Below are 53,470 nucleotides of genomic sequence, written 5' to 3' on the forward strand. Positions count from 1 at the left end.
TCTTTTCTTCTTAAGTTAAAAGCTCCTAATGAACTAAACAAAGCACTTTCGTTGTTTTTGAAATAGTTAAAAACAATTAAGTTTAAAAAGACGTTGGACGGCTTTCGATCTTACCCAACGGAAATTAAGTGCGGGAAAACTTAAGTTGAAAGTTAAAATAGCCCTTAAGTGTTTCTACGAACAATTTGTACGGATTATCGGTTCAATTACGATCCTTACATTCTAACCTTATAGATTTAGTTAGACATGGTAAAGTAAAGGTGCATTAATTTAAATAAAAGTAGTGCGAGTGCGGAAAGTAAATAAAAGTAGTGCGAGTGCGGAAATAAATAAAATAAAGCGAGTGCGGGAAAATAAATAAAGTAAAGTGCGAGTGCAGGAAATAAATAAAGTAAAACGAGTGCGGGAAATAAATAAAATAAAGCGAGTGCGGGAAATAAATAAAGTAAAGTGCGAGTGTGGGAAAGTAAAATAGATAAAGGCAAAGTAATAAAAACCTGCTCCAATCGGAGGGTTGAATAAAATGCAAAGCGGAAATGAAAATTGCGGCAAGATTAACTTCCTTCCAAAGTGCTCCAAACTCGATTACAGACTCAATCACAAAACTCGATTACGCAATCGTGGTAACACCCCAATGCGAAGCGATTACCACTTTAAAATACTGAATATATGTCTAAGTGAAACAAATCTTGCTATGAGTTTGCCTCGGTTATAAGTTTGGATGATTAAACAAATGAATTCGAGTCTCTATTTATAGGCAAGTAAATAATGGAAATGACAAGGATGCCCTTCAGTTTGAATTTTGGAGGGAAAACTTTTCCTCTTGTGGCGCCCGCCACAAGTCCGTGGCACCCGCCACAAGGCCAATCTGTGGCGCCTTAGTGGAAGTAGTGGGGAACGTGGTAGTTGAGGGAAGTTGAGCTAGAACACGTCATGACAGGGTCTATGACGCCAGCCACAGTGGGAGCCACAAGTACAAAATGCTGAATTTTAGGGTTTTTAGCTCGTTTTCACTCCTTTTCTCGATCGGGGCTCCGATTAAAGTAAAAACCTGAAAACAAAGAGAAACATAATAATAACATAACAAAATGATAATAAAACAACTAAAATGCATGCGAAATCGGAGTCAAAAATACAGTGAATTTCAGTGTCATCAGTGTATTCATTATCGGTCACTGGGTAAGAATAGCCTTGCTGGGGAAAAACTGAAGATAGGATTTACAACTACCGGCTACTGGGCAGAAGACCACAAGGAGAGAATATTCGTCACTGGTTAAAGTGAACATATCAAGGATAAACTCAAAGGAAAGAAAATTCGTCATCGGTTAGGATGAACATATCAAGGATAGTCTTGCCTGGGGATGTTCAGGAGGGTATCCGTCACCGTTTAGGATGAACATATCAAGGATAAACCGCCTGAACAAGTAGGAATTACATCTATCGATTTTTGGATAGAATACCATCAGAAAGAATATTCGTCACCGGTTAGGATGAACATATCAAGGATAGACTCTGAGGGGAGAAAAATCAGGATTTACAACTACCGGTTACTGGGCAGAAGACCGCAAGGAGAAGGAAATTCATCATCGGTTAAGATGAACATATCAAGGATTAACTCTTTGGGGAATAAAATAGGGATTACAACTACCTTTTCACTGGGTAGAATACCAAAAGATGAGAATATCCGTCACCGATTAGGATGTGAACATATCAAGGATAAAATCAAAGCAAGGGAAGAAAATATCCATCACCGGTTAAGATGAACATATTAAGGATATACTTCTTGGGGAAACGTGAAAACGAATCCGCTGGGGAATAAAGAGGTTACTTTTCCCGGGTACTGGGCAAGAAGTAACAAACTGCCCACTAAAGAGAATACTACCAGTTACTGGGTGATAAACTCTCAAGGGACCAAAAACGTCTATATAGGCAAGATCTAGAAAGAAATGGTCAATCAAGACTCAACCCAATGAGGATATAACTCAAGGGGAGTGGTTCCATCCAGATAAGCAACTGGGCAGGAAGCTGAAGCGATCATTATCCATGAGGAAATACCTCAGTGGGGGAAAGGAGAAATGTTAAAGTCTTTCTGCTTAAGGGACTGACACTCTATAATTGAAGGAGGACAGACACCAAACTTATATGGGGATAAAGTACCACCATAACAGAGAATAAGAATTACAGGAATGAATTTCAAAGTGCAATGATGCAATAATGAAATTATATGAGTGTATATGTAGATGTAGATGTATATATGATGATTATGCTGATAAAAAAATCACAAAGGATACAAAAATGTCATATATTTGAATCATCGATACAATTATCGGCCAATCCACAAAAGAGGGAAACAACTGCTGGAGAGAAGAGAATTCAACATCCCGAAGGCTCAACCCTTGTTGGGGAAGGAGGAGATCTGTCGAGGAAAAGTGTTATCAACTCCGTGGGGAATTTTAGGTCAACACCATATCAAATGGGAGACAACCACGCAGGGGATAACCACAAATAACTGATCAGAAACCCTAAGGGAACTCTGACTGGAGAGCGGATCTGACGGTGACTGGTGAGGAAACCAAAGTCTGTCGGAACCACGAAATGTTCTAACTCTGCTAGAGACCAAATATAAATTCGGCTGGGGATGATGGAAAAATAATCGTCTGTAGAAATCAACAAACATCGAGTGTTGACCAATGCTGACGGGGATGAAAGAGAAATCGCACCTACTGCTTGGGGAGAACCAATAATGCTCCACACTTTAAGGCTTACTGCTTTCGAACCACTGTTGATATTCCTCTTAAATGAAATCGATTGCTTAAAATTCATGCTTTTATATGTTTAAGAAAATGATTTTGATTTTAAAATTTTAATTTTAAAAAATGATCATAATAAAATTTAAAACTATTTTGCTGAATTAAACAAGAGTAGAAACAATTGGATAAAAGCTCAACTTTATTTAATAGGATGGTAGTCTGTAAATGACAAGACTTCATAGATCTTTACAAAGTTGAAAATGGTAATTTACATGGAAAAAGGGTTACATTGAATACAATGATCACTGAATCCTTCTACCAACTCTTGATATCCACTGTGCTCTTGACTATTACTAGAGACGATGAATCAAAACCAACTGTTATGCTCAAGAATGTCTTCAAAACTGATGATCAGCATGATGCAGTTACTTGCCATAGTCCCTAATTTTTGAATAAATTTCCCCAAGGTGGGGTACTCAATTTATCGGGATAATTCTTTCTGTTTCATGTCTCTAACTTTTGTCTGGATCGCCCTTTCAGGTTTTCAATCCACCGAGACGCTCATTTTTTCCTAAGCCGCCCTTTAGGGTTTTCAACTTAGCGAGCTGTTCTTTTCTTTTTAGTCGAAGTATTTCTTGACTGCATCTGCATTCACAAGACGAGTGAGCTCTTCACCATCCATAGTTGTAAGGATCAAAGCACCGCCCGAAAAGGCTCTCTTAACAACATATGGGCCTTCATAGTTAGGAGTCCATTTGCCCCTAGAATCTGGTTTGAAAGATATAATCTTCTTGAGCACAAGGTCACCTTATTTGAAAACACGAGGTATGACCTTCTTATCAAAATCTTTCTTCATTCTCTACTGATATAACTGACCATGACACATGGCAGTCAACCTCTTCTCTTCAATTAAATTCAACTGATCAAACCTAGTCTGACACCATTCAGCCTCAGTCAACTTGGCTTCCATGAGCACACGTAATGAAGGGATCTCCACCTCTACCGGGAGCATAACTTCCATGCCATAAACAAGAGAAAAAGGGGTTTCTCCTGCTGAAGTGCAGATGGATGTATGATATCCGTGCAAAGCGAACGAGAGCATCTCATGTCAATCCTTATATGTCACAACCATCTTCTGAATAATCTTCTTGATGTTCTTGTTTGCAGCTTCAACAACCCCATTCATCTTGGGTCTGTAGGGAGAAGAATTATGATGTGGAATCTTGAAGTCTTTGCAAAGAGCTTCCACCATGTTATTGTTCAAGTTCGATCCATTATCAGTAATGATCTTACTTGGCACACCATAACGGCATATAATTTGATTCTTTATAAACCTCACAACAACTTGCTTGGTTACATTTGCATACGATGCCGCTTCAACCCATTTTGCGAAGTAGTCAATAGCCACTAAAATGAAACTATGTTCGTTCGAAGCTTTGGGCTCAATCATGTCAATCATATCAATTCCCCACATGGATAATGGCCATGGAGAGGAAATGATGTTCAAAAGTGTCGGAGGAACATGAATCTTATCAGCATATATTTGACACTTGTGGCATTTCTTCACAAACTTGCAACAATCAGATTCCATTGTCAGCCAATAGTAACCTGCTCGCAACATCTTCTTTGCCATTGCATGTCCATTGGAATGAGTACCAAAGGAACCTTCATGGACTTCAGTCATCAACAGGTCTGCTTCGTGTCTATCTACGCATCTGAGCAAAACCATATCGAAGTTTCTCTTGTACAACACATCACCATTCAGGAAGAAGTTGCCGGCTAATCTTCTCAAAGTCTTCTTATCTTTCAAAGATGCCCCAGGCAGGTAAATCTGAATTTGAAGGAAACATTTGATGTCGTAATACCACAGCTTCTCATCCTTGACTTCTTCAACAGTAAACACATGAGCTAGCCTATCAAGACGCATCACAGTCAAATTGGGAACCCCATTCCAATAATTCACTACAATCATTGACGCCAATGTTGCAAGAGCATTTTCCATCAGGTTTTCATCTCGAGGGATCTGATGGAATTCAACCTTTATAAAGAAAGTTCAGATCCTCCTCGCATAATCTCTATATGGTATCAAATCGGGTTGATTCGTCTTCTATTCACCTTTGATTTGATTCACCACCAAAGCTTAATCTCCATAGACGTCTAGATACTTGATTCTGAGATCAATGGCCTCTTCAAGCCCCATAATGCAAGCTTCATATTCATCCATATTATTTGTACACTTGAAAGTCAATCTTGTTGTAAATGGAAAATGTGTGCCTTGAGGAGTAATGATCACTGCCCCAATGCCATTACTATACTAATTAACAGCTCCATCAAATATCATGCCCCAACGGGAACCAGGTTATGGCTCTTCTTCAAGCAATGGTGTAGCGGTGTATTCGTCGCTATATGATTTATTGATTAAACCATAAGCAAAGCATACAATGAATTTCGAGTCGCCACCGCACTTTTATTTATCCAAAGGACTGGCTAAAAAGCGAACAAAAGCCTAAGAAGTTTTACACATAGAAAACTAATAAAAAGATCAGAGAGTCTGGGTAAGGGGTAAATTACGCAATGGGAAGGTGTTAGGCACCCACTACGTCCTAGGTACTCCTAGGGAGCCCTTTTCACACTTGTTGTATAAATTGTTATTTGTTATGACATAAGTATTGTGCAAACATGATTGGGATGATAAGAAAAGAATATACAATTTTTATTGGGTTTGAACGGATGAACCCGCTGCCTACGTACCTTCCATCAAAGGTAAGGATCAAAACGCCGTAGTTCGGCTAAAAGATTTCCAAAAGTTGGTGGATTCAGTTTTAAACACAAGCACTGAGGCTTTTCATTATCAATGGGAGAACACTCGACCAAAACCAACATCCACCATGCGAGGATAGCTTCGACGTACTAGAGGGGTTAACCCTGTTTTCAGTACGGAAGTCTTATAGTCGACTCACTAAGGATAGGCAAGATTTACATCAACCACAATGATAATTGAAACCTATGGCTAATGTGAAAAGATTAACAATGGACAGAGCCAAAACAAGTGAATGGGTGAAGTTAATTGATTGTGATTATGAAAGTGGAGTCAAAGTATGATTAAGATTGATTCAAAAGAAGTGTTATGAAATGGAGTTTGAAAAAGTCAAGGACTTGGGTCCAGGTTTTTAGTTTGAAAACATGAAGATGTTTGCACAATATCTATGTCAAGTTTGAAATCAAAGTGTGAAAAGGTTTAGGACATAATGAGGATGAATGGATGGAGATGGATTGTAAAACTTCTTAGAAGGTTCACTTCTTGAGATCATATAGGGAATGATTCAAGTGTGTCCTTTGGAATGGCAATGGATAATAACAAACAAACAAACAAGAAAGAAAGTCAACAAAAGCGGATATCGGATGCCAATCACTGGGCTTATACCAATCTCCTAAAATAAAACTGGATGTCAGATGCCACTCAATGGTCTTACACTAATCTCCTCAAACAAAGAAATAAAAGGTGGATACCGGATACCAATAGATGGATTTACACCAGTCTCCTGAAACAGAAATGGATATCAGAGGCCACTCAATGGACTTATACTAATCTCCTAAAACACAATGAAACTTGGATACCGGATGCCAATCTGTCTGGACTTATACCAATATCCAACATATGATCATAGGAAAGCAAATGCCAACTTGCGGGGACTTACAGTTGTATCCTCACATAAACAAACAAAAGCAAAACATGGGTGTCAGATGCCAATCTGTCTGGGCTTACTCTAACCTCCACAGTATGGTCCTAGGAATACAAATGCCAACTTGCAGGGACTTATAATTGTATCCTCACATGCAAACAAACAAAGCAACATGTGATCATAGGAAAGCAAATGCCAACTTGCAGGGACTTACAATTGCATCCTCACATACAATCAAATGCATTAAGCAAAGATAAGATGAGTGGCCAAGGTGATGGTCTTATACTCACTTCCATATCATAGGAGCAATGGCCAATGGATGGTCTTACAATTGTCCTCAATGGGTAAACAACAATGATAATGTCACAAGGACAAATGAGATGATCATGCATTGATGAGCAATAAATGATGATAAATGCATAGAGCATACAAGCAAACATGTGTATATGAAGCAAGTGATCAATCAATGAAAGCAATCAGCACACGCTATAATCAAACAAGGAGGCTCATACAAAAGGGTTAGGCATTGAAGCCAACTGGAATAGGGTCCAAGGTGCTCTTAACCTTGCCATTGAGGGGATAAGGTGAAGCAGATGAGAGGAGATGAGGGGTGTGCCTCATTGCTCTTATCCCTGATCAGGGAGAGCATTTGAATATCAGAAAGCGTGGGAGTTCAGAAAGTAGGAACTCTCTCCACATATTAGACTCTATAGATCTTGGGTTTGGATCTCAATGCTACAACCATGTAATGGGAGCAAGGAGAAGACTCACAGAATAGTAGGAGATAGGTTGCTTATCTCTTTGATCTACCAATTGCCTTATTTGAAGGACTTTTCCTGCTTGGGACAAATATAAACACACACAAGCATTGCCTCTTAAGGAGGACTTCAGACAGTTGCCTGGCCAAATAACAGGCCAGGTCTTCCAGACTACATGAAGAAAGAGGAACTATACCTCAAAGCAAATTGCTATTAAAGCAAAGCAAAGCAAGTTCAAAGAACTAAGCAACTAATGGTACCTGAAATAGTCAAACAGAATCAGTACACATTTCAAAAGATAAGCAAAGTGAGAATGGGATTAACAGTCAACATAATCAGATGAATGTGCAGAGCACAAGACTCAAATCATACGAGTCAAGCCACCTACAAAACAAAGAGGTTAGCTCATGATAAACAATCAAGCTCAATCAAATTTGTATGATCTCTTTGGAGCATTTGTTGCTTAACCTGAAAACAGGAACTCAAACATGAGCCACAGGACCACTAGGACAAGCCTAGGGTCAAAATGAGATGAGAAAGTCAAAACAGCAAAGGATAGTCAACCAAAATCAAGTTCAAACATTCAAAAAGCAAACTCAATTGGTCCCACATTCATATCATTCATCATCATGATTTCATAAGCAAAAGAAGTCAAAGCATGGCAAATGAGAGCTCATAGAAGTCAACATCAAGACTTAGCTCAAAACCAATCATAATCAATTCCAAAAATCATCAAATAATTCATGATCAATCACAATCCATAACATGACATGCATATAAAATTTCAGCTCATTTGGATCATGGGAAGATAGTCAATGAAAATCAGAAAGTCAAAACAATTTCAAGCATGTACAAAGAAGTCAACCAAACATGTATCAACTTCAAAAATTCATAAGTCAGTGATAACAAATGATAAATGAATGGGATCAACACCATGACAAAGCTTAGGATGTCTAGTAATCACATATAAAATTTCATGTTCATCCAATAAAGTATGAGAATTTCACAAATGAAATGGCAACATGTATCACACAAGTCAACATTTTGGTCAAACAGGGGATAAAATCTCAAACAATTTGGAAATGCCACAAATAATTCCAAGAAAATTCACACATAAACTAGACATACAAGAGTAGGTTCATGCAAAAATTCACATCAATTTGAGGTCAGGAAGCATGGTATCAAAAATCATGAAATTGCACATCAATGGTGTGACACAAATTGTCACACCCTAATTCAAAAATTCATAACTCAATGACCAGATAAGATAAATTCACAAACTCTACACCAAAATCACCATGGATGAGTCTAGTTTATGCACAAAAAATTTCAGGTCAAATGGATAATGTATGACTATTTCACAAATGATTTGGCAAAGGGTACAAAATATGCATACATGAACAAAACCCTAGTACCATTTAAATTTCGACCATGCAAAAATTCAGTAAAAATCATGATAAAATACTAGACATCAAGATGAACACAATGCAAAAATTTCCATGAATTTTGGATTAACAATGATGATGATATGATTTTTGTAATATTGAGTATCAAATGAAATAAAAATGAAGAAATAATATGAATTAAACTAATTAATTGGGACCGGTGGCAAAAGCGTAATATTGGGGGTCATTTAGTGAAACGGTGCGCAGCACCCCCCAGACGTGGCAAGCAGCGATTTGTCATGCGGATGAAACAGTAACAGCGGCATGCACAGAACGTCCAAACGCAGAAAAACACGATTCAAAAGCAATTTTCTGGGTTTCTTAGGGTTTCAACCACTGTAGCTTCATCTTCATCGAATCATGAAAAATAAATTCACCCAGAAATCATGAACACGCATACCAATCGAACAATCAAACCAAGCACAGTCATAATCCCACATCCATATTCATTAAAACAAACTAAACACGAAGCAACAAGCAAAAACATCCATGAACATCAAACTTTAAAACCGAATTACTCACTCCATACTTAACCATTTTTAATAATCTAAAGCTCATTGGACTCAGCAAGGTATAAACTATCTAAAGCATAGCATCATTTCAAGAAAGGAGAGATTCGAATCCTTACTTGTTTTTGAAGAAGAAAGTGAAACAGTGTTGTTTTGGTAGTTTAATGGTGAAACAGATGTTCTTTAGGTTCCCAAATGAAGAATAGTTGAAGAACTTTGGCTCAAGAGTGCTTGGAATAGCCTCAATCGAAAATCACCATTGATGGAGCTTGGAGAAAACAGAGCTCGAGATGTGGTTACAGCTAGTGTTTTCTGCTTGAAATGAGCTCAATATTGATGGTGGATAATGAAACAAAAAAGGGTAGCTTGAGTCCTTTTGAGATTTGAGCAGAAAAATGCAAAGTGAAGAAAAGAAGTGTTTGAGAGAATGTGGTTTTTCTATGTGTAATGTGTGGCTGCTAGGGTTTAGAATGACAGAAAATGTGCTTAAATACTTCTGTTTTGCATTGGCTAATGAAGTGTTAATCATGATTATCTCAAATGAATCATTTTTTGTCATTTTGCTAAATTTCACCAACTTGGCAATGGGGTGTAAGTCTGCACGAAATGTGCTTTGTAACATGTCAAAAATGTCAATTCAGAGCTTATCCAAATGGAAAAATGGATTGGAATTGGTTAATTTAAAAATTCACTTTTCACCCTTACTTGAAAATAAATTAGGCAAGTCCAAAAAGGCCATTTTGATTTGTAATGTTTTGGTGCATGATGATGACATTTTTGGAAAGAGGGGATCAAATGTGACTTGTTGGAAAAAAAACCCACCCAATTTGGCCAAATGGTTTGAGAGATATGGCCTTTTGAAGTTCAAGAATTTTTGAGATTGAATTGATCATAACTTGCCAACCATACATGGGAATTGAGTGTTCTTGGACTTTTTGGAAATGGGAGAACAAGATCTTCAAATTTCATGTTGGGCAAAAATTCATTTGAAGCTTGTATCATGATGCAAGTTGAGGATCAAGAAGTTTCCATTTTTGGCAAATTTGAATTACAGGTCAACTTTCTATTTCTGGAAATTTCCTGTCTGACTTTATTTTCTTCACTGTGGATGCTTGACATGATATATGAAGCTTGTATAGACATGAATGAGACCTCCTAGACCAATTCCCATCATTAAATCACTGATTAAATGGACAGTTGACCAAGTTTGACTTTCTAGGGTTTTGCCTGACTGAAGCACCTTCTGATGAATTCCAAACCCTAATTCCTTGAGAACTTGATTCCAAATGATGTCCCAGGTTGTATGAACTCTTGATTATTGATCATGGTGCCCAAATTCTGCAAGAATGGCCACCATCCACTGCAATGACTGACTGTGGCTGATTTTGACCTAATTACTGATGATTGCTTCAACTGCAAGCAACAAGGTTAGAATGACAATATTTTTGTACTTTTTGGTTAGTAAACATATGAAAAGCAAAGATATACAAATGCAAAACATGCTTGGTGATCAAGAACCACACTCACAAAGCAACCTACCCACTAGGAGGGAAGCTAGGGCATGCAATGATCCTTGAGGCCATGATATGATATGATATGGGCCATGAGGGATCTTAGGGCCAAAATTGGGGTCTTACAAATGGTTCATCACAATCTTTCATTTTCAAGTACAAGATCTCTTCATCGGGAAAATCATATTGCACTGACTGGTAATCTTCAATCGGTTGGTGAGCCAAATGGTCAGCCAAGACACTACCATTAATTGCTTTCTGAGATCGGTATTCAATATCATACTCTGATAACAACATCTGCCAACGGGCAATCCTCCCAGTTAAAGCAAGCTTCTCAAATATGTACTTGATTGGATCCATTTTGGATATCAACCAAGTAGTATGATTCAACATATATTGACGAAAACGCTTACCAGCCCAAGCCAATGTGTAACAAGTTTTCTCAAGCATAGAATACCGAGTCTCACAGTCGACGAACTTCTTACTGAGGTAGTAAATTGCAAATTCTTTCTTTCCAGTTTCATCTTGCTGACCAAGAACACAACCCATACTCTCTTCAAGCACAGTCAAATACATGATCAAAGGCCTTCCTTCGACAAGTGGAGACAGAATCGGAGGTTCAAGCAAATATTCCTTGATACTGTCAAAAGCTTTTTGGCAGTCCTCGGTCCAATCACAAGACTGATCTTTCCGAAGAAGCTTGAATATAGGCGCATATGTGGTAGTCATGTGTGAAATGAATCTTGAGATATAATTCAAGTAGCCGAGAAAACCTCTAACTTGCTTCTCAGTTTTAGGCGCAAGCATCTCTTGTATTGCTTTGACCTTGGCAGGATCAACTTCAATACCCTTCTTGCTGACAATAAAGCCCAACAACTTACCAGAACGAACACCAAAAGTACACTTATTGGGATTCAAGCGGAGTTTATACTTCCTCAAACGCTGGAATAGCTTCAACAAATGCTCAACATGTTCTTCTTCATCAATGGATTTGGCAATCATATCATTAACATAGACTTCAATCTCTTTGTACATCATATCATGAAAAAGAGTAGTCATTGCTCTCTGGTAGGTTGCACCAGCATTCTTCAAACCGAAAGGCATCACTCTATAACAGAATGTTCCCCAAGGTGTAATAAATATGGTCCTCTCCATATCTTCGGGTGCCATCTTGATCTGATTATATCCGGAAAATTCGTCCATCAATGAAAATACTTTGAACTTAGTTGTATTGTCTACTAACATATCAATGTGTGGCAGAGGGAAATCATCTTTTAGACTGGCTTTATTCAAATCTCTATAATTAACACACATGCAGACTTTTCCATCTTTCTTCAGAACGGGCACAATATTGGCCACCCACTACGGATACTCAGCAGTAACAAGGAAACCAGCATCAATCTTCTTCTGCACTTCTTCCTTAATCTTCACTGCCATATCAGGATGAGTTCTCCTCAACTTCTTCTTGACTGGCGGGCATTCTGGCTTCAACGACAATCTATGCTCCACAATCTCAGAATCCAACCCAGGCATGTCTTAATAGGACCAAGCAAACACATTTGAATACTCTCGTAGAAGATCAATCAACCCCTTCTTAACCTCAGGACACATTTGAGATCCAATCTTGACCTCATTCACGTCATCCTCGGAACCCAAGTTAACTATCTCAATCTGCTCTTCGAACGGCTGAATGGTTTTTCCATCATGCTCAAAAAGACGAGACAGTTCATCACTTACATCTTCATCCCTTTCCTCCTCAGCCTCAAACACAGGGAATTCAAAATTTGGAGAAGGAGAAGGATCATTGTATTCAATGGGGTTAGGAACTAACCTGCATAATGATTTGATATTTTGATTTTAGAGAAGTGAATTTGTAACCAAATATTATGCAGATGGACAATTATATTATTTATTTATGTTTTTTGTGATTACCATTTTCAGAATAAAGCAAAAAGTAAAAACAAAACATCATAGATGTGGATGAATAGAAGTATATTTTGTTGATGATCGAATTGAAAATGCCCAAACAATATTCACTTCTCCTTTAGGCATAAGAGAAGGATTTTCAAAAAATAGATAAAAGCAATTACTTAGATCGATGCATAATAACATGAATATCAACAGCGGTCCAATTGTTGCAAGCTTTTCCATGCGTCACAAAATTGGTGCAGTCTTCCTCTTCATCATCCTCTAGCACGGCAGCTAAGTGTTGTTCATTACCATGAATGAACCCTCCGCTACGGAAGCTGAGTTGTACATCTTCAGATCTGACTGCTGACGAACCTTGTTGGAAACCCAAACCGGCTCGGCTCTTGTTATCGGAGACCTCTACCATCCGCCCCCACTGATCAACATTTCCATCTTCAACAATCTTCCTTGCATCTTTACATAAGGACATGGGTTCCCCAACTCTCTTTTCAACAGCAATAGATAAGGCTTGGAATGGAGTTCCAACCTCATCCTCAGCTTCAACATAAGAGAAAGATGACAGGTGGCTGACCAACAACACCTTCTCCCTGCCAATGATGACAAGTTTACCATTCTTGACAAACTTAAGCTTCTGATGCAACGTGGAGGTAACAACTCCTGCCTCATGTATCCATGGCCTTCCCAATAAACAACTGTAGGCCGGGTGGATATCCATTACTTGAAAAGTAATTTGGAAGTCACTCGGACCTATATTTACTAGAAGGTCCACTTCTCCAATCACGGTCTTGCGTGAACCATCAAAAGCTTTGACGATTACGCCGCTATATCTCATAGGCGCTCCTTGATATGACAACTTGGAAAGAGTCGACTTTGGCAATACATTCAATGAAGACCCGGTGTCTACCAACATATTCGACAAAGCATCATCTTTACAGTTTATGGAGATATGCAAAGCCAAGTTATGATTCATACCCTCTTCAGGGAGTTCTTCGTCACAGAAACTGAGATTGTTGCAGGAAGTGATGTTAGCCACAATATGATCGAACTGATCCCCCGTAACATCATGTTCCACAAAAGCTTGCTCAAGAACTCTTTGTAGTGCTTCTCTGTGTGCTTCTGAATTCATTAACAGAGACAGTACCGAAATCTTTAAGGGAGTTTGGAGCAACTGCTCCACCATGTTGAACTCACTTTTCTTGATCAGCCTGAGCACTTCATCATCGCCGTTAGGCTTCAAGCTGTTGGATTCACCAGACTGACACCTTGGAGCACTAACTGATTCTACAACAGGCACATCCACCTTCTTACTGACAGTCGAATCTTCTACACTCTTTGGGAACACCGGCCCAAACACACAACCACTACGGGTCACCTTGGTAACATCAACAATGCTTACAACAGAACTGGTCGTAGGTAATGGAACCTCTTGACCATCCTTCAACATAATTGCATTGTACTGATACGGGACATCCTTATCGGATGCATACATGACTGGACCCGCTAACCGTATAACCAACGATGATACCGATCTCTTGTTGATGTTGTTACCGCTGCTGCTATCATACTGAATAACCACTCTTTCAGGATTCTTGAAAACCAGTACTATAACATTGACATCATCGTCTATGTGAAGGGATTGAACAATCTGACCTTCATCCATCAACCGCTGGATGTCTCTCTTCACAATCATACAACCTCTAGGGTTGACACTGCAAATAGCACAACCATCATGGTCATGCTCACAATCACTAACCAAGAAAATATCCTTGTGCATCCTTACCAAGGACCTTCTTATGAAACGTACATCGAATACCTTGAACTCTCCTGGGCAACCGTCCACCATATTAATAGATGAATTCCCGTAGGAAGGCAATGGATTAGCTTTGACATTCGGCGCTCGGTCCTCAAAGGACACCATTCCATTCTTTACCAGCTTCTAGACTTCATACTTGAGAGGGTAGTAGTTTTCTATATCGTGGCCGGGAGCTCCTTGGTGAAAAGCACAGTGGAGTTCTAGTTTGTACCACCAAGGAAGTGGTTCGGGAATTTGCGAAGGATTTCTTGGTTGTAATAGGTTCTTGAGAACCAAAGAGGGATATAATTCTGCATATGTCATCGGAATTGGGTCAAAAGAGACCTTCTTCCTCTCAAAATTTTGTTGTTGATGATTGTTGGTATTGTTGTTGTTGTAGGTGTTTGTTCATTGCGGTGGTTGTTGCTGTTGACGTTGCTGTTGTTGAATTGGTGCTAACTGATTTTTAGAAAATACTGGGATCACAGATGATACTTGATGACGGTGTTGACGGGGTGGTTAATTTCTTCTTACATGAGGCCTCTTCTGCCTCCCAACGGTCACTGCATTGGCTTCACTTTCCTTCTTCTTACCAAAATTATTACCATACCTATTGTTGGACGACACCTCCTATCTAGACAACCATCCTTCTCGGACACCTTCTTCGAGCCTCATCCCCATGTTTACCATCTCAGTAAAATCACTGGGGGCACTGGCAATCATTCGCTCATAATAAAATGAGCCTAGGGTCTTAAGAAAAATCTTGGTCATCTCCTTTTCCTCTAAAGGAGGGGTAATCTGAGCAGCAAGCTCTCCCCATCGCTGAGCATACTCCTTGAATGTCTCCTTATCTTTCTGAGACAACGACCTTAACTGATTTATGTCTAGAGCCATATCAACATTATACTTGTACTGCTTCACGAATGCTTCTCCCAAATCATTGAATGTGCGGATGCTTGCACTATCCAATCCCATGTACCACCTCAGAGCGGCATCGGTCAAGCTGTCTTGAAAATAATGGATCAAAAGCTTATCATTATCGGTTTGAGTAGAAATCTTTCGGGCGTACATCACCAAATGAATAAGTGGACAAGTATTCCCTTTGTACTTTTCAAAGTCAGGCACCTTGAATTTCACTCGGATCTTCACATTCGGAACCAAACATAGTTTTGCAACACTCTTTCCAAACAAGTCATTGCCCCTTAAAGTTTTCAACTCCTTTCACGGCTCAAGGAATTGGTCCTTCATCTCATCCATCTTTTCATACATATCAGGGCCCTCAGACGGCTCAGAATGATAGATGGTGTCTTCTACACGAGGCAAGGCGTGTACAATGGGTGGTGGCACAGACATGACCAGGCTAGATGTCGGCATAGAAGTAAAGGTAGGCGCAAAGCCTTCAGGCACAAAGTTCGGCGGCATTCCCCACGGGAATCCGGAAGGCATGCTGGGTGCAAAATGAGCAGCAGTTGCAGGAATGGTAGAGGTAGCCACCTCTGAAATGACAGTCCTCTCAGGAGGAGGAGTTGCAGGCGTTGGAGAAGACTGGCTCTAAACAGCTAGGACTGACTCCATCATGGCAGTCAGACGGGCAATCTCTTCCTTCAGGTCTCTGTTCTCTTGTTCAAGATGCTCCATAATCTTCAGATGATTGGCACGGGTATTGTATCGATGAGTCAGCTTGGCTGAAGCACAGAAGAAACACCAATGAGACATCTGGCGAAAGAGAAACCTGTTATGTAGATGATGCATGAAATGCAATGTTTGTTTACTTTTGTTTTCAAGGAACTTGCTATATTATTTACAAATATATATACATATAACAACAATTGCAACAATTTGATATGACCATAAAAATCTCTTTTATTTATATAATTGGAAGGATTACACTGAGTACAATTTCAGAAACCAAATGAAAAATACAACAGAAAAGGAGACTAGTCATCCTAAGGATCCCTAACAACAATGTCAGAAGATCTAGTTGTAGGCGCGTACTTCCTTCGAATGCGTCGGATCTTGGTCTCAAAAGAAGCCTTCATCTGAGTCTTCTCGAGGACAAGCTGATCAACAATCTTCTTCTAAGCAACGAAAGGCTGAGGCATACTAGAGGAAGATGAAACCTCTGGCTCTCTATGTCTCTTTGTCACTCGGTCTTCAAGGAGCTCAATAAGTGCACCTTTTTCCTTAGACTCAAGCTGTAACTCCTCATGATTTCTGTTCAAAGCATGGAAACGCTCTTCCCACATATCCTTCTCTTGTTTCATCTTGGCGAGCGTGTCTTCCAACTCCTCTACATCTTGGTTAGGGAGAGTTAATGGCTCAACCAAAACCATAGACATAGGTCTTTCACAAGGATAAGGCATCTTCGACTCTAAAGTTTTCTTCTTCACCCAAAGAGTGTAAGCTTCCAAAGCTACACAATTGCACGGACCAAGCTCGGATCTTCCTTTCCTATGCACGTTATGCCAAGCATGCACAATCTTCTGCTTCAAATGTTGAGGATCTTTACCCTCTTGATAGAAAAGACCTTCTAACAAAGTGTTATTAGGTTTGTCTCTCAAGGGGAACCCAAGTTGACGACGAGCTAAAGCAGGGTTGTAGTTAATTCCTCCTTGTGTACCAATGAGAGGCACATTAGAGAATTCACCACAATAATCAATAATCTCCAAACTGCTCAAAGAAGGATCATACCAAACTATATCATCATTAGTGAGAGACATAAGTCTCTAAGACCACCGTAGACATTGTTTGTTCTCCACAAAACCAGGTGTCTGAGGCAAGTGCGAAATAAACCACTTGTACAAAAGAGGAATGCAACAGACAATCGTCCCACCACCTTTAGAATTCCTTAGATGCAAAGAGAAGTACATATCTCCTAATAGAGTAGGCACGGGATTCCCAATCAAGATAATTCTAATGGTGTTAACATCAACAAAACTGTCAATGTTAGGGAACAAGGCTAGACCATAAATGACCAACACAAAGATAGCTTCAAAAGCATCCACACTACCGACTTGAGAAAAGACAGTAGCTTCCTTGATGAGGAACTCAGAAGTCAACCCAAACAATCCTCCTTTCTTCACCCAATAAGCCTTTATCTCATACTTCTACAAGTGAAGAGCATCAGCTATAATATGAGATCTGGGAATCTCTTCCAATCCACTAAAGGGCATTTTGTTGGAAATAGGTATTCTCAAGAGATGGGCATACTCCTTCAACGTAGGCACAAGCTGATAATCCGGAAAAGTGAAGCAACGGTAGGGAGGGTGATAGAACTGAACCAACACACTCAGAAGTCTTTCAACTACATCAGCAGATAAGATAGACAGAAGCTTCTCATTGCGTTGTTTGAAGTCCAAGGGATCTAATACAAAAGATGCTAGCTTCCTTAACTCTTCCAAGTCGAGACATATGAAACTGTACTTCTTAGTGTTCCTTCGTCCACAATCCATGGTCTGAAAATATTTGCAAATAACACCTCAGTTCCTTGAAATTTTCGTGTGATGAATCTTATGATGCGCATGGATGCATGAAAGCAACAATCACAGATAAAGGATCACACACAAGGCAAACAAACAAAGGTCAAGGGATGAATCAAGTCATTGTCAAGATCAATCATCCATTTTGGTGGATTATGGTTTACACCTTATCAACACCCAAGTTCCATTGATATTGACAAGACTTAATCGGATCAACCAAGAATCAAGGGTTTGTTGTGAGTCACGAGCATGGAGTTTGGGTTAAGAACCATCCCAAAGGAGTGAACTACGGGTAAAAACCTGTAGATCATGTTCTAAAAAGTTTCCAGAGTCTTAATTCCATCTATCGGATATTACATGTTAGGATGACTGACTCGTCAACCCATAATATTCTCAAGAGAACCTCGTCTGAGTGTAGTATCGCGTAACAACTGTTATCAAGTCTACACTTGAACAGTCTCCGCACTACGTCCTAAATAGGCCAATAGGGGTTAAATGTTCTACGGTCCTCAGCTTCTCGGACCCCAAATCAGAGATAGTAATGCCTAACCACAAATACTTGTGTGACATTCCTAAATTCAAAAGGGTCTCCACTGAGTAGATGGGTATCAAGCCAACTTGTTAAGGACTACTCCACACAAGTCGAACATGACTATACCATCCTCCTATCATAATTGCACTCAAGTTCGGGTTAGAACTTATCTCACCACTCAGAGATCACCAAGCACAACAAGCAGATTATATCATACAAACAAATATACAGTTATATGCACACAAAAAAGTAGGCTAAACCCACTTGAGACTACTCCACAACAGAGTCGCCACTTAATTTCTGTAGCGGTAAATTCATGACCATCAAGCTATGGATAAGCTAGACGTCAACATATCAAGAGTCGCCACCGCGTTTTTATTGTTTCCAAGGGAAAAGGGAAAAGTACGAACAAAACCCAAAAATAAGAAGTTTTCAAATCAAAACTAATAAAGTGCCAGAGATTACAAGTAAGGGGGTTGGTTACACAGAGGGAATGTGTTAGCACCCAAAGTGTCCTAGGTACTCCTAGGGAGCCCTTTTTTGTGTGCATATGTATTTTTTGTATAAAATTATGTTTGCAAACAAATAGAATGGGGGGATGAGAAAAGAATTCATTAATTATATTTTTGTGTTTGACAAGACCTTCGGACTTGTGCCTACGTACCAACATAAAAATGAGGGATCAAAACCTCGTAGTTCGTGGTAACAATTTCAAAGTGGATGCATTGCTTTTTGTTGGTGTAAGCCCTAGAGGCCAATACTATTGGTACTTGTATAGAATTATTTATTAATAATAAAAGGCTTTTTCTTTATTATGTTTGTTTAATAAAGTCCCTAGAATAGCTAGTCCGTTTAATGTATCAAGTGTGACTTAATCATGAGATCACATTAAACATAAGGACAGTATTCTTAAAGTATCTGTAGTCGAGCTTTATTGTGAAGTGGGATAACATTAAAGCATTAAGACTATTATGTATATAGACTGATGATCATATCTCATGGGTCATGGATAAAGAGTTATCAAGTCTTAAACATAAGTATGAATATTAAGAGTAATATTTACACTGGATTGACCCGCTATGAGAATACTATATAGAACGTTATGCAAAGTGTCATAAGTTATTCTCATGGTGATAATGGTGTATAGCACCCTTCGATCTAAAACCACTATGGACCCTAGATGTAGAGTCGAGTGCCTTATTGTTGATCTAACATTATCCGTAACTGGATGACCATAAAGACAGTTGATGGGTACTCCACGAAGCATGCTAAGGGACATGAGTGACCTGGATGGAATTTTCCCATCCTGCGTAACAGGATAAATGTCTATGGGTCCAATATTGAACTGGACAAGGATGACACGGTCTATGCCTTGTGTTCAATATAGACATAAGGGCAAAAGGGTAATTGTACACATAAGTATTATCACAGAAGGATTTGTCATATCACATGACATTTTCGTGTCTTGGGTAGCAGTGATGTGTTGCTAGATACCGCTCACTGTTTATTATGTTAAATGCATGATTTAATATAATTGCCAATGCCGCGAAAACCTACAGGGTCACACACAAAGGACGGATTGATGAGAGATAGAGTAACTAAGAAACACCGTAAGGTACGGTGCACTTAAGTGAATTGTAGAACATTGTAAGGTACGGTGTACTTAAGTTGAATACGAAATATGGTAAGGTACCACGCGCTTAAGTGTTTTTTGGGTATATTATAAGATATGGGCCACATACACCTAAGTGGGTTTTTTAGCTTGCAGCCCACACAAGTGGTTCTATAAATAGAACCCTTGTGTAGAAGCATTTGTGTAGTTGCAATTTTGTTTCTCTCTCTCTCTCTCTCTCTCTCTCTCTCTCTCTCTCTCTCTCTCTCTCTCTCTCTCTCTCTCTCTCTCTCATTCAAAGCCTTCATTCGTAGCAACTAACACTGAGATTGAAGGAATCCGTTCATGTGGACTGAGTAGAGGCGTTGTCATCGTTCAACGTTCGTGATCGCTCCGTAGATCTGCATCAAAGGTTACAATCGCCACAAGAGGTAACAATTCTATCACTGATCATGCCCATTCGTAAGGATCACTAAAGGAGAATTTTTAAATTCCACTGCGTTTTGGATCGCTCTTCTCCTTCACTTTTAACAAAAATTTAAGTTTTACAAAGGCACAAGGGCCTAAATATGGTTTGAATGAGTGTTAGTTCTTTTGGCTTTTTGAAATTTTAATTCAAGTATAGTTAAGTTTATTTACAAGTTTGTTTAGAAAAGTTTGAAAATGCAATGGCATAAGGCCAAGGTTTCTAATTTGCAATATGGTCAAAGTTTAGAAAACAGATACAATCAAAGAAGATTTTTTAAAGGAGAGAGAGATTTTGAAATTAAAGAAGTAGGGAGGAGATGGAGAGACTAATCCTAAGCATAAATTTAAAAGTTAAGATTTGAAAAGATCTGACCAATGGGTTGCAATCCAATAGACAGGAATGTCATATAGAAACCCCAATTTCCCTTGGACTTTAGAATCACACAACAATCAATATACAAATAGCAAGTTGAAGAGCAAGGCATCAAATAAAGATAGCCACATCCAAGCTTGACAACTTCATGATCTTCTTCAAGTTTTGCCCATGTAGCAGATGATTTCAAAGATGGCATTAGGCACATGTTCAAAATAACAGCTTCACGATGACCATGTTGCAGATGAACTTAAATGGATCTTTAATGATGTATCAGATGAAGTTTTAATTCACAAGCATTTGGTTTCATGAAAGTTGCCATTTGTCAAGTCCTTTTCAAAGAGAGTGTTGCCTAAATTCTAAGTCCAATTGTCTCAGATCAAACAACCAGTCCACACAAGATATTTTTTAGAGTTATTTGTTCTTATTATGTATATTAATGGTCAAAGACCACACAAACAAACACAATATACATAATCACAATATGTCACCAAATATGGTCCAAGTGGACAAAGTGAAAATGACATTAACATAAACAACTTGAATGGTATGAATAATGACAAATGAATAAATCTTTAAAAATTAAAGTGCATTAAAAGTAAATGACTTGAAATCAAATGTTAGTTGTTAATGAGTTATAAGTTAGTATTGCTTTTGCTTTTATTTTGTTTAAGTCATTCTTTGGAAAACATTCAACCCACTTATCACAAGCATGGATCCTTAAACCAAGACATCTTCCAAAGGAAGGGAAAAAGGCCAAGTTTCCACACAATACCATGAAAGAGGGGAGACTTACAATCTCACTAACTAGAATGTTATGCCTTTTGTGTCAAAATTTAGCGGTATGTTAAGCAGTCGTAATTGGACTTATGTAAAAGTCACAACTATTTGAGGTCGGGCAATAGAATTTTGGTGTTAATGCATGTTAGAGACATAGTATGATGAACTATACTCATGAAATATACCACACACAAAAAGAATATGTTCATGAAACATACCACACAAAAAAAAGAATATGTAAAATGGGGGACCTAATATCATCCAACGTATGTTGATTTTGCAATCAACTAGCCTTAGGATATAGAGACATTATAGGTCTGTGACATGAATGCATAAAGAAGGGGAATGAGATGAAGGGAGAGGGGGAATAGATCAAACACAAATTGGACAAAGGAGGATTTTTACCAAATTAAGATCATTCATTCATTTTTGGAGATGGAATGTACATTCCATCAATCCCCTAAATCCAATGATCTTAACCTAGCAAAGTCAAATCAACATTGACCAAGGTCCAACAATACAAGTCAAACTGACAAAGTCAATTAAAATGGATCTACATAATTAATTTGGCATTCAATCAATAAAATATAATAAAAATAATGCATTAAATTAAATATGGTTGGTCAATTTCCTAAAACCTCATCAAAACACCAAAGAAATGGTCATGAGATTTATCATAGGTCAAATAAGGTCAAAGGACCTTGGAGAAAAAATTTCAGAATTTTTGGAAACTTAAAAGTATTTTTAAACAATTAAAAATAATCACAAAATCAATTAAATCATGAAAAATATTAATAATGATCCAAAAAATAATTTTAATTCAGAAAATGAAAGAGGATTTTATTTTTAAAAAATTGGTGAAAATCTCATATTTTTTGGATCAATATTAAAATTAATATGAATTAATGAAAATAGGAGAAATAAAAATAAAAATCAGATAATCAAAAAATGTGGACCACTTGATCTCCCTCATTAATTGAGGTGGCAGATCAAGTGTTGAGAAACGCGCGTTCCATGGTGCGCACTATTCAGCACGCTACAAACTTGGTCATCACAAGCAACATCCCTGATTAAAACATTTTGAATCAATCCAATGGCTCAGAACACTTCCAACTCATCGTCGGAGCCAAAGACCGACCATCTTCTCCGATGACCCTGGTCGGACTGGTTCTTTCATCACCATAACATAAATAAAAAAGGATGACATGATCTTAAAGAAAAAATGGCGTAAATCATGAATATCACCTCAATTTAACCTAACGCCAAGTATATTAAGAGATACATGAAGTTGAATTTTGAGGTGTAAGAACTGAGTTGCTTCGATTTGACCTCAAAGCAACTCAATATTCTTGCCTACATTGGTAGGACTTCAGACAACCAAGGATCCAAGAGAATTGATGAGAATTGAGAGAGAAATGAAGAGAAGAAAAATCTGGAAAAATACCTTCAATGCTGTGCAGAAATGGATCTCTCTTGCTTCAATTTGTGCTTGATCTTGCTTGTGGAGCTTGGAGAAATGGATTAAGAATGATGCAAAGCTTTGGATCCTGAAGTTTTTTAATCTCCAAACAGTGAGATTCAAACTCAAATTTCAATTCAAATTTATCATGTTTTCCTTTGAATTGAGAGGGTTTCAATGGTTAGAGGTAAAGCTGGCGCGCAAGGTCCTTGAAATTGAAGCAATGAACCTCTATTTATAGCCAATGGTAAGTGTTATTTGCACACTTGAAAATACTTCCAAAATTGGCAATGCGAGGTACACCCTTGCATGGGCATGTGCAGGCCCATGAAGCAACTCAAATAGGTCCAAGATCAACTGAAATGAGGTCTGAATGAAGATTGCATTGCAAGGCAAATATATTTGGATGTTTGAAGCATGATTCTTGCCAACTGATACCGCCATGTTCAAGCTATGCGCAGACCCCTCAAACTTTGTCCAAAATGCATTAATTTGGACTCTTTGGGAAGGTTAGATCAAGAGGAACAACTTTTATGTTGAACACTTTTCCATTTGGAACTTGTATCATGGTGAATTTTGAGGTGGAAGTTTGGAAATTCCAACATGTCAAAATATTTTCTAAGTGTCAAGCCATATGTTTAATTATTCCACCTTGGCTAACTTTTTATGTGAGCTCCAAATAAAAAAGTGTCTTTATCAAAGTTGTAGCCCTTTTCAAAGACCTTCAAAATGGTCACCAATTTGACATCATTTGGATTAAGGATGAGTGAGTTATGCATTTTTGAAGTTGAGGAAAATCACTTGTTCAAAGGTATTGGTCCAAAATGACCTATAATGTATCCTCATATAACATGCTCATAAAAGTTTAATTAGCTCTTCCTCCAAACATTAAATTTGAAGTACACACCTTGAATTTGATTGTGAAACTTGGAAATCTTTCATCTCATAAAAATTTAGCAAGTTATGGCTTTGGGAAGTTGACATTCAAATTAGGGTTTAGACAAAATGACCTATAATATTTCAACATAAAAAATGACTTTCCAAGCAAAACTAGCTCTAGACCTCAACATGAAAGTTGTTTGGAATGTCATTTAGAGTAACGTTTCTCGTGGAATCATTTCCATATGATGAAAATTGTAGGAGATAGGATCTAGGGAGACCTAGTTTTGATCAGATGAATTCATCTGGCCAACTACCATCAACCAACTTGATAACTTGCAATTCTCTTGACTTTTTAGGCTCATGGGAGATCATATATGCATAAGAGGATGAAATTTGAAGTGTTCCTTGAAGTATTTGATCAATTGGTGAAGAAGCTTGTTGAAGAAGTTACTTAAGATACCCAAATGAACTAGGGTTTCCAATGCAAACCAATTCCAAACTCTTGAAGAAATCTTGATCAAAATAATATGTAAAGATCATTGGGACTCATATATGATGCTTAGAGACATTGTGGATCATTCCTTGGTTGATTTATCAGCAATGAGGGTCTTAAACCCTAGATGTGAACTTGATGAATCAAAGGTGATCATGCTCTACCTACAAAAGAGTTAGACAAATGCAAAGACATATTTTTTTGGTATTTTGGTTAGTGAATGATAAAATAACAAGTATGATACAATCACATAGTGCTTGGTGATCTCTCCCAAAACAAACCCAATGAAAGAGGGGTAAGGAGGATGACAAGGTATGATCTCAATGCTAATGCATATGATGAGGTAGCATGAGGGATCTTAGGGTCAAAATTGTGGTCTTACACATAACCTAATAGTGCATGCTCCACTTCCCGAAGGATTTGTGAACAAGTACAACATTAGAGAGTCTTCGTGTGTAACTGTCCTTCGAGCGTATTGGCGGTAGTTTTAGCTTTATAAAAAGATTACATATTTCTTCATTGCGGGACATAGGGTGTTGGGAAATACATTTAACTGATGACCCATTATGGTGGGGTCTATGCCGTTAATTTCATGTAGATAAATAGAAAAGATATCTACATTAGCACAGAGAAATTTATACGTGTTCTATCCCTTGGGAGAGAGTTCAGATCTTATCTTCACGAATCTAGTCAGATTATAATCAATTTGAACTATTTCAAAATCACTTTTCGAAACCATACCAACTTTTTCTTCATACAAGTTAAGGTTCAACCTATTGATTACTTCTAGACCTTCGTCTTTCTCTCGATTTCTCTTTCTTTTAGTGATGGTATTAGATGCGTCATTCTGCAAGGGAGAGTTATGGAATTTTGAAATCCAAGAGATCTTTGTTACTACATGGACTCAGATATAACTGATGGAGCCATAAATGCTTGAGTGTGCCAATGTAGAGGACATTAGACAAACTTGTGTCGCTTACAAAGACTCCTGCTACCGTGTGATCCACTATGGTGCCTATTATATCAACGACAATTTTACGTGGAACCAGTATAAATTACATCCTTGCAATATTGAAATCCTAACATCAGTGTAAATTACCTCATTCCAATATCGAAATCCTAGCATCGACTTATCCTTACTTTGTGATCTGGTGTCGGACAACTTTTGGATAAGGTACCCTAGTGGAATATCTCCATCAAACATTATTTTCACTAGATATCATCAATGACAAAAAATCGAGGTGGTGCAAGATCAAAGAATTCGACAAAGTTCCTTCCTACGATACCAGAGGTTATTCTATCCATCTTATAGAGGTATCGGTAGATATATGTATTTGGATCGAGAATGATTTTTTCGTGGAGTTTGATCATGGAATTTTGTGGAAATTTCAAAAAAAAAAAATTATAAGGCTATCAAGGTAAATTCACTCAAACTAGGGGTATCTTTAATTAGGGAGTGTGAGCTAAATGTTTGATCATATGCTATCTAAACAAAATAGATCCGACCAAAAAAGATTTTAAAATAATGTTTATTTCACATCTGTCGATAAATTCACCAAAGCCTTAATGATTACCAACACCTTGACCAGAAGAAAAAAAAGAATTACCCAAAAATAGTTTCAACGAATGTAACCAAAGAGAAGTTTCAAAAAAGTTATAAAATTGGAGTAAAAACTTAAATGTGCACGATTTGCATAATATAAATGTGAAAACATATAAACTGAGAATAGAATGTGCAGAAAGTAGGTTTCATGAGCATTCAATTTGTGTGTGTGAGATTTAAGAAACAACTACGGCTCTTGAACTAGATAGGATAAACTGCTGAAACATTTCACTAAAAAATATTCATATCAATACATTTGGTCTGGGGGTAAATCTTTGCACTTTGCAAGCTTCCCGTTGCTACTTCCACTAGTTCTTTATTTGCCTCACGTAATCGGAGGCAAAAAAATAATAGTGAAAGTAGCAAAAAGAAGCTCTTAAGATTTAGCACCCATCCCATCTTTATCATACATAAACAAAGAAAGTTAATTGTTAAAAAAATGTACAGTCACAGTCACTTCCTTCAACTTGTTCACTCCTATGCCTTGTCTCCTTTGTTTCAAAAGGTGCTGCTGCACTATTTTCATCTTGATTCGCTGCACTGCTACTACTATCATACGAGCTAAATTCATCAAAAGCTACATTTCAACATTGGCTAACTACTATTCTAACATATAGAGATGATACACAACAAAATAAGAGGCTGGATCATCTACCCTATTACCAATTACAAAACTCTAAAGCCACAAAACACAACAGTGCCTCTCTACCATTGATTTGGGACAACCTTTAAAATCGAAGGTAGAAAAACAACGTCGTTTTTTGTGCATCTAGAGTTGTGGGACTACTACTATCCTTCCAACTGTATTTCACCATGATTTATTCTGAGAAAAGATGACCTCGAGTCACTTGTTAGCTTCCATGTCATAATTTCCCAATAAATTGTTAGCTTCCATGTCATAATTTCTGGACCATTTTTTGTCTTCCAAGTCATCACTTCTCCACCATTTTTTAGTTTTTAGGTCATAGCTTTCGGACCATCTTTTTAGCCCTGTGTCATGATTTTCATAGCCTTTTTTAGCTCCCATGTCATCATTTCCCAACCATTTTTTAGCTTCCATGTCATTATTTCCTGACCATTTTTTCTTTTGGATCTTTGACTTTTCAGGATCAACAATATCAAGAGCACCAATAATGCATTTGCGGTATGAAAAATCTTCAACAGTCCCATCTGTTCGTATTATAAAAAAGCAACGGCTATCTGTAAACTGGGGATGCCATCCAACCTGTGAATAGACAGGAAAAAATGCATAGAGCTTTATAACATTTGCATTTAACATTTGCATAGAGCTTTGTCCCTTCCACCTTGTTTGGAAGGGATAAACCACAATTTGGGGGAACTAGAAAAAAAATACATAACTTTAGATGGCTATTTAGAAATTTCAGACTCTTTCTCTCATTTTTAAAAAGTTTCAAACAAGGGAAAGCTGATCAAAAGCCTCTTCCTCCCCTCCCCTCAAAAACCTCCCTTCTAACCAAACGCTAAGAAATGTCAGATTAACTGTGACTTTTTTTTAACAATATTGAACTTCTACATCACATGTATAAACCAATTTCATGCAATCACGCATACCTTTATGTCTTCTAGTCCAGAGCCAAGCTTCTCATTTTTACGAGGATGAAAATGCAAAACCCTCATTATTGTTGACTTGTCCCTCTCACCTAATATCTCCTCAATCGGATACCTACACAGACAACATCCAAAGTTGAAAATTATTCTGCAAAGCATATATCATAAACTAAAGTAGGGGAAGCAACTGAGCCACCAAATACAACTATGTCCAATAAATATATAGCTCATGTTTAGTAGCAATAAACAGAAAACATGCAGTTAATAAAAACTGAGAGGAAACCTCGCTAAGAAGCTTTCTAATTAGAGGGACTTATTTATAGATATGAAATAATAGGGACCGGCAAGTAATTTACCCTTAATTTAAAAGGTCCAATCACCCCTAAAGATGAAGAAACAGGTAAAATAAACTTTGAGGGACATACCAAATAAATAGAACTGCTTGATGGTATCTCAAAAGCAGGATAAATAATAATCTATCAAATTACCAATGAATGCTTGTTACTGAAAAACAGCCGAAACCTTTTCAAAGCATTTAATCAAGTTTGAGTCAACTAGACAGAAAACATTTTAAGTTCTTTCAATCCCCTCCGAACCTAAAATCTATTACTTAGCATTCACAAAGAAGATTATTAATGTTACTTGATAGTAACACAAAAATGTATTATTGATTGAAAAGATATTATTTTATTGATGTTTTCTCTCTTTTTCGCTCCCCCAATAATCATGTTGCCTACGGCCACTGGTCGCAACACGAATAATTTTTCAACAACTTTCCTATTAAGCCCATTTATTGGGTTAAGGCCCAAACCCAGTATCCCAATTCCTAACATCACTACTATTTTACCTTTGGAAATGCCTAACATAAATTGATATCAGTTTCCTCAGAAAATTTAGCATTTCATTATACTTGATGCAAAACACAGTGAAGGCATGTCACTTTGATAAATTACCCTAGAAGGCAAACCAGAATGAACTCATTACACTTGACAATAAACTAATCTTCATTCTCAAGAAAGACAAAAATAGACAGAAGAAAACAATGATTATGAGGCAGATAATACTTGTGGGGAAGCATCTAACTGCAAGAAACCACAATGGCAGGCATAATGATATATACAACCTTCCAGTTGTGTTATGTTTAGTTTAATATTAATGCATCCTATATATCGTAATGTCAATATCACTACATAAATACAGTGCTTTATGCCATCAAATGCACAGATAACCATATTAAACCATAGAAAAGCTAAATGTGGATCATCTTACTTGTTCAGTATGACCCTTGATGCAGTAGTAAGCTTCTGAATATCATTTACGGTAATGTTATTTCTTATAACACTTTTCCACTGCTTAGACTCTTTTGGGGCATAACCACCATTTTTATACCTAAACTCTGAATTGCAATTTCTGGATGAATATTTGTGAGATTGAGGGGTATTAGTCTCTTGTTCTAGCTGGTCAAAACTGCTTTCTAGCAGACCATACACATCTACAGGCTTATCAATTTCTTGTACCTGTTAAAACAACCACCATAGTAAAACTGACTAGAAACAGTAAAGTGAAGTGTATTATTTGATAATGGGAGTTGAAGAAGGAAGTATTACAATAAGAAATTTAATTGAAGTTCATATAACTCATTATGTATGGTTATATTTGTACAGGGAGGAGAACAATAAGAAAGTCTAGAGTAAGTGCCAGGATGCTACATTTTTTTGTGAGAGCAGTTGCCAAAAATGTATAATAACAGAGAAAATCTCCATGACTTTTTTAGGACAATGAAACTTACTTAAACATAAAACCTGCGCACAGCTGTTCATTACATTTTAGGGGCTTTTTGAAATTGGAGACATATGAATGAACGATCGAAACCTCATTGGAAGCTAGAAGTTAATGTATAAGAAAATATAATCTTACCTTCTCTGAGTATATGATATCAAACTGCCCACCTGTCCCCATGGGGAGACAATTTCCCCAAGCCAATGCATCTAGACTGCCCTGGAGATTATCTACGACTCCAGACTTTGCAGCCTTTAAAAAGGAACTGCCGGGATTCTGCAATAAGATTCCACAATTTCAGCACGATTATAGAGGTTATCATAAATTATAATCTCATTGCATGAAAAAAGTATGCAGCATTTGATTGGAATCATAAAAGCAAAAACCGACAGAAAAGCATGCTTGCACGAAGGGTGATGAAACAGCTGCATGTTTTCTTTGTCGCGCCATGCCTTTAGCATTTAATCCCACAAACTCTCCACTAGCTGAAAGACTATTGGCAACAAGACGCAGATGCTTAGGAAGGATTGACTTGCCAGTGTCAGATGTTGCAGACGACAAATTCTGCATGTAAAAATCATATGCTAGTACATTAAATACACATCTCCATAACTTTCAAATTGGAACATATTATGGAGGGAAATTTATTTAATCATACATGGAGATATTGCTGCCACCCTGCATCGATTCCAAAGGCTGAGCAGAAATGATGAATGTTATCAGGATGACTTCGTGTCCAGTCAATCAATGGCATTATTCTGTGACAATGGTTTATCAGTGAACCCCAGAATGCACCACTGTCATTTTCGGTGGACATGGTAACCCTCAAGTATAGTTCACCAGAAGAACCATAAGATTTTGATACTTTTGGAAGATCCTTCCAGAGAATGTCAACCTTCTTGATCTCCAAAAATCCTAAAGGACATTACGAAAATTCATGATAGTAGTAAATGTTGGCATGTTTTACTTTACTATAACTAACAATACATAGTCAGGTATAGATCAAACCAGATGTAGACATATTTTACTTCCTGATCAGTTTTAGTGATATAGTCCTCTGACCAAATAGAACCTCAATTATTCATACAAGTTACAACTACACTTTTAACTCCATATACCAAAAAGATCTTAGCTCTATCAAGTTCTCATAACAGTAAAGTTGGAATCATCAAATTGATATGACTATAAATAAGAAAAGCTCAACTGTCAGGATGTAGCAAAAACAAAATTTGAACTAGAACAGTTAAAGAAATGTCCCAGGCATATTTTCTAAAAGGATTTTTTGAAAATTATCATTTTAAGTTACAGATGGATATTCTGATTATATTACTACCAACCTTTTATCGCAGTTCGCAGAAGGAAAGGTATCATGACATTCCGAACAGCATCCAGTTGTACAGAATTTTTAGAGTCTTCGACAAGCGTGACGGTGATGCAATCGTCACAGTCTTTTTCCTTATGAACAGAGGTTTCTCCACCTTCCTTAGCCATGCAATCTATACAACATTTCCTGCTATTTCATTGTCTTGGTTAATAGTTATGGTAAAAACTCCAAGCAAGAATAAGAATTTAAGTAAAAAAACTTAGTGATAAAAACTCCTCAAGGGTCACAAAATTATAGTCTAGCCAATAACCATACATGGCCTCTGTTCATTCTTGATCAAAATTGAAGCATACAATTATCTTGCCACTTGTTAAAAAATTATTCTACACATATATCTGGTCTATAGAGCAATACTGAATGCAAAAAGTTCACCCACAATTTGATACTGACAATTATTGGACCAAATAATATCCAAATTCCTGTGAAATATGGTCTTGTTGTAATTGAAACAGAGTGCATAGTTCCATTAAACTAAATCACAATTTTAGAATATCCACTACTTTTCGACCTTCATTTCTGATTTTCAATCTTTCTCTTCATTTCTATTATTTGGAGAACTCTTTTTAGTTATGTAAAACATTTTACCAATGCAAGAGGATTTCAGTTCTTCATAGGAGCTGTACCAAAGTTATTAAAAGTACCAAAGTTTACATAAATTGTAGCAAAGAAGACAATTCCAATTTTTTGCAGTAAGGAAACAAGCAAAACACCCAAATAAAGCATTTTTAACTTGGCATAATAAAAGGAATGAAATCATTATTGAATCATGACATAATGAAATCAGTGGAAGAACATTCCTAGATGTAGTCTAAATAATACTATATGTTGCGAAGACACGAAAAATCAAACATATAACTCTGGGATAGGAAACAGTAGGCAGAATCAAAATTTTGTAACACATTAACATTTTTACAGTCTTTATGAACACTGGATGTTTCATCCATTGACAAAAGACAATGTTTGAAGCACAAGAATAAAAGAAACTTACTTGCTTGATATTTTCATATTGGGAAGAGTGAGTTTCGAATCTTTTCTGAAGGAGTCATATCGCTGGTAAAGAGAATCAATGATAGAATGCACTTCTACATTTCTTCTTGTTAAATTTTCCTTGTCTAAATGAAAATGGCAAACCCAAGGACTGTATTTTTCTAGATTGCAAGAATGTGGAGTGAATATTATCATGACAGTAGAAACAACGTTCGAGAACATCAATCTTTCCAAATAATTCTTAACTTCCAGTGCTGCATACTCAAACCCATTTCTCTGTTTACCAATTTTTTCAGACAAAAATAAAGACACGGTCTGATCACCACCTCTTTTCCTTGAACCACACTCCAGAACATTTTTTAAATTCAGCAAAGGTGATGCTTCAAGTAGACTAATAGGCTGACTCAAAGCACTGTATGCAGCCTCAGAAAATGCACAAGCAGAAAGCGCTCCGACTGGTTCACCACCTATAATATCCTCTCGAAAATTGCTATCACAAGATGAATCCTCTTCAGCATCATAAGAAAACTGAATAAGTTGATTCCCATATAAGTTTCTCACGGATCCATCATATCCATCATACATATCACGCATGAAGAACATAAGTCTACGGGTCAATGTCCCAGGAAGGTCTGCATTGTCACTGAAAGAGCTGTCACGATTCGTCACTGAATGAACAAAACATTCAAGTGGGTTCAACCCAGTAAGAAAAGAGCTTTCAACCACAGCATGAGCAATGTAAGATTGGCCTGGTTCAAGGGTATCAGAAAACATTTCTGTTGAATGAAGCCCCTTATGATTGTTCCAACCAGCACAAGTCAGTTCTCGGGGGATTCTGTATGACAAGCGAACCAGGGAATGTTGCAGTCCAAGGCACATGGAGTGTTGCACTAATTTCAGTAAATTACCCTTGCTTCCAGCCTTAATCATAGCAAGGAAACTATTTTCGTTGCACGCATATTTATCAGCTAAACTTTGAATATTGCGAAAAACATGTCTAAAAGCATCAACTGACGCTTGACTTAGAGCAGCAGATATTTGTCTTTCGTAATTCAGACGATCCTCGTCAACAGTCATAACATTGTCACTATCTGATAGACTTCCTGAAAGAAAATCACAAAAATAATTTACCAATAACTGGTTGAAATCACAAGCTTGTTCTGCTTCTCGTAATCCATATGAGATTTCCTCCATCATGTTTTCACGCGCATAGGAATCAGAAGAAAGGTACAAATCTGATAGGGAAACACTAAACCCAGTCATAGACAACCACTCACAAAGAGCTTTCTGTGCACCATGCAAAATGTCCAAAGTCTCCCCTTGAAAATGTTCCACAAGACTTTGGAAAACATTGTTCTCTGAATCGCGTAACCACCCAGAAGCCTCGGAACAAGATATCAGCTCTCCATCACTGACAAAAACATCATTTGAAGGAAAAGCATAGTCAAAATTAGAAGGCAAGAGCATGCTGACCAATTGCTTGCCACTCCAAAATGAGGTATTACTTGAAGGAGCCTTTACAATTGCAGGGGGTGTTAATTTTCTATTGCAAAGCATTTGAAGTTGCTGTATTTGGTAAACATTCAAAAGGACCCCATCTTGCAACAGCAAATATGCAGCAGTTAAACTATCCTGAGAAAGTGAAAGCAGATTTGCACCACTCTGCCCATTAATCAGTTGCCTATCCAAAGCAACCAACTCATTAAGCTCCACTCTAGCACCAACAGATTGTGGAATATACCCGTGAAGGCAATCACCATCAAAATCCCCCCGCAGAGGTGAACAACAGATTGGGTTAATAGATACTACAGAAGATATTGGAAGAACCCTAACTGTGAGAGCAATCATAGAATGTTGATGTATGGAAGGAGGTCTATTTATCAACACTTTATCCCCATCAACGAGAGGCCGATAAATTACGTCTCCTATCTGCAAATCTTCTTTTTTATACAGAACAACTGGATTACCCTTTCTGCGAACATTTATATGCCCCTTCTCTAGCAAACGCAGCTCACAACAATAAAGCAAATTTTGCTTATTCTGTCTATTTACGTACTCAGAAACCTGCAAACCTTCTGCAATTTGACAGGGTATACCAATTTCACTTATCTCGAGGTCTGGATCACCAACAACCACAGTTCGGAATGTACTGTCATTGCGTTTTCCAAGAACTACATCTTTCATCCATCTTAAGCCAGAAGAATTGCAAGCATTTTCTCCAACCTTTCTTTGTTGCAACTCAGTAAAAATATTAATTGGTGTTCTATCAGGATTTATCTGCATTTTAAAAGTAAAAACATAAGCAACAAGCATAATTTTGGCTAAGTAGAGAAAACAAAGGATGAAACAGCAGAGACACTTGCCTTGGAAAACCGCAAGCAATCCAAAACACGAGAACTTAACTCATTTGCTGTACCCCTGAAATCAACCAATTTCTTGCAAGCTCTGGTCCTGTTATCCTATAAGTATTTAACCAGGCAAAATAACATATTAAAAATTGGAATTCATATGACAATAATATGTGGTGTGACCACTTAAAAATATTTAAAACTATTAGAAAGAGGGAAAATACACTTACAAAACTCAATGGATATCCCCCAGAAAGTCGATGAGGGACTTCCGTGACACGATGACAATTCGGTGCCACCAGGAAGCAACTGAGACCAACCAAATCCATGCTTGGTATATACTTTTCAATGAAGTTTGAATCAACACCACTCAATAAATTCTCAACCTAAATATCAAAAAAGAAATATAAACCTTACATTAGCCTAGAACCAGAAAAAAATAAGTAGGGTGAGGCTTCTTGAACCGCTGCACAGTTTAATAAACTGCATGCTGTCTCGTATTTTACAACTTCACACCAATTTTCAAACCTTTTTAAAATTGTTTCCCACGGCTTCTATTTCAGTTGATTTACATTTGAAAATATTATGTTGCATTGTCTTTGTCTAGTAACATAAACAAATAAGCAAGCTTGAATTTCACAAGTGATTTTGTTGGATATTCCCCACCCAAAAGGGATATAAGTGTTTTGATCCCAATATAAAACGGTTGTTCATAACTATGGGATGTTCTATATTTAAAAAATAAATCTTTTCTTAATAAGATCATCTTTGGTGGGGGTAAATCAAATGAAGATTCATTCTTTTTTATAATGTAATTCTTCTAGAAAATGCACACATTTCACACAGTTTTGTCCTGTTTTGATCTAAAGAAAATGTAAGTAAACCTTCTCCTTTCATATGGGGGGTATCACCAAATCAAGGGAAACAAACAAAGATTTCATCTATAGGTCTTTGGAACTTGAGGATAGTCAAGAAATAAAACAAATGTGACTACAAGAACATCCTTTAATGAAATAGAAAGAAAGCTTGGAGAAGATGACAGAACATGGAAAGGAGTGGTTTATGAAATAAAGAACCGTGATCAAGTGGAAGACATGATTCCTCAGCACAGACAAGAGTCTGAACTGAGGGAGAATAAACCCACCAAAGAAAGAAAGGTAAAGGTAAAACTCCCCCTGATTTTCATTATCCTGATCTTGATGTTCCAATGGCTGATAGGAAACTTGTTAGAGGTTGGACCAAGCTTCCTATGTCTAGGTTCATATCATATTCTAATTTATCATCCTCTTTTACTGCATTTACTTGTCTTGCATAGAAATTCCAAAGAATGTACATGAAGCTCTAAATGAAGCTCCAAAGTGGAAGGAAGATGAGATGAAAGTGCATGAGAAGAATAACGCTGGGATTGTTACGACTATACCAATTGGAGAGAGTGTGTGGTCTGTAAGTGGTTGTTTACAGTAAAATTCAACTCTAATGGTCCAGAAGAAATATATAAGGCTGTGTTGGTCGATAAAGGGTTTAATCAGACATAAGGTGTATAGACTACTCAGAAATCTTACTCTTGTTGCAAAGCTTTACATTGACAGGACCTCCTATCTCGCTGCTAATTTGGATTGGCCACTCTATCAGTTGGATGTAAAAAATGTTTTTCTCAATGGCAATCTAGAAGACGTGCACATGGATGGCCCTCCAGGCTTTAAAGGAAAATTGGGAAAAAATGCGCAAATTGAAAAGAAAAAAAAAAAGACATTATGTGCCAAATAAAACACTATCCTAGAGCTTGATTTAAAAAATTTAAACAATCAGTAAAGAAACAGGGATACACCTAGGGGCTGTCATCAGATCACACTATCCACAAAGTATAATTCTAGTGGGAAAATGACAGTCCTAATTGTTAGTGTCGATGATATAGTACTTACCGGAGATGATGCGACGGGAATGGAAAAACTAAAGAAAAACCAAAGCAGAAGACTTCAAAATCAAAGACTTGGGATCACTGAATTACTTCCTTGGCATGGAAGTAACCAGGTCAAAGAAAGGAATAGGAGTGTTCAGAGGGAAGTATGATCTTGATCTCTTTACGGAAACAGGTATGAGTTGTTGTAGACCAGACGATATTCACATGAACCCAAATGCAAAACTTTGAGAAAAAGGAGAAATACTGTTGACACGGGAACACACCAGAAATTAATTGGAAAAATTATTTACTTGGCTCATAAGTGACCTGCTTTTGCCTTCACTGTTAGTGTTGGTGTTGGCAGCCAAATTATTCATGCCCCTTATAAAGAACACCTTAAGGCTGTATATCGAATTCTAAAATATTTGAAGACTACTCCTGGGAAAGACCTTTTCTTTCCAAAAAAAACGTGACTGAGAATGTGATTACATTTGTCTATGCAGATTAAAAGGATGGATCTGTTACAAATAGAACATCAACTTCAAGTTATTGTATTTATGTGGGGAAATTTGGTAACATGGAGTAGTAAGAAGCAAGGAGTAGTTGCTAGATGCAGTGCGGAGGCTAAGTTTAGTACAATTGACCAAGAAATTTGTGAAAGTCTTTGGATTCCATCAAGTTCTCAACGAGCTAAAGGTGATAGTGGAAGTTCCATTGAAGTTATATTGTGACAACAAGGATGCAATAAGCATAGCCCATAATCCAATTCAACATGATCGGACAAAGTATATTAAAATCGATTGTCACTTTATATAGGAGAGAATAGATTCTGGAATACTATATCTACCTTTTTTTTATCTTCAAATGAGGAAACGAGATATTTTGACCAAGAGCCTAGCAAGAACAGGTTTTGAGAATTTGATAAGCAAATTGGGCATGAATGACATCTATGCACCAACTTGAGAGGGGCTATTGAAATATTTAGCCATTGTTAGCCTTGATACTATTTTGATTCTACATTTTTTTTCTTAGTTCAATTCCTTAAATCACTCCTTAATGTCTTTAATGTATTCTTTCGTATAAAAGGAGAACCTTTCCAATTGGAATAAACAAGTTCTACAGTTACATAATATTTCAACAGTACCAAAGGATAATGATACAAAACTACCAAGTGTGTAAGAGTAGGCAGTGCTACCTGAACGGGTGATAAAACCCTCCTATTTACATGGTTTTCTTCTGGTTGAGCATCTCCAAGAATAAAATCCCAATAATCAGCAGGCAGTCCTCGCCCCAAATTTCTTTTCTTATTTAAAGATACATCATTTACTTCAACAATAATTGCAGTTCTCCTGAAGAAATCATTGGATGAAACTCTGAATTTCATCGCAGGATAACGACCCATACCATTTCCCTATTGGATGCATAAGTTGTCTTAGAGAGGCAAAAAAAAAGGGTGGGGGATATTTACTTCATAGTGAACCAGAGAAGATCGTATAATAAACTTACAGAACAATATTTGCAACCTTTGGGCGTATTATTGATTCCAAGGAGTGATTTAGCACGCTGTAAGAAGAAAATTGAATCTTAATAATAGGAAGTAGATAACAAGAAAAATGCAAATCCAAACAAACAACCTACATAAAACTAACAAGCAAACAAACACCCGTAGAAAATTTAAAGTCATAGGATGATATTCTTAGACAGCTGGAAGCAAAATCTACAGCTACCAATATACTTAAGCATGCATAACTCCCCAGGCATGTCATATTGTACTTGAGAACCTCATACAACTTAAGACCTGGGAAATATTTTGGAAAGATTTATAAAACCATGATAATTTTCCATATAATTTATGCATCGCATCCTAATATGGAAGGTCTAAACTCAAATTTCTTTTATCACACATCTACACTAGTAGTCTACTTTACACAAACAACCGTTATTTGGAATAATTTTAATACTGCACTTGGACTTCTTTATTATGGAATACAACAAACCAAGTGAGATAGGACAGGAAGGGAGTGAATGGAACAAAGTAACTTCCATTCATTTGACTATTATTGAGGGAACAAGCAGTCCCGTATGCCATTATTTGAGAGTTATATTACAGATAATAATTAGTAAAAGTATTTTATTCTAAACTACATTCCCCCTTTCTACCTCATTTTTTGGGGAACAAAATTTGGGTCTAAGGGGGAAATAAAGGGAATAGGAGTAAGTAGGGTAGCAAGCAACTGAGTAGAATAGAGAACAATATGATCAGGATAGGAACAGGATTGGGAGAGACTAGGGCTCTCATACAGAGGAGAACCAGTACTGTGTTCAATAAAAAACATCTTTGTTTCCGCAACCTTAAATTTACTTTCTCGCTGGATTTATTACCCAACATTCAGTTCCATATAACAATGTCAGACACCATGATATCTCACCAAATACTGAATAAGGAAGTTTTCAAAAATATTCTTGGTAAAAAGTAATTAGTTTTATTAAATAACAACCCAATTAGGGAATAAGTTTCAAAGATGGCTAATGATTCACTACATAATAATATCATGTGTACAAATCTACACAAATATAATATATAGAATAAGTTAAATATAACATACAATGAGAGAAAATGACGGAAAACTACTTTGTGGCGTATGAAAGAGCCAATACAAATACAAATGAAATAAAAAGACTGAACTTGGTTTGATTTAAACGAACATCACAACAAGTTTAACCTTTAGTCCATTTAAATTAGTAAAAGTACTAAATAAAATATCTTTATTTTTGTCCTTTCCAACAAAGCAAAGGGAAAAATGGATCAGAGATGAAGATGTTAGATCCCTCCAATAGATTTAACATAGGAGCCTGTCACATAACCCACATTCCTACCATACACAATTGAACTCTCGGGTAGTGGCTGAAATCAGCCACCTAGTTCTGGCTATAAATGTTTAAGCTAAAGATCTTTAAATAAAATATGTTCAAGCTCAGGCATGCAGTAAATTTAGAAAAATGATTTTCATGCAAAATTTGGTTCCTACAGTTCCTAGTTATTTCTTACTGACATTCAGTGAAAGGTTTTGCACTATCAATGGGCTACTTGGCTAACGAAGAAAAAATTTGCAACACAGACAGACAGTGAAAATAGTTACACTACTATATAATAAAATGAGACATTATTTTGGCTGCTGAAACTGTGAGTTCAACATGGACAGTGAATAAAATTACCATTCTTCTGATTAACATCTGACAACAATTATCCTAAAATGGCACACACAGAATAACAAGTTAATGTTTGAACCTATGTCAAAAAAAGTCATTTACAATAGCGCTGAAGATGCATGTCAATCAAGTAATCAATGTTTCACTCAAAGTCATTTGTAATAAATTTACTGTTACCAATGTTAGTCCCTGTTTTTTACACCAAAGCCCGCGTCGTGTCATCCAAGTGACTTTTTTTGGACAACATGTCACTTGTTAAGACTTTAAAATATCATTAACTTAATACTCTAACTATTTTTTCACTTTGAAATTATAGATAAATTAATACGGGTTAAATATTAAATAGTTAAACTATTAAACTAATGATATTTTAAGGTTCTGTGTGTCACGTCATAAAACAATCACTTAGAACATGCAACGTGCATATGTAAAAAAAAGCAAGAGATTAAACTTGATGACAGAAAGTTGGTATATGTAGAGGGACCAAAAAAATATTTAACCCTGGATTATACAAAATGCTGTGGTTTAAAACCAAGTCTCTGTTATAACAAACCCAGATAAACTGTGCTAATGTTGGTAAAAGTAAAAGATACCTGACCTTGATCCGTAATTCATGTCGAATAGATTTACATGCAGGGCAAATTTTTTTCAAGATTTCTGCAATCTCTGCCATGAAGTATGGATGTAATATGGTAAAAGGAAATTTGATTGCTCCAAAATGACCTGAATAATATATTAATCCATCAGCATCTGGTAGATTTCAAATAATCATTATACCACAAATTTCTAAACATATTTCCATATAGTATGTGCATCACACCTTCGCAGGACTTTCTATCTTTTGAACCACACGTCGTGCACCCATAAGACGAATTTGGAAGTCCCAAATCAGAACAAGTGACCTGCCCAGGTGCATTTATCTCCAAAGAAGAGATCTTCTCCTGCAGGCGTAAAACAAAATAACATAAATACGTGATTATTAATAAGTTACATTGCAATCAGAAAGATTTATAATTGATAACCAAATCCATAAAATAGGGTTTTCTCCCTTTAAAGGTAAAGGTAACCAATTCAGCCAAACAAGTGTTTCCATCTTACATGTCTGAATGCATTTGAACTAATTCCACTGCTAGACCAACACCAACAGTAAACTGATAGACGCAGAATAACTACATAATTGATATAGATATAAGAACAAGATTACACTTAACTATATCTTCCCCGCTTAAAACATCAAACTTTATCGCTTTTATAAGACCAGATGGCACTTTGTGCTCTGTAGCGAGGTCTTCGTCATCCATTGAATCTGATAACCTTGAGCTCCGCATGAAATTTCAAGCAGCCTATTCATTTGAAAAGTATTTATAAGAGTGTTGACAAATGAGCTCAGAGAACACGTGACTAAAAAATTATGTGTCTAAAGCTGAATTTGTATGTTCACATGCTAAGTCTAGGTTGTATGAATATATAGGTATGAACATATGCAAGTATGACAAAGTTTATAAAAACTGAGGAATAGATGAAGGAGGATATATTGTATATAATCACCAAAAATAAATAAACAATCAAAGAGTTAAAACAGAAGAAAAATATACTTTCCTAACATTTTGTTCTATCACTTGTTAGTATTGTTGTTACTCTGTTTTTAGGCAGCAATTATTATATTAGACAGCGGTTTGGTATTAGGCAGTTATTGAATAAATAGGCAGCAGTTACTTTATTAATTATGCTATACCAGTTCTAACTAGTTAAAACCTTGATTTGGATAGTAAAACCCCACAATTTTGCAATTATGCTTGCCCTCGGCGATTAAAAGCATACGCAGAACTATATTTCGGTGGAATAGGGAGTCACCCTTGTAATTCTTTGAGTCCTATAATCTACAATCTTTGAAACACTTATGTGAGTATGCTTATGAATAAATTTTAATTTATATAATTTTGCGATTACCTTTGCCCTCAACGTTTAAAAGTATACGCAAAATCCTATTTTGGTGGAATAGGGTAGAATAACCCTTGTCAATCTTCGAATCATATAATCTACGATCTTTGAAACATTTATGCGATTATGCTTATGAATAAATTTAAATATATACAATCCTTTGAAGTGTGATTTAAGGATTTAAACTAATTATCTTACTTGTGAGCTATGCTTATGAATTAAAATCTACACAAGTATTTTAAGTGACTTAAGGTTTTCTTTGTCTTACTAATGTTATTTTATATGCATATATATGAGCTTTATGAATTTTGTATAATCTTAAGATTTCATGGTTTACAATTTCGCTACCTTTGCGCAAAATTTCAATTTTAAAGACCTTGGTTCTACTTCTAACACGTTCTAACGCAATGTAATCAATAAAATTCCATAAACGACATAAAAAGCCAAAAAAATACAAAAAGTCCAACACATAATTCAATAAATATTTAGTAGCAATTGTTTCAGTTATCATAAAACCGAAACAAATCAGTTAGTAAAACAGCCCTTCTGCATGGACTAGCCTGTATTTGAATAATACAAGTTCCTTGTGAAGAAGCTTAACAAAGATATACATAATAACCAATTAACATTTACAATAACTTCAAAAAGAATCGAAAAAAACATATATCAAGAAATCAAATACTATCCCAAAGATTAACCAAATTATTGATAGAAAAAAAAAAGCTTCAGGAAACAGATATTCATATTACCTTCAAAAAGCTTCTCTCTTAACTTGAAACTCTGCCCAAAAAACTACTAATTTCAGGAAAAGCTGCAACAACAAAAAAAAAAGTACATTATATAAATTAATGAGTTCTTAGATTATGCAGATACACCAATTTTGAGAAAGGACAAGAAGAACATCATAATGAACTTTTCCACAAAAGTACTAAAAAAACACTGATTCCAAAACTTAATTAATTAAGAAGTTTATCACCGAGGAGTGAAAAGCTAAAAGCAAACGCACATTGCGAAGAAAACGATTCTAGAAGCGATTAAAACCTCGATGAATAACATGCAAAGGTAAAATACAAAGCACATTGCAAAAACCACACTCACACACGGTTGTAATCGAAATAGTCGCGGCGATTCGAAATAAGACCATGGAAGAAAGTTAGAAATAAAACAAAAAAGTGATTATGAATGATATAGAGAAAGGTAAACATTTACTCACTAGAATGAATGACGAGATTAAGCGGAAAGCGAGTTGGTGAATAAGTTAGGTTCAGTTTGGCTTTTGAGAAAGAATGAGCTAAAGAAGTGAAAAGCGGAAGCCAAACGCCGCGGGTCACTTTGGAAGACGGTAGTAGAAATAAGTTAAGAGAGAGGGGAGCGAGGGTGAAAGAAAAAAAGAAAAGGGTCAGAGTACTTTTTGATTCGGGTCTCTAGGTCACTTTTCGTAAATTACCCTTGTTATTGCGTTATTTTTACGGAAGTGACCTTAATTTGCCATAAAAGCTGTGTCATGTAGCTGGTGGCTAAATAATGAGTACTATTGGAGAATCTCATTCATTATAATAATACAATTTAATCAAAACGTATCACGTGCATATATTATTTTTCGTGATAACTTATTTTATATAAAAAAAATGTGGAAAAAATAAAAATAAAATAAATCTTACTATATTCATATTTTTGATTTATTATAGATATCTATATAATAAGATTTGGTTGAATATATAATAAGTTTGGTTGGATGTAAACGTGTAAATATTATATCTTTAAGATGTATAAATTAAATTATTCAATTAATTAAAAATACATAATTAAAATACATAGCAACTAATATAATGTGGAAGAAAACTAATTACTTTATTATTAATTGTATAAAAACTCTTCTAATATTTTCTTATATATGGAATACTAGTTTTGTCTTTATATGAAAATACTTTTTAGTTAAATTTATAATAAATTAATAAAGTTAATGATAAATTAGGTTTGTTGGTGATTAAGATTTTTTTTATTAGATTATTATTTAGGAACATTCTTTATTTTTTATGGTAATTTTTTATTGTAAAAATATATGTAAGATAAATATGTATAAATTTGTTAAGAAATCATTAATGTGATTGAAAAATTAAAGATTAAATTAAAGAAAGATTTAAAGAAAAAACTTCAAAAAATATTATGATTACATACTAATGTACGGTAAAATAATTCAAAATTTCACTCATTTATTATCTATTTAGAAAACATTTATATCTAATCTATAATTGGAAAAGTACAAGTTATAAATTTCTCTCTTATAGTCAAAAATTATATGAAACTCTACACCTATATAATTTAATCGTGAATCATAACACCCAATTTTTTTTTTCATCTCTTGATCTTTTTTCCTCATTTCTTTTTCATCTTTATCAACACCTTCATTATCTTCATAGTAAAAATTCAAAACTAAATTTTTTTAAATTTTAAAATTAAATAAATTTAACTAAATCAATTAATAAAATTAAGAATAAATGTAAGTGATTAATTTTAAATAAAACTTAATAAAATAAAATAAATAGTTTAACAGAAGCGATAACCTAAAATAATTATCCTAAAAAAATCCAAGAACATGGAATTGAAAGAATATCCAAAAAGGAAAACACAAAATCCATATAAGAAACAAGAAAAACAATAGATCTTAGTACTATTTACCGGAAAGAATATAGACTTGAATGATTTAGAAGGGGAATTGAATATATCATTCTCAAAAATACTCGTTTAAAAATTATTTTTCAAAATCAGAGTTCGATTAAAATCGTTCAGTGTAATAGAATTTCCGTATAAAATATATGATATTGGATTGATCGTACTATGCACTTAAACCAAAAACAAAATGAACGAAAGATGAAAAGACTAAATCAATCAATATTTCAATTAACTTAATATGTGGTTTATACAAAATGTGTAAATCGAAACTTTACCATTGAATAAGAAGTATATTATAATAATTTTCGTATTTAACTAAAAATAAGAAAGTTTAGGATGTTAATCTAAGACATACCTAGATCTTAAAATTCATGTGAATGCGGTAAAGTCTAACAAAATATAATTTCAAAGAAAATATTAAACCTAAAAATACAATTCAAAACAAATATAAAATAAAGATACATATAGGTTATTTGAATTGAAAACAAATATAAAAATATAAAAATACAATTCAAAACAAATATATATATATATATATATATATATATATATATATATATATATATATATATATATATATATATATATATATATATATAGATAGATAGATAGATAGATAGAATAGATAGATAGATAGATAGATAGATAGATAGATAGAGAGAGAGAGAGAGAGAGAGAGTCAAGATTTAATTCAAGTCAAGCCTTTTTGAGGTTTGGATCAAAACCTCTATGATTTTAGTCATCCTTTTATGTGATTCAAATCAAACACTTAAAAGGGAAATCATGTTTTTCATAATCCATATTTGATTCAGCCACCCTTTCACATGATTTTAATCAAACACTCATATGCAAATTCTGATTTTTCATATTCAATTTGATTCGAGACAACCAATTCCCTTATTCGAATCACACTTCAAAAAATTCAAATTTTAACAAAAATGAAGTGTTGATCTAAATCGAGACTTGACACGATTTGAATGATGCTCTTGTGTGTTTCTTAAGCCAAATCTCCAACTAATTGACTAGAAACATCTTGCATTAACTTTAAGCAAATAGTTTTATTTATGCATTCATAAAAACTATTTAACACTCAACTATATAATGTGAAACTATCAGCCATCTCTATTCTGAAAACCCAACAAGCTAAAACAATAAGTACTGATAGGGTTACACAACACCTATCACGTACAGGGAAACAGAATAATTACGACTCGACTCGACCGACTATGCTCTGATACCACTAATGTAACACCCTTCTAAAATACCCCAAATATTAATTAAAACAACAAAATATAAATCAGAGTAAATATGCAATTAAGGGTGTCACACTTGACACTTCACACCGTTTTCCAAAATATCCTGTCATGCTCATTTATTTAATCAAAATAAAACATTTGCATAATTCGCAGCGGATAAAGTCTAACAACAATACAAAACATGTAACACATTACATGTAAACTTGTTCAACAATCATCAATGAAAAACAAGTAAAATATCCCGTCCCGATGTTACATCTACCAGAGCATGACCCACTAAGGAACTACACTAGACTCCAAGGACTAGCTTCTACTCAATCACTGCTTGTTACCTGAAACATAGTTGTAAGGGTGAGTTCCTCAATCGATATAATAAGCATTATAAGATATCATGTAATGCTAAGTAAATTAACACATCTTATCACCCTAATCAGATCACACATTCAGCAACAGCAACATCAACTCAATATCATAGTCATACTCAACATAAACACACAACACACGTATAATATTGGAATACATCCATTCATATTATACGCCATACATACATTATGCAATAAGACTCCATGCATGCGGTACCGACTATTCGTGAACATATAGTTCAACCTCACCGATCAAATCCAGATACGGCTACCAAGCTCACTAGTCCCACTCATTTGAGACCTAGTGACTCACTCACTAATTCCTCACCATGGGAATTAGCTACCACCCCAAGGGCTATGATATGCACGCTAATCACCTAGCATGCAAACATCAACAACAATCCAAAATAGACATATGCTCACACTCTAAGCCATAAAACAGTCCATTCCACAATTTCATACATAATACATACATTCACAGCATTATGCATATCATCATACATCATCAGCATATTATCACAAAATCATATCATGTCATGCCAATTACTAATCACAGTATTAGCACACTCTACTAATACCTACACTGCTCAAAACAACGGGAAATGATCCCTACTATATCATACATCAGCTAAATTACATCACCCAGCTGCAACGACCAAAACTGCACAACAACGACTCAGAAAAATCACAATTCTGCCCATACGCGTATTGCCTAGTCCCATACGCGTATGGCCCATTTCTCAGCCAATCTCATACGCGTATCACCTGTCTCATACGCGTATGCTACGCGTACCACTTCCCCATACGCGTACCAACAGAGACCAAACCACGTTCAAAACATCATCTTCCTCATCCATACGCGTATTGCCTAGTGCCATACGCGTACCAGACCATCTCATACGCGTATCACCTAGTGCCATACGCGTATGACCAGAAACCAGATTTCCAGATCTGCTATGGTTTTCTCTGCTACGAGATTCTCAGATCCAACCTTCCACATTCCAATTTTTACACAACATTCATTCATATTGTCTAACACAGATCATACACTTTCAATCTCACAATTTCTAACCTTATTACCTCTAATTCCTACGAATTTCCTTCAATTATAATCCAAATTTCGTTCATCCAATATTTCACAAATTTCAGCATACATCATTCTAATCAGAGTCAAATCAATGGTTTATCACTACCCATTACATGTTAACCCATAATACCCATCAAACGACGATAAACCCCCCCTTACCTGAGTTAATCCGACAATCCTTTAGCTTCGAGCTCTTCCTCTCTTCAACCCTTGTTCTCTGGCTCTTTTTCCACTTTTCTGTCTCTTTTTTCCTTTTCACGTGAAAAATAACCCTTTTTACCAAATGGGACCTTTTTAATTCCAACTTTTATTCCAATAATAATAATAATAATAATAATAATAATAATCCAATAATAATAATCCAATTATTTAATTAAATTAATAAATATACTATTAATTTAAATTAAATAATTATCCTTATTTCATCGGGGTGTTACAACTCTCCCCCACTAAAAGAGTTTTCGTCCTCGAAAACATACCTCAAGCGAATAACTCCGGATAAGACTCCTTCATCTGACTCTCAAGTTCCCAAGTCACATTGCCACCTGCTGATCCTCCCCAAGCTACCTTTACCAAAACAATCTCTCTACCCCGCAACCGCTTCAACTCTCGATCCTCGATCCTCATAGGTGATGTTTCAATAGTCAGGTTATCTCTCACCTGTACATCATCTACTTGGACCACATGCGACGGATCATGAATGTACCTCCTCAACTGAGATACATGAAAAACCTCATGCAAATTCGCAAGCGACGGCGGTAAAGCGATACGATAGGCTACCTCCCCTATCCTCTCCAAAATCTGATAAGGACCAATAAATCGAGGTGTCAACTTCTTCGACTTCAAAGCTCGACCAACCCCAGTTATCGGAGTAACACGAAGAAACACATGATCTCCCTCTTGAAACTCAAGTGACTTCCTTCTCTTGTCGTGATAACTCTTCTGACGACTCTGAGCAATCCTCATCTTCTCCTGAATCATCTTAATCTTTTCCGTAGTTTGTTGAACAATCTCCGGTCCAACCACAGCACTCTCACCGGACTCATACCAACATAAAGGTGTCCGACATCTCCTACCATACAAAGCTTCAAACGGTGCCATACCAATGCTCGAATGAAAACTATTGTTGTAGGTAAACTCAATCAAAGGTAAATAACAATCCCAAGCACCTCCTTTTTCCAAAACACAAGCCCTCAAAAGATCCTCTAGTGACTGAATCGTCCTCTCAGTCTGACCATCAGTCTGCGGATGATATGCAGAACTCAATCTCAGCTTAGTTCCCAAAGCCCTCTGCAAACCTTCCTAGAACTTCGATGTAAATCTAGGATCTCTGTCCGAAACAATACTCGACGGAATACCGTGCAAACTTACAATTTTCTCAATATACAACTCAGCTAATCTCTCTAACGGATAATCCATTCTGATCGGAATGAAATGAGCCGATTTTGTCAATCTGTCAACAATCACCCAAATAGCTTCAAAATTCTTAATTGTCCTCGGTAAACCAGAAACAAAATCCATACTGATACTATCCCACTTCCACTCTGGAATAGCCAACGGTTGCATTAACCCAGACGGCTTCTGATGCTCAATCTTTGACTTCTGACAAGTCAAACAAGAATAAACAAAACTCGCAATTTCTCTTTTCATTCCCGGCCACCAAAATAGCTTTTTCAAATCATGATACATCTTCGTAGCCCCAGGATGAATACTCAAGCCACTACGATGTCCTTCCTCAAGAATACTCTTCTTAAGTTCGGTAACATCCGGAATACACACCCGATTACCAAATTTCAAAACACCATTCTCATCAACTCTGAATTCACCACCTTGACCTTGATTCACTAGAGTTAACTTATCAACCAAAAACACATCGGATTTCTGACCCTCTCTAATCTCATCCAGAATACCACTCGTTAACTTCAACATTCCCAATTTAACACTATTGTGAGTACTCTCACACACCAAACTCAAGTCTCTAAACTGCTCAATCAAATCCAATTCCTTAACCATTAACATAGACATATGCAATGATTTCCGACTCAATGCATCAGCCACCACGTTTGCTTTACCCGGATGGTAGTTCAAACCAAAGTCATAATCCTTCAGAAACTCTAACCATCTCCTCTGTCTCATATTCAGTTCTTTCTGATCAAACAAATACTTTAAACTTTTATGGTCACTGAAAACCTCAAATCTTTACCCGTACAAGTAATGCCTCCATAACTTCAGAACGAATACCACAGCTGCCAACTCTAAATCGTGTGTCGGATAGTTCCTCTCATGAACCTTCAATTGTCTCGAAGCATAAGCTACAACCTGCTTATTCTGCATCAAAACACCACCCAAACCCAACAATGAAGCATCACAGTAAACCTCAAATGGTTCCGACGGACTTGGTAATATCAGAATAGGAGCAGTAGTTAACCTTCTCTTTAACTCTTGGAAACCTTCTTCACATTTTGAGTCCCAAACAAACGCTTGCCCCTTTCTAGTCAACATCGTCAATGGTAACGCCAACTTAGAAAATCCCTCAATGAATTTCCTATAATAACCTGCAAGTCCAAGAAAACTCCTTATCTCAGAAACTGACTTCGGAGCTTCCCACTTAGATACCACTTCTATCTTAGAAGGATCAACAGCAACACCACCTCTTGAAACCACATGACCAAGAAAACTAACCTCTTCTAACCAAAATTCACACTTGGACAGCTTAGCAAATAACTTCTTTTCTCGTAGAACTCCTAAAACCACTCTCAAATGCTCAGCATGCTCTTCTTCAGATTTCGAATACACCAAAATATCGTCAATAAACACCACAACAAACTTGTCTAGGTACGGATGGAAAATCCTATTCATATACTCCATAAATACCCCAGGCGCATTAGTCACACCAAAAGGCATTACAGAATACTCATAATGTCCATACCTTGTTCTGAAAGCAGTCTTCTGAATATCCTCAGTTTTCACACGTATCTGATGATACCCCGATCTCAAATCTATTTTGCTGAACGCACTTGCCCCAACCAACTGATCCATCAAATCATCAAACCTCGGCAAAGGATACCGATTCTTGATCGTCACTTTATTCAGTTGCCTGTAGTCTACACACAACCTCATGGTACCTTCTTTCTTCTTAACCAATAACACTGGTGCACCCCACGGTGACACACTCGGACGAATAAATTTCTTACTCAACAGATCTTCCAGCTGACTCTTCAATTCAGTTAACTCAACAGAAGACATACGGTACGGAGCCATCGATATCGGCCTAGTACCAGGCACTAAATCAATCGAGAACTCAACTTCACGCTCTGGCGGTAATTCATTCACTTCTTCAGGAAACACATCAGGAAAATCACACACCACGGCTAGATCGCAAATCACCAGTTTATCTTCAGCCTCCAAAGTCGCTAACAGCATAAACAACTCTGCCCCATCTGCTACTGCCTCATTCACCTGCCTTGCTGATAGAAACAAACTCTTTCCTTCCTCAATCTCAGGAAAAATCACAGTCTTATCAAAACAGTTGATATACACTCGGTTAAACACCAACCAGTTCATACCCAGGATAACATCAATCTACACTAGTGGAAGACACACTAGGTCCATCCCAAAGTCTCTACCAAAAATACTCAAAGGACAATTTAAACAAACTGAAGTAGTAGTCACTGAACCCTTCGCAGGAGTATCAATCACCATACTTCCATGCATCTCAGATATCTCTAATCTAAGTTTCACAGCACAATCCAAAGATATAAAGGAATGAGTCGCACCTGTGTCAATAATAGCTACAAGAGGAAAGCCATTAATATAACACGTACCTCGGATCAAACGATCATCTGCAGAAGTCTCAGAACCCGATAAAGCAAAGACCTTGCCCCCCGACTGGTTCTCTCTCTTCGGCTTAGGACACTGTGGACTGATATGACCCACCTCTCCACAGTTGAAACAAGTCACAGTCTTCAACCGGCACTCTGCAGCCAAGTGACCACCTTTGCCACACTTGAAACACTTCTTCTCAGTACTGGTACACTCATGGATACGATGTCCAGCTTGACCACATCTGTAACACTTAGCAGGGGCACTGGAGTCTCCCCCACTAGGTCTCTTCATCCCACTCTGTCTCTGGAAACCTTTGCCAGCTGCATACGGTTTCCCACGATCATTCTGATTCTTGCCTTTCCTATCAACCCTCTGCTGATAGCTCTCTGCTCTAGCCTTGGTATCCTGTTCAAAAATCCTGCAACAGTCAACCAAGTCAGAAAACACTCTGATCCGCTGATACCCAATAGCCTGCTTGATCTCGGGACGTAACCCGTTCTCAAACTTCACACATTTCGAAAATTCCCCAGTAGCCTCATCATAGGGAGTGTAATACTTCGACAGCTCTGTGAACTTAGCAGCATACTCAGTAACAGACCGGTTGCCCTGCTTCAATTCTAAGAACTCTATCTCTTTCTTTCCTCTGACATCCTCTGGAAAGTACTTCCTCAGGAATCTCTCTCTGAACACCGCCCAAGTGATCTCAGCATTCCCAGCTGCTTCCAACTCAGTGCGGGTAGCAACCCACCAATCATCTGCTTCCTCCGACAGCATATGCGTACCGAACCTGACCTTCTGATTATCGGCACACTCAGTCACTCGGAAGATCCTCTCGATCTCCTTCAACCACTTCTGAGCACCATCTGGATTGTATGCTCCCTTGAACATTGGAGGATTGTTCTTCTGGAACTCACTCAGTTGACGAGCAGCTCCCAGTCCCACAACATTCGGATTCCCTCCAAGTACTCCAGCTAGCATACCCAGAGCCTCAGCAATCGCAGCATCGTCTCTACCTCTTCCAGCCATCTCTATTCTGAAAACCCAACAAGCTAAAACAATAAGTACTGATAGGGTTACACAACACCTATCACGTACAGGGAAACAGAATAATTACGACTCGACTCGATCGACTATGCTCTGATACCACTAATGTAACACCCTTCTAAAATACCCCAAATATTAATTAAAACAACAAAATATAAATCAGAGTAAATATGCAATTAAGGGTGTCACACTTGACACTTCACACCGTTTTCCAAAATATCCTGTCATGCTCATTTATTTAATCAAAATAAAACATTTGCATAATTCGCAGCGGATAAAGTCTAACAACAATACAAAACATGTAACACATTACATGTAAACTTGTTCAACAATCATCAATGAAAAACAAGTAAAATATCCCGTCCCGATGTTACATCTACCAGAGCATGACCCACTAAGGAACTACACTAGACTCCAAGGACTAGCTTCTACTCAATCACTGCTCGTTACCTGAAACATAGTTGTAAGGGTGAGTTCCTCAATCGATATAATAAGCATTATAAGATATCATGTAATGCTAAGTAAATTAACACATCTTATCACCCTAATCAGATCACACATTCAGCAACAGCAACATCAACTCAATATCATAGTCATACTCAACATAAACACACAACACACGTATAATATTGGAATACATCCATTCATATTATACGCCATACATACATTATGCAATAAGACTCCATGCATGCGGTACCGACTATTCGTGAACATATAGTTCAACCTCACCGATCAAATCCAGATACGGCTACCAAGCTCACTAGTCCCACTCATTTGAGACCTAGTGACTCACTCACTAATTCCTCACCATGGGAATTAGCTACCACCCCAAGGGCTATGATATGCACGCTAATCACCTAGCATGCAAACATCAACAACAATCCAAAATAGACATATGCTCACACTCTAAGCCATAAAACAGTCCATTCCACAATTTCATACATAATACATACATTCACAGCATTATGCATATCATCATACATCATCAGCATATTATCACAAAATCATATCATGTCATGCCAATTACTAATCACAGTATTAGCACACTCTACTAATACCTACACTGCTCAAAACAACGGGAAATGATCCCTACTATATCATACATCAGCTAAATTACATCACCCAGCTGCAACGACCAAAACTGCACAACAACGACTCAGAAAAATCACAATTCTGCCCATACGCGTATTGCCTAGTCCCATACGCGTATGGCCCATTTCTCAGCCAATCTCATACGCGTATCACCTGTCTCATACGCGTATGCTACGCGTACCACTTCCCCATACGCGTACCAACAGAGACCAAACCACATTCAAAACATCATCTTCCTCATCCATACGTGTATTGCCTAGTGCCATACGCGTACCAGACCATCTCATACGCGTATCACCTAGTGCCATACGCGTATGACCAGAAACCAGATTTCCAGATCTGCTATGGTTTTCTCTGCTACGAGATTCTCAGATCCAACCTTCCACATTCCAATTTTTACACAATATTCATTCATATTGTCTAACACAGATCATACACTTTCAATCTCACAATTTCTAACCTTATTACCTCTAATTCCTACGAATTTCCTTCAATTATAATCCAAATTTCGTTCATCCAATATTTCACAAATTTCAGCATACATCATTCTAATCAGAGTCAAATCAATGGTTTATCACTACCCATTACATGTTAACCCATAATACCCATCAAACGACGATAAACCCCCCCCTTACCTGAGTTAATCCGACAATCCTTTAGCTTCGAGCTCTTCCTCTCTTCAACCCTTGTTCTCTGGCTCTTTTTCCACTTTTCTGTCTCTTTTTTCCTTTTCACGTGAAAAATAACCCTTTTTACCAAATGGGACCTTTTTAATTCCAACTTTTATTCCAATAATAATAATAATAATAATAATCCAATAATAATAATCCAATTATTTAATTAAATTAATAAATATACTATTAATTTAAATTAAATAATTATCCTTATTTCATCGGGGTGTTACATCTTCTATGTGTACATCTAAGACTAAAGTAAAAATGTAAGGGCTTATGGA

The 53,470-nt window shown here is 36.7% G+C and overlaps 1 protein-coding gene across 2 annotated transcripts; it reads right to left on the minus strand.

Moving 5' to 3' along the window:
* Positions 1-26,269: 26,269 nt before the first annotated feature.
* On the minus strand, positions 26,270-42,579 carry LOC127120700 (DNA-directed RNA polymerase IV subunit 1). 2 transcript variants are annotated; one of them, XM_051051219.1, is made up of 17 exons: positions 42,390-42,579; positions 41,926-41,987; positions 40,447-40,578; positions 40,056-40,176; positions 39,834-39,958; positions 37,532-37,588; positions 37,221-37,436; positions 34,356-34,511; positions 34,141-34,236; positions 31,779-34,054; positions 30,744-30,919; positions 30,065-30,321; positions 29,797-29,970; positions 29,545-29,682; positions 28,897-29,144; positions 27,631-27,742; positions 26,270-27,283 (listed from the first exon to the last, which is right to left on the minus strand). In XM_051051219.1, exons 3-17 carry the CDS (start codon positions 40,561-40,563, stop codon positions 26,903-26,905), a joined length of 4,650 nt encoding a protein of 1,549 aa, XP_050907176.1. In that variant the 5' UTR covers positions 40,564-40,578; positions 41,926-41,987; positions 42,390-42,579; the 3' UTR covers positions 26,270-26,902. The 2 variants fall into 2 exon arrangements, with proteins under 2 accessions (XP_050907176.1, XP_050907177.1); XM_051051220.1 differs by having other exon boundaries at positions 30,744-30,916; positions 42,390-42,578.
* Positions 42,580-53,470: the final 10,891 nt, after the last annotated feature.

This window comes from Lathyrus oleraceus, chromosome 2, assembly GCF_024323335.1.
Source record: "Lathyrus oleraceus cultivar Zhongwan6 chromosome 2, CAAS_Psat_ZW6_1.0, whole genome shotgun sequence".
NCBI lineage: Eukaryota > Viridiplantae > Streptophyta > Magnoliopsida > Fabales > Fabaceae > Lathyrus > Lathyrus oleraceus.

Bases quoted from the DNA above. Each gene is read 5' to 3' on its own strand.
- LOC127120700 (XM_051051219.1), bottom strand. From the start codon at position 40,563: ATGCGGAGCTCAAGGTTATCAGATTCAATGGATGACGAAGACCTCGCT. The intron at 29,971-30,064 runs GTATGATTAAAT...TTTTACATGCAG, and splicing joins GGTGGCAGCAATATCTCCAT to AATTTGTCGTCTGCAACATC. The intron at 29,145-29,544 runs GTAAGATTATAT...TTGTTTTAACAG, and splicing joins ATATCATATACTCAGAGAAG to GTACAAGAAATTGATAAGCC.